Genomic DNA, 69,938 nt, shown 5'->3' with positions numbered 1-69,938 from the left:
GGATACATGCAATATTGTGGATTGTTTGGATAAGACATTTGTGGTGGATATGGTCCCATTTGACCCTGAGGTTGGTTTTGATGGTAGAACGATTGTGGAAACATTTGATACGAAGGATTTTGAACATTACCACCGGTGTGAGGAGGTTGGTTTTGAGGGTGACACATCTGTGGATGTTGGCTTTGTGGTTGATACATTTGCGGATGTGGGTTTTGTTGTTGGAACATCAGCATAGGTTGGCTTTGCGGGCGAATCATCTGCGAATGTTGGTTTTGTTGTTGGAACACCATCATAGGTTGGCTTTGCGGGTGAATCATCTGCGGAGGTTGGTTTTGTGGCGGAAACATAGGCGACGGTTGCAAACCTTCACTTGTAGGAGGTGTTTCATTGTCGAGCAGTGGATAATATTGCTCATAAGGATTAGACATTTTGAGAAATTTGAGAATTTTTGGACAAGAGAGAAATTGTGGGAGTAAATGTTGGTGTTTCAAATGGTCTACTGCATTATATATAATGTAAAGAAGCTGAGAATTGAAAAAACGGTCGGTAAAGAAGCTGAGAATTGAAAAACGGTCAGAAAACCGGTCAATTTAAAAAAATTCAAAAAAAAAAGCCCAAACGGGCAGAAAATCGGCTCCAGCCGGTGGGATGACCGGCTCAGCCGGTCACCCACTATATAATCTATTTTTCCTCACTCACTCTCCATTCTAACCCTAGCCGCTCCTCTCTTCTTCCTCTCTTCTCTCACGCAGCTTCTTCTTCAACCTCTCTCTCTCACCTTCTTCCTCAAGCTCTCACTCACCTTCCTCTTTTCCCCTTCCTCTTTCCCCCTTCCTCTTTCCCTGACCTGCATCGTCTCCTTTTCCCCTTCCTCTCACCCTAAACCCTGCAGATCCTTCCTCTCTGCCTCACTTCTCCTTTTCTCCTTCCTCTCGACGCCTCCTCTTCTCCTTCCTCTCTCCCTCACTTCTTCTCCCTCGATCTCTCTGGTCCACGCCTCCAAAGCCCCAACCGATCACCAAACATCAACCGCCGCCACCAAACAACCACATGCAGTCACCATCGGCCACCAAACAACCACCACCGCCACCATACAGCCTCAATCCGACCCCCACAACCCCTGTTTGCAAGCTTCAAAGCCTTGAAGCTTGCAAAAATCCTTCCTTTTAACACATGCAAGGGCCATTACTCTCAGATCAGAGCTTCCAGAACTCACCAGAGAAGATTTTTTTTTTTTAGGGTTTGTAAATATCAATTTATGTGTTTTAAGTTTCAATTTCTTCATGTAAAGTTTCAATTCATTCAATAAAATTGCAATTTTCGTCCTCTGATTATGTCTCTGTTCAATTTACATTGTTCAATTTCATCCTTTTGGTTATGTTTGCCTCTGAAATCTGTTGGTGAAGTGAGAGAAAATAGCTTATTTTAATTAAGAAACTGAAAAAGCATAGTTGCTTGCAGAAGCAACCATGCACTGTAGTTAAGAAACTGAACCTGCCAACTGAGCATGCTCCAATGCTGAAAAAAATAAGATATGGTTTCTTAGCAACTCCAGCTGGGTTAAGAAACCAGCGTTGGAGTTGCTCTAAGGGATATAATGAGTGATGTGATAAAAGAAATGAGTGAGAAATAAAAAGAAAAATGTGAAAAATAATATGAAATAAAAAAGATTTTTTAGGTAAAATAATGCTACAAGAAAAAGAAAACAACTACCAACTAGCTCCTCAGAAAGAGAGTATCTCCGTAATCATCCGCCAAAGCAGAGTATCTAAAAATCTCAACACATTCGATCCCAAGCTCCATTCTTAGCAAGCAAGTCTACCACCGCATTCCGCTCCTGAAGCATATGCCTTAAGGACACACGCCAATCACGACTAAGCAGCTCCCCAATAGAAAAGATAGATGTGAATGTCTAATTACTCTTACACAATGTTTTGATATGTTGAAAATAGCTAAAAAAAAAAGGTGGGAGAGTGATTATAATTGGAAAACAGTGTACATTAGGGTTTGGATATACAATGAAAAATGTGGTGAGAATGGAAAAATATGTATTGGGCCAACTTTTTTGTTTTCTTGCAAAGATAAGAAGAAAACTCAGGCAAAATGTATTATGGTAGAAAAATACCAACTTGTCCCTTCAACCAATGTGAATGTTGTGCATGGGGTCAAAGGAGCTATGTAATTGTACCACCATCCTTCAAAAAAAATTCTACATATGTGCCAACTTTATCGTTTGGGAGACATAATTGGTCCTCAATATCTTCGTGATTGTGGGCACACTAAGAACATATGGCAAAGGCTAGGATTCCAGGTTGGGCAGGGTACTACTAGTTCGCATGTGCTGAAGCCTTTGCTAAATTAGTGGCTCGCAATGTCAGATCGAGTGGTGTTGGCTGCGATTTGGTGGGTGTGGTGTGATAGGAACACTCGGGTTCTTTAATACTCATATGTTTTGCACATTGAGGAGTTGGTGATTTTGCAAGGTCTTACCATCGCTTGGAGGATGGGGTTGAGGAAGGATATGTGTCAATCTAACTCTCTAAATGCAGTGGAGCTCATTGCTGCTATGTTGCAGAATCGACATAGGCATGTTGATGTTATTTGGATGATTAAAGACATGTTGAGGAGAGCTTGGCAGGTAGAGGTAAATCACATTTCGAGTGATATGGTAATATGTGTGAAGATTTCCTAGCAAAGGCCAAGATAGTTGTCAGATGGTTCTTGATGAACTCGTGATGGGGTTGAGCGAGCTTCTTATAATAGACTCTAGGGGTCTCTTTTGAGAGAGAGTAGCTTCTCTTTTGTTGTTTTAGTTTTCTTTTTTGGGGCGTAGCCCCGCTCTTGCGTCAAAATCACATCTATTTTTATTACTCTCACTTTTTTCTTTCATTTTTCATTCTTTTTCTCTCAATTCAAATAACTTAAAAATCATCTCATTTTTCTCTTATATTCTTTCATCTCATTTTCCCTCCTACATCCAACGGAGCATTGATAAGTGCCAATTTTACCTAATTTCGATAAACAACTTAGGCACTTATCCTTATGAATTCATGAGAAATCTTGATCAAATCCTACTTCTTCTGATTATAACTTATTGATAGGTGAAAATTAGGCTAGAATGTGCCAAAATTTGATTTTCATCTCAACTTTTATTGTAGGATTGAAGATTCAAGGAAAAGAGCAAGTTTTTGGCAAGAAAAATGAGTTTGAAGGTGTACTGGGCGCCCAGCGGCCTGCAGAGGCCGCCCAGCGCTCAAGGCGGTGCCAGAAACCTTCCCCTGAAGTAATCTGGCCGCCCAGCGCCCTGTACTGCGTTTTTTCAATATAAAAAGCTTATTTTAAGAATCTGGAGAGGAACTTGATCATACTTCGACCCATCACTTAGAAATTCAGAGAAACACTGGAGAGACAAGGAGAGAGGCTTAGGAGGCTAGAGAAGAAGCTCTGGAGGTTGGAGTCGGCGGCGAGACATCGTGACGGGTTCGGTTCTGCTCATTTTTCTTCTCTATTTGTAAAGTTATCCATGAAAATGGATAGTTAATCTCTCTTTTGTTGGGATTTGATGTAGTTGTATGATACTTATGCTCTCTATGTGATTCTCTTCAATCCGATCCGAAACTAAAAATCTTGAAATAAATAACGAAATAGAAAATAAAATCATAAAACAAGAAGCACTGTAAAAGTTACAGAGACAAGATATCCTGCTTAACACTAACATCAATATTGAAAAAAATGAATTAGGTACGCACTGATATGATGATTGTTAAGTGATGACTGTAATTTGTAACACTACTGCATTTCATGGACAATATCTAATTAACTCTATCTAAGTTGATTATCAACCAATGTTACAAATGTATTGTTTTGAGTAAGAGGCAAAGAAGCAGAACAATCAGGGTTTCACTTTCGCTTAATGAAAAGAAGACATATGTCTTCTAACTTGAAAAAGGTTAAACACATTACTGTAAATGTCTGGGTGTACATGGAATAAAACATTATAAGTATGGTTAAATGGGTAATTATGTATGTCAAAATTTAAATAATTAAATACTTTCAGTTTGGTTTGGATCGGTTCTATTTTGAACATGGGAACTGAAAATCCAACTGCTTCATTAACAAAATATCGGTTTTTTTGGTTATCGGTTTTTTCGAGTTTTGGTTTTTTGGGTCGGTTTGAGCTGTTTTAATTGGTTTGGTTCGGTTATGAACACCCCTATTTCATGATCATATTATTTACTCATTCTTCCATTTTTCGATTCACCATTATATATTGTTTCACCCTTTTTTAAATCATGAAGGGGAAAGATGTAAATCTTTCAATTTATCTGCTTGGATTGATAAAATAGATTTTTCCTCCATCGTCTCTGGTAGGCGGTGGTTGCCAAATGTATGATCGAAGAGGCAAAGACAAAAAAGGGGAACGAATTCAAACTTTTAATAGTCACGTGGGACTTTATTAAAAAATAAGAGAGACCTTTGGATCGAAATAATTTTCGTTAGTCGTTGTTTTCTCGATTTCAATTGGGACCTATTCAGTGGGGGTAGGCGCTAGGGGTTTTGTGTGGGCTTTTTTAGCACGTTTGTAAGCCTCTAGGGTTCTTTCGAGGTTTTCGCTATAGTGAATTTTTTTTTTATCATTTCGGCTTTATGCAGCTAGGTTAATATACTCATGTTGAGAGGGGATATTTCTCAACACTTTTTATATATATCCTTTTGCTTTTAATTTTTTTCGTAAATTATCTATTATTTTAATTTATTTAATCTGGTGATTTTTTCCTATGATTTGATTTGATTTTTATTAGAAGTGAGGTTTCATTTTGTTGTTATATGTTGATATTGATTTCTCTTCAAAATTAACATTTTGAATCAAAATATATATTATTATTGTTGTTATTGTTATTATATATAGAAACACTGATATGAAAAATAGTCAATCAAATATTAATAATTAAACATGTATTAAAAAATTTAAAATACTAATTTAATGTATATACACAAATTTGAGTGAATTTAAGTCTTATAATTTAAAATATTTAATTTTTTTCATATTTAAATAAGTAAAAAATTGTTGTAGACTAATACACAATTATCAATGTCAAAAAAAAACATAATATTATTATTAAGAACATATAATTGAAATAGTTGTTAAAATATATTGACTACAAAGGTGCTCACTAGGGTGGGGAACTTTAAAACTGGTCCACCAGTGCACCATTATTATATGCCGTTGGATCTGAGAATCTTGGAATATTCTTTTATTGAATGGTAAGGATTAAATCATGATAAAAAGGATAAAAATGTAAATTTGTAATCCCTCTTCATCTTCCCCACTTTACTGTTCTTCGTCTTCTCCAACCCCCACTGTTCTTCATCTGACCAGCGTCGGCCATGTCACCGCCGCCACCCCTTGACCTCACAGCTCCAACGATTTCCAGTTTCAGAACCTCTCCCCCACTTCCTTCCCCCCTCACTCCCACACTGCCACAAAAAAAAACCCGAAATCTCCAATGCCAAATACCCAGAAAATACCCATAACCCACTACAAATTAAACCCAAAATCCAACCAACCAAAATCCCCCATGAAATCATGGAGAAACCCCTGTGGTGTTTGAAGATCTGAAGAACAGAGAACATAAGCATGGAAGTGAAGATCTGAACAAACCTTGGGAGAACATAGACCAGAGAACATGAAGGTTTGAGGGTTTATGGTGGTAAATGAAGAGGGTGAGGAGTTTGTTGAAGAGGGTGAAGAATCCGCCATGGTCACGAACCCTTAGTTGCTTCTTGGGGATTGTGGTGGATTGTGACTTTTCTCTGACGAATTTGAGATTGAAACTGGGGTTGTGGATGAAGCTTGCGGATGATGAATCGGTGGGAAATTTTCGAGCTTGTGCCTGAAGAAATTGGTACTGATAGAACTGAAAAATCGCATTTTTAGAGTGTTGGAGAGGGTTATGCTGGTTCGTCTATGGAGAATGATCAGTGAAGTGGATTTGGGGAAATATGCAGAATATAAAACTCCAACTGTAGAAGTATCTCAAACACCTGTGTCTCTTAGAGGGTGAAGAGTTCTAGTCTTGATTCTGGGTATGAAAACAGGTGGTTTGATCGGTGTAAAGAAGGAAGGTTTGGGGTTGCAGGTTTTGTGGAAAGGGGGTGGCGGCTAGGTTTTGGTGATTGTATGTGGAGAAGAAAGGGACTGCTGACATATTTTTTTAATATATTGTGAATTACCAAAACTGATATTGGGTGCACCGGTGGACCACTTTTAAAGTTGTCCACCCCAGTGAGCACCGACTACAAAGATACAAAACATAATATTACACGAAAGTTGAATTGTAAATAACAAAATTAGTCACCCGTGGGGTAATTCCGCTCAGCAATGATATATACACACCTTCTTTTTTGTACACTTCATTTCCACTTATTTTTATCTCTATCTCTCTCTTCTTATCATTTATCACATCTTATACTTTCTCTCTCTTACTTTTTCCATTTCTTTCTATCTTTCTCCTCCTCCACCTCATTCCACCTAAAAAATGAGGTGTCAACAAATAATTATTCAATTCCGCTAGTAGAATAGAAATTAGAGTTTAATGGTTGTGGGTACTTTTCTTTTTAGAGAAAAACAAAATAGCCAAAGAAAGCTTGCTAGAGAAGATGGCTTACTAGAGAAGATTCGAAAACTATATAACTATTCAGTGACACTCACGGCGCTGCTCAACTCAACCATGGCGGCAGCACCAGACTGGTCTCAACTGCCGGCGGAGCTCCTCCATCTAATTTTAGAATGCCTCGACGACACCCCACTCGACCGCCTCCGCTTCCGATCCGTCTGCTCCACATGGCGCTCTTCCATTTCCCCCTTCATCCCCATCCACCAATTCCCCTTCAATTTCCCACCCATCCCTGCCGCTTCCCTCTCCGCACGCAGCATCTTCCTCATCAAACCACCACCACACCTACAAACCCAAACACCATGGTTGGTCAAAATCGGCCAAGACGAATGTGGCCGGAACCGCCTCTGGCACCCTCTCTTTCGTGACCGGTCCATTTCTACCTCCTCCCCTGGCGTGCTCGACCTCACCAACCTCCTCGTCTCCGACCTTGGAAACGAGTTCGTCGTCGCCCACCCCTCTACCAAGGGAAAGGTGGTGGCGGCTGCGGCTGCCACATTGCAGGGTTCCATGCTGCTCACGATTCATGAATCCGAGAAGCTGGCCGTCTTCGGCTATGGTGACGGTGACGACGAGCGCTGGACAATCATGCCGGCGCCGGACATGTCCACGAACTACCATGATGTATCCGCCTTTAACGGCAGGCTCTACGCGGTGGAAAGCGGTGGTCGGACGGTCGTGGTTGGGCCGGACTCAGTCCTGGAGGAGGAGCCGTTTGCTGAACACTATGGGCCCAACACCGGCTGCTGCTATAACGAGAAGTTCTTGGTGGAGAGCGAGGGCGAGCTCTTACTGGTGGAAAAACACGGGGGTTTTTGCGAAGATATCAAGTACAAGTACGAAGGTGATAATGATATTGATGAGTATAAAGAGGGGATGTTTAGAGTGTTTAGGTTTGGAGAGAATGAAGAGGATGAAGAAGAGAATGAGAGTTGGGTGCATGTGAGGAATGTAAGAGACCGGGTTCTGTTCATAGGGGATGATTGTGCCTTTTCTGTTTCTGCTTCGGATTTGGGTGTTGATGAAGGAAACTATGTTGTGTTTAGAGATGATGACCTGAAATCTGGTATTGGTGTTTTTCCCTTGGATGATGTAGGTTGGTATGGAGATGGGATTTTGCATCTGTTGGATTATCCCGGTTTTTCCAGCTTGTTCCGGCCACCCCCGGATTGGGCAATGTTGCATTGACAGACAAGAGAGTATGTATGTATGCAGTATGTTACATCAAATGGTTTCTAATTTGAAGCTGTGTAGTTTTTCTGCAAATGTCTCCATTTACTGCTTTGCTCTTTTTTACATCTTTAGTTCAACTAAAAAAATGATGTTACTTCATTCAGAATTTGGAAATCTACTTAGGTTTCATACTGTCAAGTGTCAACCACTTTGGATGAGTTTTCTGGATGCCGAGTATGTTATGCATTCTTGGAAATGGCAATTGTTGTTTGCTATTGTGCATTACTTTCTAGTCATATGGGTACAACTACAAGTACAGTCTTTTATATTAATATTGCTGTTTTCTTTTTCTTCATTTTGCCTGAAAGATTGTAGACTATGTGCTGTTTGAGACTCATTGGGGATGTGGCCCTAATTTTCTTTCTTTCTTTTGTTTGGGGTGACTTCTCTAAATTACTGTATAATGTATCCTGGATAATCTAGGGTTAGAGAGTATAACACTTAATAAAATAGCTTTTGCAGCTAATGCTGGATCAGTTAGAAGAACTAAGTCGGGTAAGATGCTTCACTGGTTGCTGTTTTGGATTAGGGTACCCTTGACTAGCTGTCTCACATTGGCTAAATGAAGATAATCTTCCCCTGTCCAGTGCTTGATTCTTCTCGTGGACCATGTGGACATTATTTATTAGCTTTGATAGTGTGATTGTCAGGTGTAGTTTAAATTCCACTTTGATTTCTTTGATCAATCCATTCATGAAAATACCCTTAAGATATTATGAATCTATACCTCGAATCCCCTGAGTTCGTTTGTTGTGACGGTCACTTTTTGCTCCAACTTAAGGGTTCTACATCATAAAGGGTTGAAACCTCCTGAATCTTGGTAATCACAATTCTGAATTCTGATTCCCTTGGAAGAGATTGGTTTACTGTACTGGGTTCCCACCATTGGAACCTGCTCAAAGCGGCCACCATCACTTGTAGGCATCATCCCCCCAAACAGAGGGATTTCTAATCTTCTCCATTGATCCTTAAAGTGATCACTTTGATTCCCTCTAAAAGACTCACTTCCTCCTCCCTTTTCACCTGGAGGGTGCTCAACTTTGCGGGCCTGTGCATATGGTACACTTGATGTTCTCCTAAAGGTTTTAAATCTTCAAGGTGAGTTTATTGAAGTTCTCTCTGTGATTCTTGCATCACCTTTTCCCTTGCAGCTTGAACCTGTTCTGCCTGGATCTACCTACTGCATGATTTGAACTTTACTGTGAAGATTCTAGCCTGGCTTCAATTTTTATTGGGGTTTGCCATACATGTTGATAGAACTTGCTCAGAATATAGAAAGAAAAAGGTGTATTATTGGCAGAAATTTTCTTTACTCCATGGTTGTACTAACAGTGAATAAGAAGTTGAAATACAGCAACCAATTTCCTTTCCAATTATCTATATCCTATCATCTTTCACTTTCTAACTGTTCTAGCTACCTACTGATCTGGGGTTACTTAACATTGCAATCCAGAACCAACATTTGGCATTTACTTAACACTCTTGAATTCTATACTTGGCAGCTGAGGCCTATCAACAAATGAAGTATCAAACAACATGGTAACTGTATCTCAAATTTTGTCACAAACACATGAGCGCACTGCGCATGTGTTGAGCACAGATACATTTGGAGATATCATAACTGGAGTGAGACCAAAGGCTTAGGTTATTGCTAAATAAGCAGCACACACATTGTCAAAACTTGTACTTTTAGATTTACTCGTGAATTTATGTAGTTTTACATGATACTATGTATGTATGTCAGTTAATGCTTGGCTTCTTTACACTAGATGATTTTTGACCTGTATACCAGAAAGAAAAACAGATGATTGATGATTGGTTATAAAACTAGGGTCCAATAACTCACAAGCTTAGTCTCTGTTTTGAGCACTGCCAAAAACCCTTTCCTTAATGCCACTCGCAGTCTAAGCTGTGAGTTGTCACGAAACTATTGCACTTAAAATATTATGATAGAATTTAGGTTGAGCGCATTGAAAACTTGAGGACATTTCTGTTTAGAATTTGAGCTAGGTGTCTCATGATACTATACTGTGTTAGTATATTGAAACTTTGATGACTTTGTGAGCCCATTATGTTCCAGCACCTAACTGTCCTACTTCTATTGTTAGCCCATTATGTTACTATATTGAAACTTTGATGACTTTGTTAGCCCATTATGTTCCAGCACCTAACTGTCCTACTTCTATTGTTTTCATTACCTTATTCCTATCAATGATATACTGGGCAAAACTGGCATATTTTGTTTGTTGATTTCAAATGGTGTGTCACGAATAATGATGAAAATAGACTGAGTTGGCTGGGTTTGGACTTTTTCATTACCTCAGTTTTGTGTTTGGTCTGATGTGAGCAAATTTTTAAGGTGTGATCTTACCTTTTAAAACCCTAGCCTGAATTGTTTGGTCTCAATTGTAAGCCTGAATTGTTTGGTCTGAATTGTAAGGCTCGTTTGGTACACCGTATTAGGCATGATAGTATAAACTTATACAATGGCTATGTTTGGCATGCCATTTCAGCTAGCTTATAGCTTATTTGACTAGCTTAAAGCTTATTTGACTAGCTTTAAAGCTCTATAAAAATGTTTGGTGAAGGAGCTTATTTCAATAGCTTAAAGTTTTAAGCTATAAGCTATCTCAGGTAGCTTAAAGCTTAAAGCTTATAGCTTATTAAATATATTCTCATTTTTATCCTTACTATTTTATCAAAATTTCACCTTTAGTCTTATATGTTTTCTACTAAACCTATTTACCTACTCATTTTCCGATGTACCAAAAAAAAATTTTATTTATTTATCAGTTATCACACTTGTCTCATATGTACATCGTTCCCGCATAGAAATAATTACTACTTCAGAATAAAATAAATAATTTTATATTACAAATTACAAATTATTTATTTTATTCTATTTAATTTAATAAAAATATAGAAAAGTAAATAAGTAAAAATTAATATTATATTTTTAAGATGATAAATAATTTGAGTGAAATTAAAAAATTTATAATAATTTTAATATTAATATCATATAGGTATTAATGTGAAAATAAATTAATGTTAAATATAAAAAAATTATACAAGTATGTCCTTTTATGTCATTTTACAATTTCAGCTTGTTCAACAACTAGTTTTACCAAACACTTTTGTTCAAATTACGTAGCTTTTCAGCTATCAGCTAGCTTATCAGCTTTCAGCTTTCAGCTAGCTTTTCAGCTATCAGCTAGCTTTTCAGCTTTCAGCTAGCTTATCAGCTAAACGTGCCAAACATAGCCAATATATTATGAGCTCATCCATTATTTGGTGCTCACATTGTATTGTATAAACTTATACATCAAAATAATTCATCATTTTAATGTATTAGAGTGAATTAGTTAATAAGCCTATATAAGACCATGAGCAATGGTTGTTGAAAAAATGTTTTGTTTACCCCTTCTCAACCCCACTTTTTCTCTTCCCAACACTCCACATCATCTTCTCTCTCCAATTCAACACACCCTCAACAATTACCCACTCCAATGGTTTTCTCTCTCAACATCCTACCCCACCACTCACCCTACCCCACCACTTTTTATTTCATATTTTTATTTAATTTTATATTTTTATTTTTATTATTTACATAAAATTACAATTATTGTTTTAAATTAAATTAAACAATAAACACTTCACAATTTTTTTTTTAATATAGACAATAATTTATTTTATTTCCTTAACTTAAAAATGGAAGACGACAAACTAAGCACACAATAATTTATTTTATTTTCTTAACTTAAAATGCAAGACAACAAACTAAGCACACAACACACAAATAACGTAATTAGTACGATACAAATCATTTTCCATCAAGAAGCATTTGCAAACTTTGTCCATATGTGCTTCACTAGATCTGCTTGCAGTTCGTGATGAACGTTCGAATCACGCAACTCGGATCTAGCACGCACATGATTTGCAAAAGCGGGTAACACCTCGGTCGAGTATGGTTGCGGTGTACTAGATCCACCTTCCCCAGATTGCTCAAAATCGGTCCAACGTTGAGCATATGAATCTCGTTCATCCTCAACAATCATATTATGTAATATGATGCATGACCTCATAATGATACCCAAATCAGCTATGTCCCACAAACGAGCTGGTTCACGGATGATTTTAAAACGAGCTTGAAGCACTCCAAATGCACGTTCGATGTCCTTCCGACATCCCTCCTGAACTTGTGCAAACAACTTATCGGGTTCACTTTGAGGAAGTCTAATCGATTTGACGAAAGTTGGATAAGAAGGGTAGATACCATCAGCTAGATAGTATGCCATATTATAGGGACGTTGATTCACAAAGAAATTCACATTTGGAGCCTTTCCCTGTTCCACGTCATCAAACACTGGTGACCGATCTAGAACGTTTATGTCGTTCAACGTTCCCGGACATCCAAAAAAGGCATGCCAGATCCATAGATCATGAGATGCAACTACTTCAAGAATAACCGTTGTGGTTCCCTTATCCCCTATAGTAAATTGACCTTCCCATGCTTTAGGACAATTTTTCCATTCCCAGTGCATGCAGTCAATACTCCCGATCATGCCTGGGAACCCCCGCATTTCACTAACATGTAGTATTTTTTGCAGGTCATCTTCGGTTGGTGCTCTAAGGTACTCGTGCTCATACAATCGTATGATTCCTTTACAGAATCTACTTAAACACTCCAGTGCTGTAGTACCTCCGATTTTGATGTACTCATCGACTGCATCTGCTGCCACACCATATGCTAACATTTGCATTGTTGTGGTACATTTTGCCAAGGGTGATATTCCTTCTTTATAGGCTGCATCAACTCGCTGGGTGAAGTAGTTATCACTACTTGAAAGGTCCGCAACGATTCGAAGGAAAACATGTTTTTGCATCCGATACCGATGACGAAACATTGCATCGTCATATGTAGGCTCATTGGCAAAGTAGTCCTCAATTAGCCTTCGGTTTGCCGCTGCATGATCTCTACTGACATATTTTCTGCTACGAGGTGCCCTATCTTCCAATATTTTGTTTCGACGCTCCCTAACTTGGTTGAGTATAAAAGCTTCTTCAAGTTCAGAATTTTGAAGGTATGTTGCCATATCAAAAGGATTTTGAACTGGAATTTCAAAAGGATCCATTTGTTTTGAAATTGGAAGAGATTTGGGATATTGGTTGTTGTGATTTTCACAAGAATTCGAAGTAGACTGGAAGAGATTTCGGATATGGGTACATCAATGGATCTATGAATCCATATATATAAGTACATTGAATGGTGGTCACTGGCAGATTCGAAATAAGTTATCAACTAGAGTTAATAATCGGAAAAGGACAAGATTCGAATTGAGTGGAACATATTCAAACACAATAACCCATACATTAAAGCCAAGCACTACAGACTTGACACCACTGACAAATTATTAAAGCAAACACTACAGACTTGACACCACTGGCGGATTCGAAATAAGTTATCAACTAGAGTTAATAATCGGAAAATGACAAGATTCGAATTGAGTGGAACATATTCAAACACAATAACCCATACATTAAAGCCAAACACTACATACTTGACACCACTGACAAATTATTAAAGCAAACACTACAGACTTGACACCACTGACAAATTATTAAAGCAAACACTACAGACTTGACACCACTGATAAGTTATTAAAGCAAACACTACAGACTTGACACCACTGACAAATTTGACCGAATACAGACAAATACTCGATTGAAATTAATTCCCAAATAGCTCTTGGGACAACTTCTTCAACAACTCTTTCTTATGGTCATCGAGGTTCTCTTCGGAAGTTAGCCTTAGATACAAATTGGTTTTCATCAATTGGTTAGTCTCTTCTTGCACCGATGCTATCTTCTCCAATCGTACAAGCTCTTTCTCCTTGAAATTTTCGTATTTATCCCAACCCCAACCTTTGTCCTCCTCCAAGGGAGCTTCTCTACTTTTATTTTTATTCTTTCTTTTAGCTGCCTCCCTACCGATTGGACGAGGAATTGATCCTATAGAGGTTGAGCCACATGCATCACTATCGTGAGATCTCTTAGATCCACTACTTGCTGAGCCACTATTTCCTCCTACTTGACTACAAAAACGTGGCAGATCACGGAGTTGTATCCATTCTTCCATCAAAGTAAATTGAACATTCTTCCCACAGGCGAATAATTCCCGCGCTTTTGCCAAAACATCATTATCCGACCAACCGCTTGCTTGCTGACGCTTAGCGGCATCATAAGCGCCAATCCATTTACCCAGTATTTTGTTCATATAATTCCAGCGGTTTCGGCATGCATTTCCATCACGCGGAGGATCGAATGAGCAATGCTCATTACAATACTCAGCAATATCTCTCCAAAATGTTTCTCCTCTCTGGTTTTTCCCTACAACACTACTTATTCCACAGTTAATCCACCCACTAATTAGCACCAAATTTTGTGCAGTGTTCCATGCTGGTGACTGGGTTTTCTTGCTCTTAGGAGTTGTATCCTCTTGATTTGGAGTGAATTGATTAGCAGCTGTCATGCCACCAAGAGTCATTTGTGTTGAAAATTCGGGAAATTCAGGTGCATCAACACTTGGAAAATTTTCATTCACCATTGGCATATGACCACTAGACGAGGGTGTTTGAGATGGATATCTCATAGAGGGATGAAAGGATGACTGGTTGGAATTTGGTGCAAAATTGTTGGGATTTTGAGGACATGGGTAGGAAAATTGATTTGAATCTTGATAATTGTTGGGATTTTGAGGACGTGGGTAGGAAAATTGATTTGGATCTTCATAATTGTTGCGATTTTGAGGACGTGGGTAGGAAAATTGATTTGGATCTTCATAATTGTTGGGATGCTGAGGACGTTGGTTAGACCAATATTGATTTGGATCTTGATAATTGTTGGGATTTTGATGACGTTGGTTGGGAAAATGATTTGGATCTATATAATTGTTAGGATTTTGGTTGTTATATGGGTAGTTAGATGAATTCTGGGTGTTGAAATGGTGATTGTTGTGATCCATTTCAAAACAAAAGCTAATAGAAAGATAGTAAGATGGTGAGAGAGATAATAAGAGAGTGAAAAAACTTGGTTTTTTTTTCTGTGTCCAAATCAAACGAACCAAGTCTCTATTTGTATAAAAAAATTTTCCAGAAATTTTTTTTTTGATGAAATAATTGAGTTCAAAAGATAAGGGAAAACGAAATCCGGAGCCACCAACCAGAGTCAGACACGTGGCAAGGTAGGAGAAAAAAGCAGTTTCTCTCTCCTGAGACAAGGCGCGTCACGCGCTTTGTCTGCGCGTGTAATGCACGCGCCTAACGGTGGCCACTAGCCTCGCGCCACGTGGCACACCGTAGCTCCCTCAACATTGTTGACAATCCTCAACATTTCTCCCCTCCCTCTCTCCTCCACATCACTCTCAACATCCTTCAACAACCATTGCACCATCTAAACAACTCTCAACAAAAAATTTCAACATCCATTGCACTTGGTCTAAGGTGTCCACTAGGGTGGGTAACTTTGTTTTTTGGTCTACCGGTGGACCAAAGGGCAAATTTGGTTTTTCTCTCTCTTTTTATTTTACTTTTCCCCCAAATCATTTTCTCCCTCCTACCCTCTCACTCATTCCTACAACCATCTTCTACATTCTTCCCAAACCCAGAAAAAGACAACCCCACCACCGAGCAACTACAACGCACATCCACAACAACCCCCACCACCCCAACAATTCAACAAATCTAATACATAACCCCAGGAAAATCATGTAAATAACCCACATCCAGCAAGAACTCCTTCTCTCTCGACCCACATCATCACTTCATTTGTCGGAGGTGGTGGTGGCGAGGTCACAATGGCGGCGCGAATGACGGCACGGTGTCGCCCATCTCTCTGACGGTGGTCTCTTATCCTCAACTCGCATCCTTGCACCCTCCGACGACCTACTCCCTGTGCGTCCAGATCGAGCTCTTCACCTTCATTTCTGATTCGAGCTTCCGCCAGCGCTGGTTCCGGCAACGGAGCTTTTGCGTTTTCAGTTGCACGTGCCGTGATGTTCTTCGACGCGTTTGTTCGTCCGGAGACCATGCTGAGCATCGGTCGGCGCGAGATGCGCGGGTTCGATCTGGCTTGCTTCCTCTTCTCTTCGATCTGGGTTTCTTCTTCATCCCTTCGATATGGCTGCGAGAGAGAACGAAGCAGATCGGGATCTGGTTTCGGATCTTCGATCTGGTTTTGGATCTGGAACGATAATGGTTTTTTCCCGTTTTTGATTTGAAGCAGGTTGTTAACTTTTCATTTTTTCTGAAATTCGTATGAAGAAGATGAAGATGATAAGGTTTGAGAAGAAAATTAGAGATTTGGAATTAGGAATTAGAGCATTAGGATTGTTATTGGGCCTTGTTATCGATTTGGGATTGAAATACTAAGAGAAAAAAAGCGTTAAAAAGAAAAAAAAATGAAGAAAGTAAGAGATGATAATTGTGAGTAGCAGAAAGAATGAACAAACGAAGGAGACAATTATTGATTTGGGATTGAGAATTAGAGATTTTGAAACTGTTAATCATAGATTTGATTTTTCGCCATGTCTTGTAAATATACCATAACCATTTCAGCAATGGTGTCTCTGATTCGAAGTCCTGCACGTAGCTCAGTGCTTGGGTGCTATCAGATTGAGGTAGAGATTTTGAACGATGAAGAACTAATGAGAAGGGAGAAGATGGGTCTGTTTACACTTTTACCCTTTTATCATCCATCAAATCCTAGCCATTCAAATAAAGAATATAAATCCAACAGTGTTAAAGCTTGGTCCACCGGTGGACCAAAAAACAAAGTTGCCCACCCTAGTAGGCACCCCTATATAATACAATGTTTTTTCTTGAAATCTCGTACAATACAATGTTAGTACCAAACAATATATCAATTCATAAAATATATCGTATAAGCTTATACTAGTATGCATAATACGACGTAGCAAACGAAACCTTACCATGACGAACAATATGATAAAAGACAGAATTGCATTATCTTATTCTACTGACACAATTAACAACACATTATAATCACCAAACTGGGCCTAAAGTGAGTGAGTCATATTAAAAGGTGAAGTAAATTAATAGTGATTACATATTTTAAAAAGTCAATAAAACAACTCAATAAATAGCGGCGATAACTTATTTAGAAAATCCTAATCAATAACTTAAAAAAAAACCTAACCCTTCCTTCCTCCTCCATCTTCCACCTCACGAGTGTGAATCAATGGAGTATTTATCTATCATATTCCTATATGTTCAGTCATTCTTCTTCTCCTTCCTTGCTCTCCCTCTCCCGGCTTTATTTTTCAACTTCAAAAGAAAAAACAACCACCACCACCACCACCACACACCCAATCCATCCACGGCGGCGACACCAGACTGGTCTCAACTCCCGGCGGAGCTCCTCCGTCTAATCTCAGAACGCATCGACACTCCACTCCACCTCCTCCGCTTCCGATCCGTCTGTTCCATCTGGCGCTCTTCCGCACCCCCTGTCATCCCCCTCCACCATTACCCCTTCGATTTCTCAACGCTCCCTGATCACGACGCCTTCACCTTCTCCCTAACCAAACGCACCGTCGTCCTCATCACCCCACCACCACCGCACCACCAAACCCTAACCCCATGGTTGGTCAAAATCGGCCAAGACCTATATGGCCGGAACCGCCTCTGGCACCCACTCTATCGGAACCCACACTTCGCAATCCATGAAAAGCGTGTGCTCGATTTGTACAACCTCTCTGCTTTACCAATCGGGAACGAGTTCGACCTTCGCCAATCCCCTCCCAACGGCTCCCTCTACATGGAAAAGGTAGTGGCGGTTCAGGGGAAGCATGGGGTTTCCGTGTTGCTCACGATTCACATATCCGGTAAGCTGGCGCTGTTTCGCAGCGGCGACGAGTGCTGGAGGATTATTCCAGACATGCCCACGCCCTATGATGATGTTTGCGTCTTCAATGGCCGGCATTTCGCGGTGGATGGCACCGGTAGGACGGTCAGGGTGCGGTCAGATTTTGAATTGGAGGTAGTTGCTGAGGCGGTGTTTGGCGGGGATAGGAAGTTCTTGGTGGAGAGTGAGGGAGAGCTGTTGCTGGTGGACAAACATATGTCCTCTAATTGTGGTGGAGACGCGGAGGAGGATGAGGAAAATGATGATGATGATGATGGTGGTGGCGGGGTTTATAGGGTTGGGTGGGAGAGAGCCGCGAAATTCGACGTGTTTAAGCTTGATGAGAAGGAGAAGAGGTGGGTGGAGGTGACGAGTTTAGGGGACCGGGTTTTGTTCTTGGGGGATTACTGCTGCTTCTCTGCTTCGGCTTCGGATTTGTGTGTTGGTAGGGGGAACTGTGTGGTCTTCAAGGATGATGCACTTGAATGCGAGATAGGTGTTTTTCCTTTGGATGTCGGTCGGGTTTCCCCTCTGTCTAATCATCCCGATTACTCCAGGTTGTTCTTGCCACGTGAGGAGTGTATCGGGTTGCATTGCCATTGACAGACAAGATAGAATGTATGTTACCTTAACAGCTTTCTATTGTGATTTTTTTTTGCAAATATCTCAATATACTGCTTAGTACTATTTTAGTTCAACATTAGGGTTGATATTACTTCATTGTGGATATACGCATTTGCTTAGTTTCATACTATCTATCCCTTTGGATCATAAAAAGTATTTATAGGAAAAAAAAGTGGAAATAGTCTTATTGTCACTGTGAGTCGTGAAAGTAATAACAACTCTGTCTAACCTCTTGAATAGGGGGTGAACAAATTGCGTTTATGACTACTTATAAGCATAAGATTTAATGTGTATATAGACTACTTTGGGCTTGTTTTATTGATTAAAACACTGCAATCAGCTTCACATTGCTATCTTTCCAAGTTCAATGTGGTTGATTTATCTTGAATAAGAATAAGCTATGTACTTCAATTTGATTTTTGGCCTAACCCTTAAGGGTTGTCTCCCAATACTTGAATTCGTATTCCCGTCACCTTAGACACTTCTGCAGTACCTTCAGGAGAAATAGATCATAAAAGGATTTTCATGGATTATTAATAAAAAATGGAATCAAAGGTTCTTCCTCCACAAACTATTGATCATCTTCTTCTTTGCTGTCATTTTTCTAATTGTATTTGGCTACCCTTTGTAGTAATCTAAGTGATACTATACTGGAAATAATTTGACATTTCTATATATGCTATAATTCAGATTTTCTCTATTTTGCTGGTGTGTTAAATAGAATTTTCATACTCATAGAACAATGCGTTTTCTGGATGCTGGCTATTTTATGCACTCTTGGAACTTGCTGTTGTTTGCCATTTGTTCATTACTGTCTAGTCATATGGGTACAACTACGAGAACAGAGCTTTTTATATTAATATTGCTGTTTTCTTTTCCTCCATTTTGCCCCAAGTGAACGATTGCATACCAAAATGTGCTGTTTTGAGGCTGTGGCACTACACTGGGCTGACTTCCCACCTACATTTTCTTTCTTTCTCTGATTCATTTTTTTATTCTCAAAATTACGGAGAGAAACTGCCAGGGGTTTGGAACTTGCGGTAATTTCTCTTAGTTTCTGTATTATGTATCCTGCATAATCTGGCTTAAGAGTACAACACTATTGCTAATTTTGTGTTTGGAGGTAAAGCAAGATCATTGTGCAATCTTCATATGCCAAAGAAGGTATGCTAGGGAAATACTTAAAAAGTTTTGCATGGAGGATTGCAAAAGCACTACAACTCCAATGATCCCAAAGGAAAAAAATTTAGCAAAGATGACAGGGCTGATAAGGTAGATGAGCACCAATTCAGAAGCCTAATTAGTTGTCTAACTCTAATGTATCTCACTGCAACTAGACACACATCATGTTTTAGTAAGTATGCTGTCAATATTTATGCATTGTGCTAGTGAATTTCATTTCCAAGCTGCCAAACGGATTCTAAGATATGTTAAGGGGACTGTAGACTGGCATTAGTACACTCATTTTCAGAATTTTCTGTTTCATGAATTTTCTGACATAGATTGGGGTGGTTTAGTTGATCACTTGAAAAGTACAACAAGTTACTGTTTACGCCTTGGCTCAGGTTTGTTTTCATGGTGTTCAAAGAAGCAAGATGTAGTGGCTCGAAGTACAGCTGAGGCAGAATATGTAGCCAGCTACAACTGTGAGTCAAGCCATTTGGCCAAGAAAAATATTTTGTTTTACACATGGAGCAAAGTGAACAATTTTTATTGACAGTCAAGCTGCAATATCAATTTCAAACAATCTTGTTTTTCATGGCAACACTAAGCATTTTAAGATCAAGTTCTTCTTAAGGAGATGCAAAGAGAAGGATAAATCAAGTTGCTGCGTTGCCAGACTGAAAGTCTCAAAACTAGATTTTAAGCTTTGAGATTCCAACCTCCAAGGCAAGGGAGGAGTGTTGAGAAATTAAGCATGTGCCTTTGGATGATGCTTAGAGTAGATTAGTTTAGTTTGAATGAGTCAACTAAAAATCTTCCACTAATGATTCTTAATTCTGTCCTACATTTGGAGTTCTTAATAATAATTCTGTATATTCTTCTTAGGAAAGTATAATATCTATTTGTAATCATTCTGTATATTCTTCTTGAAAACACTAAACAATATCTATTTGTTCTTTTATTGAATACTTTCTTAATCTTTATTTTGTCTTCTTTCTTTGTGCTTCGTATTTTCTCATTGAAGAGGGTCAACGTCCTCTTCCGCTTCTGAAATGCTTCAAGAAGAGCTTCTTTGAAGGATTTCTGCTTCGATATCGAAGATCTATGTGTACTAAATGATTTTCCAGTGTGTAGATGAACTACTTCAAGAAGAGCTTCTTTGAAAGATTTTTGCTTCGATATCAAAGAACTATGTGTACTAAATGATTTTCCAGTGTGGAGATTCTAGTATACTAAAGACTTCACCCAAAAAATATTTGAAAACTGTAGTTCTTTTGATTGGCTGCATTTTGCTCAAACCATGATGTGCAACCATATGGACTAACATCTGGAGCAACATGGTGGAATTACATATGTTGCTTGTTCAGTCGTTAAAGTCAAGCTTGTTGTGAGGTTGCTAACTGTATGGTGATTCAGAAGTTTTTATCCTATGTTGTGCGTTTTATCTTCTGAAGGCGTGTTTGTTTTAATCTTGGCTGAAGTAACAAGATTGATAGCGTGTGGACCAAGTCTATCTCAAATTCTGTTTTACTTGGTTCTGTTATTTTATCCTGGTAAGATTTGATTCCATGAAGATTCTTTCCAGAAGTGCTGTTGTGGACTCTATGACGTTCGGCCCATTGAAGATCCAAGCCTCACGTGAACGTCTATATAAAGGAGTTTATAAACCCTAGCAAAATAGGGATTCTGAGCGTGATATACTGATCTTAGGGTTTATTATTTGAGTCCTGTTGTGAGTGTTGTACCAACTTAGTGCTTTAGTTCATCAAAGTACTGAGTTGAATTTGTTTTAGTTGAGTTGTAATCTCATCAAACTGTTTTTGATAAACATGTCTTGATCACTGTGGCAGTGATTGTTAGGAGTTAGAGAAAGTTTTCTCATAGCTTAGAGGAGAAGGGCTAAGCTTGATTCACTTGTGTAATAGTGGTGAACATATAAGAGGCTCTATACTAAGGGGGAGTACTTAGGTATAGGAGGGACTTTTATGTGACCTGAGAACTATTATTTGATAGTGAATTGACTCCTGGATTGGTATCCTCCAGACGTAGGTGATGTTCACCGAACTGGGTTAACAACTCCTTGTGTTTTAACTGTTTGTTTATTTTTGATACTCTGATTGTGTTTTGTTGTGCTACACATTGTTGCAACATTGTGTATCACATCTGTCCTAGGTGAATACGAATTTCAAAAACAACTGATTTATTTCATTGATAAACATGAACCTAACTCTTAAAAACTCAATCTTGTAAAGGGAGAAAACATAAAAGCTTCTACAAGAGGATTACACAATCTCACTCTGTCTCCCCAAGCTCTCTGGCTATCTACTCTCTCTTTTCCTTATATAAGAACCAAACCAACCAACTACTTCAAGTCCCTTAAGAAAGCTACTTAGTTTAGTTAATTGCATTTTTTTATACAAAAGCAAAGAAAGAAAAAAAAATTGAAAATCAGGTTAGACCCTCATGAACAAAGTGCCTATGAGGTCGGCTCTCAACAAATCAGTCACGCCATCCACAAGAGCAAGCAAACAGAAGTAGTCGACGCTCCCAGCTTGGCTAAGAAATCCGCCACCACAGCACATCTCAAATACAATCGAATTTTTTACATATTCATAATCAGACTTTCAATTGCGAAAAAAATTAGACTATATTCATAATCAGACTTTCAATTATGAAAAAATAAATCAGTGGCGTGAATGGAGTATGTTGTACATTTTCAGTCATTCTTCGTCTCCTTCCTTGCTCTCCTTCTTCCGGCTTTATTCTTCTCCTTCAAAAGAAAAAACCACCACCACCACACAACCAATCCATCCATGGCGGCGCCACCAGACTGGTCTCAACTCCCGGCGGAGCTCCTCCATCTAATCTCACAACGCCTCAACAGCCCACTCTACCTCCTCCGCTTTCGATCCGTCTGCTCCACCTGGCGCCACTCTTCCGCATCCTCCTTCATCCCCATCCACCATTTCCCCTTCAATTTCCCACCCCTCTCCGATCACGATCACCACGACGCTTCCTCCTTCTCCCTCACCAAACGCACCGTCGTCCTCATCACCCCACCACCACCACCGCACCACCAAACCCAAACCCCATGGTTGGTCAAAATCGGCGAAGACCTATGTGACGGTGACCGAACCCGAACCCGACTCTGGCACCCTCTCTTTCGTGGTCCACACTTCCCCATCTACGCCATGCGCGTGCTCGATTTCTACAACCTCTCCGTCTTACACATCGGGAACGAGTTCAACCTTCACCACTCTCCTCCTTCTCCCTCCGGCCACGACTCTCTCTACATGGAGAAGGTAGTTGCGGCTACCACCTATCAGGGTAAGCAAGAGGTTTTCGTCTTGCTCACGATTCACATCTCCGGCAAGCTCGCCTTATTCCGCAGCGGCGACGAGAGCTGGAGGATCATCCCTGACATGCCCACGCCGTATGATGATGTCTGCGTCTTCAACGGCCGGCACTTCGCGGTGGATGGCACCGGGCGAACCGTTGTGGTTGGATTGGATTCGGCTCTGGATCTGGTTGTTGTCGCCGAGCCGGTGTTCGGCGGGGATAAGAAATTCTTGGTGGAGAGCGAGGGAGAGTTGTTGCTGGTGGATAAACACATGTCCTCTAATTGGTTTTGTGGTGGTGGAGAGGCTGCTGATGATGAGGAGAACGATGGCGACGACGACAATGGTGAAGGGGTTTACAGGGTTGGGTGGGAGAGAGCTGTGAGTTTTGATGTTTATAGGCTTGACCAGAAGGAGAAGAGGTGGGTGGAGGTGACGAGTTTAGGGGACCGGGTTTTGTTCTTGGGGGGTGAATGTGCATTCTCTGCTTCAGCTTCGGATTTACGCGTTTGCAAGGGGAACTGTGTGGTCTTTAAAGATCTTGCTCTGGAATGTGCAATAGGTGTTTTTCCTTTGGATGTTGGTCGGATTTCGCCGCTGTCTAATCATCCCGATTATTCGAGGTTGTTCTGGCCATGCCCGGACTGGATATGGTCGCATTGCCATTGACAGACAGGATACTATGTATGTTACATTGAAACTTTCTTATGTGATTTGTTATGCAAATATCTCCATTTACTGCTTAGCACTGTTTTAGTTCAACATAATGGTTGATGTTACTTCATTGTTGATTTGTACATTTGCTTAGTTTCATACTATCAATCACTTTGGATCATAAGAAGTATTTATAGGGAAAAGTGGAAATAGTCTTACTGTCACTGTGAGTCCTTTAGGTAATAACAACTCTGTCTAACCTCTCTGATAGGGTTGTCCAAATTGCATCTATGATGAGTGATGACTACTTATAAGCATTAGATTTACTGCGTTGATAGACTACTGGTCTTGGGCTTGTTTCATTGATTAAAACACTGTGCAATCAGATTCACATTGCTTTCTTTCCAAGTGCAATGTGGTTGATTTATCTTGAATAAGAACAAGCTATGTACTTAAATTTGATTTTGGCCTAAACCTTAAGATGGAAATAATAGTACTTCCTGCCATCAAGGCTGTTGGTTGTTGAATTTGTATCCCCTTAGAAGTTTCTGGTGTAGCTTCAGGAGAAATAGATCATAAAAAGATTTGCATGGATTATTGATAGAAAATGGAAGCAAAGATTCTTCCTCCACAAACTGTTAACTTCTTCTTTGCTGTCAGTTTTCTAATTGTATTTGGCTACCCTTTGTAGTGATCTTAGCGATACTGGAAATAATTTGACATTTCTATATGCTATAATGTACATTTTCTGTACTAATTGTATTTGGCTACCCTTTGTAGTGATCTTAGTGATACTGGAAATAATTTGACATTTCTATATGCTATAATGTACATTTTCTGCATTTTGCTGGTGTTCTAAATAGAATTTTCATACTCATAGAATAATGTGTTTTCTGGATGCTGGGTATGTTATGCCCTCTTGGAACTTGCTGCTGTTTTTTACCATTTGTTCATTAGTGTCTGGTCATATGGGTCAACTGCAAGTACAGGGCTTTGCTGTTTTTTCGTTTTCTCCATATTGCCCCAAGTGAAAGATTGTAGACCAAAATGTGCTGTTTAGGGACTTGTTGGGATGTTGCAATGACACTATACTGGCCTGACTTCCCCCACCTACATTTTCTTTCTTACTTTCATTTTTTTTTCCAAATTAACGGAGAGAAACTGCCAGGAGTTGGGAACTTGGGGTGACTTCTCTAAGTTGCTGTCTTATGTCTCCAGGATAATCTAGCATTAGAGTACAACGCTATTTCTATAATGGCTTATGCATCTAATGCTGGATCAGATAGAAGCACCAACCTTGATGAATAATATGGCCTCAGTAACCTAAAACCAATAAAAGCAACATGCATGAGTGCTTTGTGTGATATCAATAAAAGCTAAGATCCTTCATGAGTGCATAGGTGCTTTAGTGTAAAATCAATAAAAGCAACATGCATGAGTGCTTAGTGTGATATCAATAAAAGCTAAGATCCTTCACAATCACACTGAAAATAAAAGCTAAGATCCTTGGTAGTGGTTTAAAGACCAATTTGCCTCACTTGCTTAGCTACTGCCTACTGCACATTTTATGAAGATAGATCAGACTGCTGCTTCATTTTGATTGCTGAGCTCAGAATTCAGATTCTGATGTACAATCAAGGTTCATCAGCCTGAACTTTTAGCAAGATATCTTACTCAACTCTCGATCTATGTAAGTCATTTTCTTGAGATATTGAGATTTGTATGCTGAATTGGCTTAATTTTCATATCTAGAATCGTAGATTGCTCTGAGTTTATAAGTTAACTTTCATGTTTGAGTTAACCGCAATCCACATATCAGTAACCACCCTCCTTGTTTCTTCTCTCACTGCCAACTCAATATTCTTCCCGGTTCTGCCTCTATTTTTCCTAATGTAGATTTTTCTGAACTTGGGCTCATGTGACTATAGCATTGGATTTAAGAAAATAGCATTAAGATATTCTTGATCTATACCTCTAAGGTGATCCACGTACATATAGCTTGAATCCGCTGAATTCCTCCACTGTCACTGTTTGCTTCAACCTAAGGTTTATCACAGTTCTGAAATCTGAATCCCTTCCAAATATTGGTTTGCTGTGCTGGGTTCCCACCATTAAAACTAGCTCAAACATTTCCCTCCATCCCCATTATGGCCTACTTTATCCTTCCATCCTCCAATACCCCTTTATCTTATAAGTATCCCCCAAAACAGATGGATTTCTAATCTTCTTCATTGAGGTTTATGAATTATTTTTTCCCATAGAACTTTTGAGGATTTTTTTCGAACTTAAATTTCTGTGAGAAATCTGTGAGGATTAGCAAAGCTTTTTCATTGTTTAGGGCTCCGATCATATTATATTATATATTTAAATTTAATTAGAATGTACTACGGGATATAAAATATATAAAATCAAACAAGATATCAATCATCTATACTAAATATTATGATTTTTTATAATTGATTCCAGTAGTGCTTTGATTTAAACCAAATAATTATATCTTTCATTGTTTTTTTGACTGTCAAAATTGCACTAAAATTTGAGATTATAATGATTGTAAAATAATGCATTAAAAATTTATCTAATCTAAATATCTATATATTATTTCCCCTAATTTTAAAATATTGGTATTGAAATTATCAAAAAAATATTGGTATTGTTTTATTCAATATTCTGCCTGTAAATAAAGCTACTGTCTGTAAGCCTATAAATAAATAGAGTTTTGTGATGTTGATAACAAATCAAACAATAAAAATTTCCAGTTCCTCTTTGATCGCAGCCACTTGACTATGGCTCTCAGCATAAAAAAAATGGCCGAGATTGTTTATATTCTTAGTGCATTGTCTTTCATATTCGGACTTGTAGCTCTTTACACGATGGTAAACAATCAACCCCATAAATTGATATAACTCCTCAAATTCTTAATGTATTGTACTTAATTTTTTTAACAATTTACAGGACTCTAAAACGGTATATGATTCAACATCAGCTACACTGATATATCTTTGTGTAGCTTTTCTTCTTGCTTCAAGTGTGGTTGGATTTCTTTCTTGGTTTTACCCTTACAATGGAATGTCAGTTCCGCTAAAGGTTTTGCTTTTTGACACAATGGGATTGGGCGTGGTTTTCTCTACCGTGTAAGTATTAATATCTTATTTTTTTTATGATTATATAATTTTCCAAGTATCTATCTATATCTAGGCTTCCCTTTCGGAAGCCTTGGCACAATACACCAAATTAATACTTCTTATTGAAATATCTATAAAATTAAAGTTTGATTTGTCCTGCTGGTATTTCCAATTAAATGATTAATACTTTATTTTTTATTTTTTATGTTAGGTTATCAACTTTGTTGTCTGCATGGATATTGTTGTTGTTTCCAACAATTGATTCGGGCCTATTAGGTGGTGTTGTGTTATCCTTTCATTCGGGCCTCCTTTGGTTGGCTACCCTCTCGTTTGTTCACATGGTGAGGGAGGAATATTTTCGTAGAAACAACAACAACAATCGCATTAATGGTGCTGAGATAGCCATATAGCTATAGCTAGGAATTAATATTGAATTTCATTAATTTTTCCTCTTCTTCATGTAGTATTCAAACTGCTGCCTAGGTTTGGAGTACTAATAGACACATTATTATGTTGTTTCTGATTTAATTTGCTGTCATGGATTGGTCGTCAATCTTTGTTTTTATTTTCTTTTGGATTATTAGTAAGCAATGCTCTTTATTTTAATTTCTTGCTTGTCTAAGTTAATTAAATTTCATTCATCTATAAAAATATATTTCGTAAATAAAAAGTCACTTTAATTTAAAATTAAATAAATAATTCTCATAATAAATAAAAAAATGGTGATGAGAGTCTAAGTCTGTGGCGGAGGCAGACTTTCTAGTTGAGGGTGGCCACAATAAAAAATAAAAGCGTTTAATTTTTTTAGCTAAATACTTTTTATCCTAGATGAAAGTTTTAATTTTTTGGTAAACATGTTTTTGGTCTTTATAAAATTCTGAATTATTGATTTTGGTTTATCAATTGTTTTACTTTGAAATACATCCTCAATTTTCATAAATGCACATATTTGACTCCCCGAGACTAAGAGTGACTAAAACCTAAATTCAAAGGTAGAAATTACAACATCGAATAAAGAAAATGTGGTCATTCAAAATTTCTTGAGTTTGAAAGAAGAAATTTTCTTGATTTTTTTGTTTTCTTTTCTGTCCAATCCTTTTTCTTTCCTCCCTCCAAACCAAACAGCCCGTAAGAAGTAAGAGAGTACGTAGACGGAGTTAAAGAGAGTGAAAGTGAAGTGGAGAGTGAGAGTGAGAGCGAATATGAGGTTTTAAATGTTTGGGTGGGAAGAGTGTTAAATTGAATCTCCTTTTCACTGAGCAAGTGCGACTTGCTCATCATTCTCCCACCTATGTTGGGTGGCAAGAGGATAAATCGAGGATCATCACATTAAACTTACATACGTGTCCTTACATTTATAAACCACTCAAACTTATTATTATCATTATTTTCCAACGTGTGAGATTACTCACACTTGATAGTTGATACACAAGAACCTAATCCATCAATGGCAGTCGACTGGTCTCAACTGCCGAAGGAGCTCCTCCATCTGATCGATATCTGAACGCCTCAACAACAGTCCGCTCTACCTCCTCCGCTTCCGATCCGTCTGTTCCACCTAGCGCCGCTCTTCCGCATCCCCATTCATCCCCGCTCAAGCGAGGGCGTGCTGTTGTTAGTGGAAAAGCATATAGTGTCACTGCGGATGAGGATGAGGATAAGGAAGTGCTGGGGTGGTTCTACGTGTATAGGCTTGACGAGAAGGAGAAGATGTGGGTGGAGATGACGAGTTTGGGAAACCGGGTTTTGTTCTTGGGGAATTACTGCTGCTTCTCTGCTTCAGCTTCGGATTTGCGTGTTGGTAGTTATTGAAAGACCAATTTGCCTCACTTTCCTAACTACATTTTATGAAGATAGATCAGATTGCTGCTGCATATTGATTGCTAAGCTCAGAATTCAGATTCTGATGTACATACAAGGTTCATCAGCCTGAACTTTAGTAGACTACACTTGGGCCGGCAATATAGCTTACTCATAACTCGGTCTATGTAAATCATTTTCTTGAGATGTTGAGATTTGTTATTTTGATCACTAGTGAAAGATTCTAGCCATGCTTCAAATTTTGTTGGTAATTTCTGATACCAATTGACAAAACTCTAAGAATATAGAAATAAAATGTGTATTATTGGCAGAAACTTTCCTTACTCCATGCTTGTACTAGTCTATACATGGCGAGTGAATAAGAAGTTGAAGTATAGCTACCAATTTCCAGGTATTCAAGAGACCCTAAATTCCTTTCCAATTCTTAAGACAGACCCCTTAAACTCTCCATGCTATTATGCATACCCTATCATGTCTGACTCCCTAACTAACTTTTGTAACCACTAAGTACTAATTAACTAGTCTGGTTTTATTCAAAACTGCAATCTAGAACTTAACATCTGGTATATAGGAAAGTGTCCTTGGGAGCACTCTTGAAATCTATTCTCAAAAAATGATGCATCAACAACATGGTAAGTGTTTTTTTATCACGAGTAGATGAGCACAAGTGTTCACATATACATTTGGAGATAGAATGATTGGTTTGAGACAAAAAGCTTAGGTTGCTGCTAAAAAAATAACACATGCATATTCACAAACTTGTACTTGTTGATTTACCAATGAATTTGTGTAGTTTTACATGATACTATGTATCTAAGTTAGTTAAAGCTTGGCTTCTTGTTTAGAGCACTGCCTAAAATCCTTTCCAGTTTCCATAATGCCACTCCCACTCGTGTGTCTGCTGTCACCAAACTATTGGACTTAAAACCTGTTTCCTTCTTTGGAGCATTATGATAGAATTTGGGTTGAGTTCATTGAGGACCTTTATGTTTTATGTTTGTTTCTTGACTTCAAATATATTATAAGAAAGTATCAATGTACTGTAAATTCGAATTTGATATTTCAAAAAATTTCATGTCATGGGAGAGTACTCCAGGTCTCACATGGCCTATACTATACGTAGGTGTAGCAAATAGACATCTATATATAATAAAGGCTTAATTGCAACTTTAGTCCCTGACGTTTACTAAAACTACGATTTTAGTCCCTCACCTAATTTAATTACAAGAATAGTCCCTCACGTTCCCTCTTGTTTGCAACGTTAGTCCTTCCGTCCAATTTTTAACAGAGAAGGCTTATGTGGCAACGCACATGCCTCTCATGTGACCAAGAAAAATGATTTAACTGCACTTTTAGGCCCTACTTATACACATTGTGTAGTTTTGGACCTTAAAGTTCAAAAATTGCATACAAATTAATAAAAAAACAATAAAGAAATAGAAAATGATAACTATTCATCTTCTTCAAAAATTCTATTCAAATTAAAATTTATTTTACTATGCCTGATTATGATTTTATAAAATACTTATTTAAATTCTTATTCAGTAATGTTTTGATAACAATCATAATTTTTTCTCTTTCTATCCAATTTAATTAAAATTGAAAGTATTTATATATAATCCTCCATATTTTTTTCCGATATCTTTTATATTAAGTTAAATGTATTGATTAAATATATTTTTATTATTCTATAAAGTATAAACAAATCTATACATATGTTTTTAATTATTTAAAATTAAAATTTATAAATGATGCCTGATTATGATTTACTAAATATGTAATTAAATTTGAAGAATATGAATACTTATCATTTTCTGTTTTTTTTTTGTTTTTATATAAATTTGAATGCAATTTTTCAACTTTAAGGACCAAAACTACATAATGTGTATAAGTCAGGGACCAAAATTGCAATTAAATCATTTTTCTTGGTCACATGAGAGGCACGTGCGTTGCCACATAAGCCTTCTCCGTTAACAATTAGACGGAAGGACTAATGTTGCAAAGAGGAGGGAACGTGAGGGACTATTCTTGTAATTAAATTAGATGAGGGACTAAAATCGTGGTTTTGATAAACGTCAGGGACTAAAGTTGCAATTAAGCCTATAATAAAATGCATAAATCTGATTGTACTCAGAATCTAGATGAATTCAATGTCGGGTTTGCTCCTCAAGTTAACATAGTCGCATGTAAGGTACTCTGCACTCAGAATCTAAACGTGATAGAATCTCTACAACAATACTCATAATAGAAAAGGGTGGAAGACTTCATATTTATTTACTTATACACAAATGGACCTCATATCTGCCGGTTCAAACACCAAAAGCTCCTTTTATTTTATTTTTCTCCAAAATGCTGTATCTCCTTTTGATTCTAACGACAATGCATCAATAAGGAGCATTTAACTTTTTAGTAACAATAAAAAAGACATTCAACTGTTACGGCGTAAAAGACCAAATGATCTGAAACCTATAGAAATAGCTTAAATACCATAAAAAAAATCAATTGAGTAACTGAAAAAGATTATGAAGGAATAAAAACACTTGAATGCGATTTAGTCTTTCAATCCCCAATTAATGGCAAGCAAGTGTTTGGAAAAAAAGAAAGTTAATTTTTTGTGCTTAACTGTTAATGTACACCAAATTGAATTAACACGTAGTGTTAGTTAACCATTTTTATCCAAAAAGTGATTTTTTTTAACTAATTGGACTTTCATATCCACAACACACATTAATTTTAAAATGTAGAGATCGACTCCGCGATAAAGATATAGATTAAAGTCGTTCTTAGAACCTTGGGATAAATGTGATGTTAGAAAGATTTCTTAAATCTTTCATAAATGACGAATTACGATCTCACTCATATATTTATTCACATAAATATAAAATGTGTTTCGTAAGCATTTGGTGCATCTCAAATAACACTTTTACAACAGTGACTAAACTTATTTAATAATTTATTTTAAAGTATATAAGTGCATCTCAAAAGCACCTTCTCGCATTGATATATCAGGTGTTTCTCTGCTTATAAAAAAAAAGGTGTTTCTCAATACATAGTACATCCAAAATCACCATGTATCTCTTTAAATACATCAAGTGCGTCTCAAAAGCACCACCAAAATTAGTTATTTATCTCTTTCAAAAACATCAAGTGCGCCTCAAAAATACTTTATGATAGATACATAAGTGCTTCTCAATAACACCACTAAACTAAATGTCAATGCATCTCAACAAAAATATCAAGTATGTCTCAAAAGCACTTTATTACGGATACATAAGTGCTTCTCAATAAGACCATCAAATTAAATGACAATGTATCTCAACAAAAACATCAAGTGTGCCTCAAAAGCGCTTTATCATAGATACATAAGTGCTTCTCAATAGCACCATCAAATTAAATGGAACTAAAAGCGGTATTATTTATATCAGTAGTGTTTAAAACAAACAGACCACCATTCAAATAACCCTTTCCTACGAATTCCCCAAGGTTAGCAGATCAGCTCCGATACGACGGCGGTTGGTCAGGGATGGTGGCTAGTGCTCAAGATTAGTGGACCCTTTCATACAAGCAACAAGATGAGGTTTTTTTATGGCTTGGAAGAGAGAAAGAGGAAGCAAGACGACGGTGGAGAAGGTCACACTAACAACGCCGACCGCTAAGAAACGATAACCTCGGATGCTAGCCGGCAGTGAGGCGGATTTAGCGAGGAAGGTGTAGAGGGTTTTGAGGTTTCGAAAGATAGAGTGGGAAAGAATGAGGTCCATTTGCGAGGGAAGATGGAATATAATTACAGATAGCGTTGGCCCTGGACGATGCTGACTTTAAATTTTTACTTAGCTTTGGCTTAACCCTCGCTACACTTGGATTCAATAGATTAACTTATCATTTTGTGTCGGCTAAAACCTACCTCAATATGACTTTGAGTCAGCCTCAACACGTCTTAGTGACTAGTGAGCCAAGCCAACTCTCTAAATAGTGTTGACTAAATTGACAAGAACTTTTTGGCCCGAAATGGTACTTTTGCACGATTAGCGTCGAGTTTGCGCCGGTATAATATGTAAATGAATATTTAATTATTTTATCAACGAAATGAATTTCGCAATCATTTTATCCATAAAAATAATTTATCAAACTAGAGATTTTGGAAAGTCAAGGTATTCAACCTGGTCTTCACCAGCATTGCCCGATTTGTATAAAATAAAAGATTGAGTGCTACCCAATTTGACATTTTATTTAATTAATTTTTAGAGTATAAAGGTATATGTAATATTGCATAGGCACACATGTTATGGTGCAAAATCTGGTCTTGTAGTCAATTGGTTGACACATGAAAAATGTTCAGTGCAAAATGTTTGATTGTTGGTAAACAAGCACAAATTCTGGTACCACCCCAATACAGGTTTCTTCCCGGTCTCTACCATCACACTTTGGTTTAATTGCACAATCCGTTCTCAATTGCACAATCCAACTTTTCTATAAATATGATAGCTCTTCCTTTGACATTTACCACAAACCTCTCTTTAACATCATTAATTACAAGTACTCTTTTTAATTTCCCTTCATTCAGTTTCTCTTTTCCCATAAGGTGAAACATCAAAATGTCTCCACAAAGTTTAGTACTTTCACATTCACTTTTCATCATGATCCTCTCATTTGGCTTGTGTCTTGGCTCTTACATTGATGACACACATCATAAAACAAATTATGATCAACCTGATGAGCATTTTGGTGTCAAGAAACTGGCTCCTCAACCTTCCCCATTTTCATGGCCTCAAAGAACGTTTGATGTTGATGACTATGGACCCAGAGATAACGATGAAAGTGGTGATAATGAGGTAACGTAACAACAACATGAGGTAGGTGAAATTTAAGTATATTTCAGTTCTCAATCTCTCACTCTTTTTTTTTTGTTTTTGTTTTATTGCACTATAGGCATTTGAGATGGCATGGGATCAGGCATGTTCCGAAGGGGGTGCTCTTGTGGTACCTGAAAACAGGGTCTATCATCTAAAGCCAATAAAATTTTCAGGCCCTTGTCATCCCAATACTTCCTTCAAGGTGAGATACTGTGATCAAAGATCGGCGATTCTCAAATGATGTCTTATTTCATGTCTCACTAATGAAATTGTGTCATGTTAATTAGAAACCACTCAGATAAGGTTATAAATGTCAGAACCATGTATTTTTTAATTAACATGATATAATTTTACTGGTTGGAATATAAAATCAAACACCATTTGGGACAAAATTCTTGACCAGAGATGCTACATTCACTAGTAACACTTGTTTTCTTCTTGTAACCAAAAAAAAATTTCACTAGTAACGCCTCGTGAGAAATTGAGTTGTTTTTCACCTTCAATGTGCACTAGTAACTCATGTAATTGTTATGTGTTTGTTTCATGTTAGATTCATGGAACAATCAAAGCTTGGCCTAAATTTTCAGCATATGAAAAAGATAGACGACTCTGGATTATGTTTAACAATGTCACGAATCTCAGAGTTGATGGTGGCGGAACCATCAATGGCAATGGGAGAAAATGGTGGCAGAACTCTTGTAAAATCAACGAAAGCCTTGTACGTTATTGGATTTCACTCTATAAACTCAACCTCCTATTGCATTCACTCCAAAATGAAAGTTTTTTTTTGTTACAACTCCAAAACGAAAGTTGTTTCTATTCATTTGTTTTCTTGGTCACTATATAAAAAAAAATTGCATAAAAAAATTATGTAGCTTCTTCTTTTAAAAGATTTTTTTTATGCAATCTAAAATTGTGAGTTTTGTGACTAAACTTATTGTTGCAGGTGTTCACACTAAACGGTAAATAACTGACCATGAAATGTGCTTCATTTCTATGCGCGAGAATCGAGCTCCCAACCTCTTAGCTAAGGGTAGAGGTGAGCAAAAGTCCATGCCACACCACACCTAGTGGTTGCTAACCTTGTCCTTTAACCATCAAGTTAAGGGCTCATCCTTGCTGATAGAAATGAAGCACATTTAGTGGCCAACTATGGGAGCACAAGTGCAGAAATAATCAAAATAATTATTTTTATTTTTATCACTATAAGGTTTCACCCAAAAAATCACAAACATTTTAAGAAATAAAATAAAGTAAAAACATGTATTTTTATGATTAAAATAAAAGCAAAATAAATACAGAATAATTTATCAAATCAAATCAAAATAACATTAATTATGATTTCAATCAATGGTACTTTTTGGATGAACCAATATTTAGTCATAAAAAATCTAAAATTTGCTCCTCCTTAATTTATTTCAATTTTTATTCTTGAGGTTTTCAATACTGACCATGATTTCCTTTACCCTCTTTTGTTTCACAGCCATGTAGGGATGCGCCAACTGTAAGTTAATCTTCTTTATAATATTGAATCTTTTGACTTCTGTTTCCAACTTCCATACTAATTTTTTTTTGTGGAAAATTTGTTGCACAGGCTGTGACTTTCAATGAGTGCACCAATTTGAGAGTGGCAAACCTGAGGTTCAAGAATGCACAGCAAATGCACATTAGATTTCAGAGATGCTACAACGTTAGAGCTTTGAATTTGATCATCAGAGCACCAGGGAACAGCCCCAACACTGATGGAATTCATGTCACTGGGACACAAAACATTATCATAAGCAACAGTGTTATTAGGACAGGTAAAAAAACCAACATCAATGCACAAAATGAAAAATAAATAAAAAAATTCACTGGAATTTTCAAATTCCTAAAGTTTAATTTTCCCACTGTTTTATTGAAGGTGACGATTGTATTTCCATCGTAAGTGGGTCGAAAAATGTTCGAGCCTCTGATATCATTTGCGGTCCAGGACATGGAATCAGGTTTGTGATTATTATAACCACAAATAATAACTCTAAGTTGCAGCCATGATTTGATTTTATATAAATGTTTTGTCAATCGAGATCATGAAAAATATGATTCACAAGTGAAAAAGAGTTTCTTTGCAAATTAATTTCATAAGAAGGTCAATCTATGTGATTTTAAATAAAGATTTACGCAATTGCAATTTTAGAGGTCTCTGTCATGATTTTCCTGATAGCTGACTGTAATTTAAAAACCTCAAGTAAAATTTTGTTTAGTCAATTTACCTTAATTGATGTTGTATTGTTTTGCAGTATTGGGAGCTTAGGAGAAGGTAACTCGGAAGCTCAGGTATCCAATGTGGTAGTGAACAGAGCCATCTTAACAGAAACTACTAATGGAGTGAGAATAAAGACTTGGCAAGTAAGTATTGGACTTTGCTGTTACTTACATTATTACAAGTAATTGAACTGCAGAAAGGGGATTGGTTTTTACACACAAGAAAATTTGTTTGAACTTTATAATTAATTGAAAGATAAAAATGATAAGTTGCCAAATTTAGGTTTAAGTTATATACATTGGGAAGTTGACCAATGATTCAGGGACTGGTATATGGGGCAATAGTGCACCAAAAGTTCCAATTTTTTTTGTTGGCTCTTCACTACCTTTCAGCTTTATCTGGTTGGTTATTATCACTTCTAAGTTCTAACTGACCCAAAGTTGACCTGGAATATTTCAACTAACCACGTTTGTTGGCAAGTTTACACAATCCACTAGTTCCTAACCTTCTTCAAACAAGTCAACAACATTTTATTTAAAACAATGTGCAGTTCAACTTTCTTCTGGATTTTCCTTCTTAACTAATTAGAACCACTAACCAGCAACTCATTTCTTTTTCATGGAATGACACGACAATTACCTGGAAAATTATCCCAAATGAAGAACTTTCTACTACAATTTAAAAAAATATAGAGCCTTCAAATTTGCTCATATAATTAATCAGCCCTTAGGTAACTTTTTTTGGGTAAAGTATAGGCTTATATTAAACTTATTTAGACCAATCATAAGTTCTTCCAAGTTCAGTGGTATATCATAAATAAGTTATTAGATCACCTAGTGTTACGCATATAAATTTCAACATATCTCAATTACAAGGCCAATCCCTATTTATATGCGTAACACCAAGGTTCATCCACGATGTCTCAAACATGTAATGGTGTGTGTTTTAACGTTACTATATTCACTCGAGATATGACTAAAATAATTCATAAGAGAATACTCAATCTAATTTAACGGAGAGAAAATTTTCAAAGAATACAACTTGTTCATAAGAAGAGTACTTTTAAAAGATGAGAGATGTTTTAATTAGGAAAAACTTAAATACAGTACTTTAGTTACCGTTCATACTATTGCGCAATGAAAAACTAAACCACCCACTTTCTTAATTTATTAGTATGGTGTTTTATTTATTTATTAACTCATGTGTTATATTGTGATTGAACAACAATAAAAAGGAACTCTAAGTTTTGTCTTTTTAATTATGATAATTAACATATTTTCATTGTATCTCAACACAGGGAGGTTCAGGCTTTGCAAGAAACATCAAGTTTCAGAACATAGCAATGAGAAATGTGTCTAATCCCATAATCATAGATCAAAACTACTGTGACCAGGACAAGCCATGCCATGAACAGGTAATATCGAAATCTCTGAAATTAACTACAAAAGGAGCAAATGCTTCTATTCTATCAAATAGCTTTGCATGAAATTTATCATAATCACAACCATGTCTGTCTGAAATTGCAGCACTCAGCAGTGCAATTGAGCAACGTGGTGTACAAAAACATAAGTGGAACAAGTGCCTCAGAATTGGCAATCAAATTTAATTGCAGCAAAACTGTTCCTTGCAAGGGAATCTTCGTGCAAGAGGTGATTTTAAAACCAGAACAAGGCCATGGAAGGACCACTGCTTCGTGTGAGAATGTTGGATATGTAGGAAAGTTTTTTCCTCAATGCTCTTATTGAAGAATGACGTTAATTACTCGGATTTGTAAATACCAATTCAGTTATATTTAGGCACAGAGAGGCATATAAATGTTACACAACTTACTAGTCCAAAAAACTTTGAAGCAGATCGATTCAATAAATTTACCATAAGGTAGGTTTTAAAATAGTCAAACCACCTTAATTTTTACTAGTGTTTTTCTTCGTCTTATTGCGTCCTTTTACAAGACCATTAATTCATGAGCAAATGGAAGTCCTTTATATCTATATTTTGCACACTGACGATTTTCCTGCATATTTACAAATAGTTATCACCAAATAACTTCGCACGGGTATTTGTAGCACTCCGATGACTGCGAATTTGGCCGCTGAAGCGGCTGCAACCGTAAAATGTTCCACGACGGGATTCGCTGTAGCACCTAGTGGCCCATCCGCTGCACGATAGTGCAATTGCACCGCTGTAGTGCGTGATTAACAACCCTGAATTACTTGAAACATAGAAAATAAAGATACACTAAAGTTCATTGTGCCAGACTATTGGTTATGATTCTAATTTTGTTGGATGTCCCTTATGGGTAGTTGATTGCAATTAGGCACACCTGCATATTATTGGCACACCTCTTAATTGTGTTAACTGTTAACAATGTTATCGACAAGAAAACAAATTACAAGGAAACCAAAGTTCAAGTTAAAGTGATAACACTACAGAAATAGTTCAGAGAAAGTGTGCAAGCAGAGGTCACTGAGGACCCAACTGAATCTCTTGCTGGTTCATTACAAGAATAATCAAGCTGCTATTGCTGAGACAAACATGTATATATCTTCTGTTAGATCAAGATTATACTGAAACTATCTACCTCTGGTGCCGAGACACTCATGCAGGGAAATATGATTGCATTTAGTTCTTGGAGATACATTGTAGTTTACAAAATCATACATGCATCTGATTGCACATAGAATCTAAAGACAAATGAAGGCAGTGTAAAGGAACTGGCTGTTTGAGGAGAGATCGTGCAGATGAATCCCATCAGAAGCATTTCTTATGCACAATGGAAGGTCCATTTTCATCATAGTCCCCTTTAGTTACATGCTGGTTTTGAGGAAAAACTACTTTGGCAAGTATGGCACCTCCCACCCAAGCAGAATACTTAGTTAAATTTTCTGGCATGTATTCTGGAGGCTGCATTAAGTCGCACATTACCCACAAGCAGAAACAAATTAGAACATGAATGACGATAAAGTTTATGTCCAGAGAAATATATGACAACAATGAACTATAATCAGAGAAGAAAATGGATGACAGAGATTTCGATCCTGTATTTGATTACGATATGCAATAGATTTCAAGAATTATTAACCTCCAAACTGTGCAACTATTTAGATAGGTAGCGTCGGCAAGTTAACATTTATAATGCCTATGAGACGTCTTACATTATTTACTTTACAAGCAAATTACCTTGACTAGGGTAGGTCGAACAGCAGATGAACTTAGGAAAGATTCCTTCTGAAACCTCTCTTCAAAACCTGCAGGTAGAAGCAAGATTAGCATGTCAGAAGGCACAAGTAAAACAAAAAATTCATAAAAAGAGGCCAGATTGCTGAGAGATGACCCTCATTTTGTAATGAGCATGCAGAATAAATTGACATATGACACAACGGGCATTTGCTTGCTAATGAGAATAGACCCAAATTTCATATGCAACTAATGCGGCGAAATCATTGACAGCAGAATAGTAAATTTTGTGAATCTGAGATGTGATTCATATCACTTGGACCAGGCTTCTAAGTTGAACTTGAACCCTGTGCCATATAGCTCCATTAAATTATCTTTGAAGTCCAAACATTACCACACAGATCACCACAATATTCTAACTTCAAAGTCATATAGATTGAATTGGAAAAAGGAAAAACTTCATATGCAAATTGGGCATCGTTTGTAACAAATAAGGAGGACTAAGTTTAAGAAAATTACGTTAATAGCCTTGTAAGTTTACATCCAGATTAGACAATATGAAATATATTGTCTCAATATGTAGTTCTACTGCACTCCCATTTAACAAAGAAACATAGGATCCCTTATACTGCGTAGAAAGTTTTGTGATTCCATTTAGTAAAAATTTGAATGTATAGACAAAAGATCGGTCTAATGTGCTTCAAATACAAATAAGAAGAAACTCAGATCAATCTTGTACTAGATTCACCAAAACTAACAATTTACCAGTCATTGAAGAAGTGCCACCACAAACCACGGTATTCTCCAGAAGTTGCCGATGATTATCAGATGACACACTAGAAATAGTACGGACAAGCTGCTCAACAATGCCATGAGCCTCTATACCCAATAGAGATGGACGGAATAAAGCTTCACCGACAGTATATCTTTCTCTTCCAATTGTGATCACCTACATAAAGTTCAATTGCTAGATCAAGTCATAAAATAATAGAGATCCAACTTTAAAATGTGAGAGCTCTAGGTTAAGATAGAATATTATATCATGGGAACGGCAATCAAAACTTAAAGGTCCATGGCCTTTCTGACCATCTGTATGATCATATCGTTAAACATGCAGGAAACTTATAACTTGCTGTAATTGGTCAAACAAAACTGTTGATGTTTGAAGTCTCATAAATCAAATCTTCCTCTGGAATGGGTACGGTGACAAATCTATCAGAACTCTTCAAGTCTCCATGCCTCTACCGAACTGATACAAATTATGCATCCATATTGAATTACTTTTATCTAAAAAAGAAACGGACTTACACCTGAAGTAGTCTTTATTTCATTTCAATGATAATCTCCTCTTCTCGATGTGAAATGATGATGAGCAACATTGTCTTTCGACTTCAACCAACTAGAATAGAAGCTTTGATAACTTAAGTCAACTAAATCTAATTTTAAGAACGTATAAATAAATGAGTCCCTTCAGGGACATCCGATAAATAAATGCCCATTACTAAGACCCTATATTCTAAAGCCTCCTTCAATGAAAACATATGTAGCTAGCTTCAACACCATTTGAGGAACGAATTGCTAAACCGCCTCCTACTGGAAGATGAAATTTTCTGACAAAGCTTGTAGAGAACAAGTAAAGCATGTCATCGAAAATTCAGTTCATACATCACACTGAAAGAAAGTTCCACATGAACAGGCAAAAAAATAAGACTTGACAATGCTAAGGAATTAGAACATAGTGCAACCTGTTAGAAATATAATACAGAACCATTCATGTGTATTCACCCAACAGCTCAAGATTTTGGGATAGTTGCTTCTTGAAATGGAATCAGAGTCTCTATAACCGAGTGATCTAGAGTTTGATCCTTGTTGACACCAATTATTATAATTAAAAGTTGAATTTCACCATAAGTAGGTGAGCTTGTGCATTGTACACGCTTCAAGCCCAATGGGCTCTTGTGACATGTTAGAGATATGATTTAAAACCATTCATGTGTCATTTAGCAAATAGCTAAGTTTTTGGGATAACTGGTTAATGACTCAACCAAAGGTAACAAATGCCAACCATCTCTCTTCTGTCCATAAGCATTGTTTAAATCAGGAGCAATATAAAGTAAGCCTGCTTAGTCTCACCTTAGTCCTTATTGACTTTCAATTTCAACCCACCATCCCTTTTATTTTTGTCTCCTTCCCACTGCCATAACCAGTGTTAATTCACACATTTACAGTAGAACATCAACAAACTTGAGGGAAGAACGGACCAAACAAAAAAATCAAGAACAAGTATCATATTAAGTCAAAACTAATAGATTGAAAAACAAAAAGGCAGACCTGTCCATCAGGAAGGGTATGTGTCTCCGCAGGGCAAGAATCTTGGGTCTTCTGATAAGCTAAATCATCTTCAGCGCAACATGAGTATTGCTGTTTTATTTTCTCAACATCAGACATGCTGATATTCACTAGCGGATTGGATTTGCCAAGTTCTTGTGCCAGAAAATTAGTGAGATCAGTACCTCCAAACTCAAATCTTCTCGAGGCAATGTGGTTGACAGCACCCTCAATTACCGGAGCAATATCTAATTACAAAAGGCAAAAAAGATCAAGAGGCACATAAGAACTAGTAAGATCAAGAGCAAATTCACATTGAAAGAAAAAGGCTCAGCCATCTGTTCATCTACTTAGATAGCACACACTGAACGTAGTAGAAGCTTAAGTGTTTAACAACAGAACGCTTATCTGAAGCCAAGATCTAAAGCAACCATATAAGAATTATTAGTCTTTCAAGTTCCCACCATGTATAGATTACTTTAAATCACATACAATACCTATAACCATAATAATATTCTTGTATTTGTAAATATTAGTTTGATAAACAGAAATTACCAGGACTAATATTTATGGCATCAAATGATCCATGAGGCATACCTCACCCAATGGGAAAAGGCTTTGGTTATTGTATAAAATTAGAAAGTACCAGAAAATGGAATTAAAGTATATTAACTTTAAATGAACAGGAAACCCTTGGGGAGAGAATAGGATAATAGAGAAAAGCTAATGTTTAGGACTCATAACAAAATTATATAATCCATTTGCCGGAAAACTGATTCCATAGGAAGAACTAAACTCTTTTTAATGTGCATTTAGATAAGGTAACCAGTCAAATTTAAAATGAAAGATTTTACAAGTATTCATTTCCTGCTCCAATACCTCTACCTGCAACAAGCCTACAAGAACCTTACATTACATGTTCTACTAGTAATTATCACCCATATCTAATTTCCTAAGCTATCATGATTTATCTTCGTCTTTATGCTCTCTCCTCTATATTTTCAATCATTTTTTTAGGAAACACTTCTCCATCCAAGACTATGATTGATGAGATGACAACCTTGATTTTAACCTTTCCTTCCATGCAAATCTAAAATTGGTTATAGTCTTTACTATCTGATGAAATTATAGGACTTACTCTTTTATTGACTCTTCTTAGCTGATAGGGCAATTTATTGTATCACTAAGACATGATAAAGCAACTTAATATATTTTTATTTAATTACTCCATTGCAATACAGAGAACACGACCACACAACATATGTCTCGTAACCCGTGGCGCCCTAACTACATCAACATCACATGATTATGTGCCAGAGATAGCATGCATCCACATCCTAATCAGACAACTTGGCATACACTATAGCAAGCAAATCAAACAAACCATCAATTAAATGTAATACATATTCATACAATTCAAACAAATCTTCAATTCTGGTTCTCTAAAAAAGTATACCTATTTTTCCATAACCAATATCAACTGTGCAGCCTGAGATACGTCCCACAGCATATAGTGACAACACTGCTTGTTCTGAGGCATAAAACCCTGATACGTTGAATGTTTCAAACAATAGTTGCACTAACTGTTCTTTATTAGCCTGGAAAACAATACAATATAAATGTTAAAGAAAATCTGTATAGCAATGCACATTAAAGAATACTATCAACTAGCTACCCCAATTTCATTTCCATCAATCAATTGGATAAAGTCATAAAATCATAAACAGGAAACATAAATTTTCCCTAGAAGATACCATATACATACAGAAAAGTAGTTTCAGCCTGTATAAAGAATACATAACAGAATTAGGTAATCAATGAGGCAAATGTTGGAACAGACATGCATTAAGACCCTGTTTGGATAACCTGGGTAAATAACTAGTTATTTCCAGTAAAGATAGTTAAATGACTTAAATCTAGTTAGAAATCATAACAAAGAAAATAAAAAAATGGTACCGAAAAGGATTATTTTCACTAGCTTTAATTTACAGCAATGACATTAAGCCCAAACCATGATCAACCAAACAGAACAAAAATAGTTTACAAGTGCATATTGCAGTAAATAAGCTAAAAAACTGATAAAAACCCCATCAAAACTGGGATTTCAAAATCATTAAAATTTAATTTTAAATGACTATTGAACAGAAACTCCTCAAGTCAAGTCAAAACCTTTGGGGTACAAAGTGGATCAGTAAATAGTATCTGTCCTTCATTGCCCAATTCCCACCCAAGGCCAGTGTACAAAACATATTGCAACAAATCCTCAACAGCATCCCAATCTCGAATGTACCCTCGCACGATCGGATCAACGGCAATCTCATCCGCCAACGAATTATCACTCACTGAACCATCATCAACCATTCGTTTCATCTGGGTAGGAATTATCTGCACCATAAACCCATCAAACAACAAAAATTTGCACAATTAGGGACACACATTGCGGTGCAGCACAAATTTAACACTTCAATTTATGCAAAATTGGAAGAGAGTAGGGAATTGATTGAATACCATTGCGGGAGTTTGATCGGGAATTGCGAAACCGGCTTTGAGGAGGCTGGAACCGGCGTCGATGACTGCGGCCTCCATGGCTGTGTGCGAAGGAATGGAAACCCTAACCCTAACCCTAGTTTTTGGTTTCTGAAAGAAGCTTTTGCCGCTGAAGTGAGTGGTGGCGATTACGAGCTGCTGCTACTGCTGCTGCTGCTGCAACTACTGAACGAAATGAAGGAGGAGGTTGCAGTTATTAGCGGGTTTAATTTTGAATATGCAGTTTCGTTCTTGACTATTTTTTTTTGGTTTTGACTTTTGACCAACTATATCAGTAGTAGTGTGAGTCGTGAGACTAATTTTTCGCCGAAGTACATTAAGGGAATTAGATTTCCCACCCCTGGGTTTAGAATTGCCACCCTTTTAAAAAAATGCCGGGAATACCCTCCGGGACTTAAACCTCCATACCAGTCCAGAGGTTGATGTTCTGGACTAGTCCGAGAGTTAAACCTTCGGATTCTTTAATTACAGTTAAAATAACATGACTTTAGTCCAATTGGAGCAAATATAACATGACTTTAAAATTGAAAAGTTACATAATCCAATTTAAACAAAATTACAATACATAATCCAAGTTAAGCATTGGAAAAGTAAAGCAAAATAACAATACGAAATCTAAGTTCAGCATTTCAAAAGTTACACAAATAGTCCTTAATATAGAATTAGTAAAGAACTAATATTAATCTTCTGTTATGTTTGTGAAGCTTCCAGGTGGAGGTGCACTGTCCTTTGAAAATACCTGTATAATGAAAACAGATTCAAATGCTTTGTTGTAGATGTGGAAAAGATTCAAATGCTTTATTTTAGATGTGGAAGAAGATTATCATACCTTGACTACATTGGACAAGGTTATATTCAGATAACAATTAGAGACTATAACTTTCGTACTAATCCGAGACTATAACTCTCGTACTAATCCGAGACTATAACTTTCGTACTAATCCGAGACTTGAACATTCGGATTTATGTCGGGGCAGAAAAGTTGAAGTGATGGTGGTGGCAAAAAATGAAGAGAAATTTAAATGGTAGAAAATATAAACAAACGTATATTATTGGCAAATTATAATGGATGCAATGATACATACCAAGGTGGTGCTGGTTGATGAAGGTTGTTGTTGGTGGTGCATGAAGGTTGTTGTTGGTGGTGCAATGATGGTGGTGGGGGGTTGAGGGGTAGTAAGAAAAGAGGAAGTGAGGGAGTGAGGGTGATCAGAAGTGAAATGTAATGGGGGGTGGTTTGGTGGTTGAGGAGTTTATGCAGGCCATAATGGTGGTGAGGTAGGTGAAGCTATGGAGTAATAGTGCTGAAAAAGGTGGTAGAATCTGTCAGAGGTGTCCGGAAGTTGAAGTTTCATACTAATCCGAAGGATGAAGTTTCATACTGATCCGAAGGTTGAAGTTTCGGATTATATCTTGAAGATTAAACTTCATTACAAGGGTTTGTGTTGTTGAGTGCCAGGTTTTGGTTTCCATTACAAGGGTTGATTATTAGGGTTGGTTATAAAAGTTATTGATTTTTAAAATTATTAGGGTTGATTATAAAAGTGAAAAAGAAAAAAAAAATGTTAAAGTGAAGATAAAGCTCACAAATTATTAGGGTTTAGGGTAAAAGTGAAAAATAAAAAAAAAAATATACGTTAAAGTGAAGATAAAACTCATACTAATCCGAAATAGTAGTGCAAAATACATAGTCCCCTAATATCATAATAGTAATGTCAACAAAATGCTCATACAACTAATGTCCCCTACTGTCCCCTACCCCGACGACCTCCCCTACCCCTACGACCTCCCCTGGCTCCTGCCCTGCCGCCCTCCCGGCCACCTGCTGCCCTGCCGCCCTCCCGGCCACCTGCTCGGCCACCTGCTCGGCCGCCGGCTCGGCCACCTACTCGGCCACCTGCTCCCAGACCTCCTCTCCCAGCAGCGTAAGCAATGCCCTATGTCCCAGCCAAGTCCTGGAGGATGCGAAGTGCTCTCTCCGTTAAAGCGCGGGCCTGTGTGCCTGGCAGCAAAGCATCATCCACCTCAAGTGACAACTCAAGGACTTCTAAAGCCCTACGCAAAGCAGCCTGAAAGTAAATAATAAAAAAAACGCTGTTAGTAAATCACATACAGAAAACCACAAGTGCATAAAGAAAATAGAAATAAAATTTAAAATTTACCACGGCACTGAGATCAATCCTCCTCTCATCCGGTATGATGAAACAATGAGACACTCTAGCGTACCAATCCATGTAACCGCCCACAGCCTGTCCCTCCTCTATAGCAGGGTCGCCCTCAGGGAACAAGTACTGCACATAACCTGCGAATGCCGCATCAACAGCCTCAGCTGCGGGAGATCTATCCATCTCACTAGGGTGGCGCGGGATCGTCTGTATATACCCAAACTGTCGCATGACCCGCTCCGGAAGATGAGGTCGCACAGCAGGGGGATAGGGACACCGAATGTAGCCTGAGAACAAAGCCCTCTCATCCCGCTGTCGCCATTCCCTGTGGGCCTCATATGGAGTCCAAGTGACGTCGTCGGCCGTCAACTCATCAAGTAGTACTCGCCTCTCGTCAAGCCTAGCATGCCCCGACCGTGACTCTGTCCACCTACGAGCTCTGGGCTGGTCCTCTGTGTAAGCCGGGTTCGCATACCGGCGAACGAGCCTGTCTGGAAAGTGCTCAAAGACCTAGGCCATCAACAGGGAAGTGTAACCGCCCATCTGTTTGACCCCGCTGCGAGAAGACTATCCAAGCTGGTCGTACAACGTGGCAAGGGCCATGGCGCCCCACGCGAACTCCGACACCCGCTCAAGATCCTGTAGCATGCCTATCCAACGGGCGGAGAATGAGTGCCCCCCACTCTTGTCGGCGAACAATGTCGCGCCAACAAGATGCATCAGGTACATCCTGGCTGCATGCTCGTACCGCCCCTCTACATTACAATGTAATACCAATTATGATTAAGTAAATATAAATAATAGTTGGAAAAAGTTCAGATAATGAATGAAACAAACCTGCAACAGCTTTCGGGTAAAGGTCTCGCAAGAAGCTGAACCTCATAGTCGGACCCCTAAGCTTATCAAACTCAGCCATGTACAAATCTGCATCCCCCCCTAACAGCAAAGCGCAGGTCTCTGCCACATCATATCTCGAGGCCACTCCTGGAGTGTAGAATCTCCCACCAACCGGGATGTGAAGAAGAGCGGAGACGTCGTCAAGGGTGACAGTCATCTCCCCAAATGGCATGTGGAAACTACTAGTCTCCTCGTGCCACCTCTCCACAAGGGCCGATATAAGCCCTGGATCCGTCTCTACATAGCTGCACCTGACCAGTGGATACAGTCCGCTCCTCTCCACAATCAACCGGACCTCCCTGTAATTGTCCCCCTCACACGTCATCAGCCCGAGCTTCGTACCAGCAGTGGCAAGCCTCAAATCACCTCGCTCAGAATAACGAGGGTCAGTGGTGCCTAGTAGGGTATGCCACGTCCACGGCGCTATGTGATCCGGGTAATGCTGCAGAAGTGACAACTCAACCGGCCCACCAGGAAACGGTGGATCTCTCTGGAGCGGCGGCATATTCGGATCCTCTACCTCTACATCCTCACCCTCAATCTCAGACTCAGACCCCGACTCCGACCCCGACTCCGACTCCGGCTCCTCAACTGCATCAATATCAAGTGAAGAGGTGGAAGGCTCAACAGTATCGTGGGCGGTAACCTCAGGCGTCGACTGAGGAGAAACCTCAGTAGCAGTAACCTCAGGCGTCGAGAGAGCAGGAACCTCAGTAGCAGGAACCTGAGTAGCAGGAACCTCAGTAGAAGGGGCAGGAACCTCAGTATCAGGAACCTGAGTAGCAGGAACCTCAGTAGCAGGGGCAGGAACCTCAGTGGTCGCCTTCGGAGCCCCCTTCCTAGCACCCTTCCTAGCCCGCTTCCGAGAAGTCGACACATCTGTATCATGATCACCTCGCCTATGAGAAGCGTGGAGATAGGCACGACGATCGGCCAACTCTTCAGACGATACCCTCTTAGTTTGCTTTGTCCTCGCCATAATCTATCAGAAAAAATAAGGAAAACAGATTAATAGCTATGTAATGAGTAACTAACTAGTTGAAGCAATCCACAAGTATACACAGTAAACTAATGTTATGAAATTTCAATACAATTCAAATAATGTTATGAAATTCAAATGTGAAATCTCAAGTTGGTTATGTCCTTAACCACTACCCTAAGATAGCCAAAAGCATGGAAATTATCTTCACCCCATTCATCTTATCATGAAAAACAATAACAGAAGCAATAGGAGAGACAGTACTGAATCTCTCAAGTCCGAATCTTGAAGTCCTGAACCAGTCCGAATCTTGAAGTCCTGAACCAGTCCGAATCTTCAAGATTCGGAGTACGAATATCCCCAAATTCGCACCTCAGAACCCCATATACCCCAGAAATCACAATAGGAATGAAATTTCACCAAATCAACTCATAAAAAGGGATTCGAAACCTAACCTAATCTGAAATACCTAAATTTGAAACCCTAAATTTGAAATCACAACACTAACTCATCAAAATACACATGATTCAAAATACAAATGATTCTTGGTCGTGGATTCCAACAAATTACCTCAGTGTGGTCGGTTTTGAATCACAGATGATTCTTGGTTGCTTTTGGTCGTGATGTGTGGGTCGATTTGGGTGCCTCTGGGTCGCTTCTCCTGAACCAGTCCGAGAGTTGATGTTCTGTCCCGTTACAAATGTGAATCTGAATTGATAGTTTTGTTCTATTATTAACTGAGTCCGACATTTGAAAATTCGGAGGAGTCCGAATGTTATACATTCGGACTAAAACACGGAGGGGCAATATTGGTTTTTCCCCACTTTTAAATGGGGTGGCAATTCTAAACCCAGGGGTGGGAAATCTAATTCCCGGCGCTAGGAGGCTAACCAATGATTTCTTTTAATCATGTGCAAGAGTTGAAATTCGAACCTCAACTACTAGCTTGGACAAAGTTATTCGTTCTTGACTATTATTATTATTATGAATTGTCTTGGAAAATGGCTCTTAAAATTTTTATTTTGAAAATTTTTAAAATATCAACACATCTTAGATAATTTACTGTTTTAATTTATTGTTTTCTAATGACATTTTTTACTTTCTAAATTTGGTTTTGTATTATTTAGTTTAGTTTGATGTAATTAGATAAAGACAATAAGATAAATTAATGAGTGGTTAGTTCAAGTAATATATTTTGATTTTTATTAAACAATATCTCATATTGGGTGTTGTATATGAGAAAAGTTGATGTTCTTGGCTCGGACATAATGTTCTATATTAATCTAGTGTTTGTTGAGTTAATTGACATGATAAATTTATCCTATAAAAACTTATTGGAGCAACTTTTATCCTAATTGAGTTTGAAAAAAAGTATGATGTGATAAACATTTTTCCCTTTTATCGTTGTTACATATCATCACCACAAACATTGTTAAGCACCCTCCCTCCACTATCATTGTTCACATCGTACAACATACTTTGCTATTGATGCCGGTCGTTCTCTACCATTGTCACTACCATTGGACAATCTTTATCGTCACCGGTATTGTCATTCGAAACTATCTGTTGAGATGACTTGCCCCGCAAAGTCTAACATAGGTTAGCATGCTTATTAAACAAAATTAAGTCAAGAATTATACAAAAACCTATTTAGCACATTGGTTAAGCATCAATTCCAATAATAATGTGAAATAAAAACCATGACGGATAATATGATCTCCGAAATGTAACTATATATGTTTTGCTTACCAGCCAAGTGATCTCTGTTCAAGACTCTAAAACTAGTCCTCTTATGCTAGGGAGATAGTCTTTGGCAAGCATCTGAAGACCCTTGTCAGTAATGTGGCCCAAGCCTCTATTCCAAAGTTCCTTATAGTCTAACATAACATTGGATCTACCGGCACAAATCCTCCCCTACAACAGCTGGAGTAGACTTGTCCTCCTCCTTCTGGGAATCTATCAGGTCTAGGTGAACATTCCCAGACTTGCAATCCCTCATACTGAATCTACATTCAATTTTCTTATGGTCTGTCTTACCACAATAATATACGGGCAACGACCTTTGTCTTTACTTTTCCCCACTACTTCCTTATGGATTCCTCATTTAGTCGATCATTTGAAACAATGTTCATAGTGATCCCCTTATTTTATACATGATTGAGAGTGGCACAATACTTCTATTATAAAGCATGGTAACCATTATAATAAACTTTCACATCCTTACGAAATACTTAAGGACGAGCACCTGAAGATAACATTCGAAGCTAACCTGATAGCCTGAATCTAATGAATATCCGAAGCCTTTGAGCCCGAGCCTAGATCTACAAATTTTTGGATGCTTAAAGAACTTCTCTTTTCCTTACTTTCTTCTTCTATCTCTGGTTTTTCCTGATATGTTTTGCTCTAAATTTCGATTAAAAAAAAAAATTACCACCCAATGTGGGATAAAGAACTTCATTTATAAGGAAGATATGGATACCAAAGTATTTTCTTATGCTTCTATGAAACCCCCAAATAAGGAGAAACCCAACATGTATGATGGGATAAGGGCAGACTTTTTGGTGATACATTAAGGTGTGGCATTTGCAGAGACACATTAAGGTGTGCCATTTGAAACAAATGTGAGAACATTCATTCTCAACCTCTATAGTCTCATAAATGTGTTTCCACAACCTCAAACAAACGCCCCTTTAGATATCCTAGAGCTTAGCAAGGGCGCCTACTTAATTTTACCAAGCAGATATGCATTAGATAATGTTTTGTTTAAGATTCTAGAATAAGGGTACCAGCCTTAAGACAAGATTGATGGAGATTGTAGGAAACTCTTAGTATGACTACTAAGGAGCTAGAGAAGTAAATCTTTAAAGGAATTTCAACACTTAGGTATATATGCACACGATGATGCAAGTTTATATTCACACCCTAAATTCTCAAAAACCAAAAGAAAGATAGAAATAAAAGAGAAAAATAAGAGATATAATTGAAGTTATAATAGGGAAAAAAGATAGAAAAATAAAATTGAGGAAAATGAGATGGTAGAAAATGAAGCGTGAATATATCAGATCCCGAGTATAAATAGGCAAGGTTAATTGATCAAGGGATCCTCTGTTTTGTCTAATATGGCACAAGAAAAAGTGTAGCAATTAATTGAGTAAGTAAAATATAGTTTTAAGTAGAGCGCTAGCAAGACTCTCTAAAGGACACACTATAATACACTCATTGGAATGGATTTATTTTTTCAAAAAGTAACACATTTTCCAAGTTAGGAGAGAAATGCCTTAGACTTTTCAAAAATAGATCAATCACAAACAATGAGCATGTTGGAATGTATCATTTAAAGAATGTTTGCTTGAATTTCTCTAGTTTAAGTGTATGGTTATCATGTATCTTGGCTTAATAATTTGAGACAGAGTAGACTTCATCGAGGACCTATTAGATGCTAGGTTATAGCAAGAAATCAAAGAGAGCTTTAAGAACATTAGTCTAGAGATCATGCAAATTTGATGCCTTATGAGCAACTAGTACATACAGTGAGATGATTAAATGAAAATCAGAACATTACAACTGATCCATTGTACATTTCCAATCAGCATAAACAAATTTACCAAAACTTAAGTTGGAGGCCCTTTGCGGCACACCCTAGCAGTAGGCATGGTGACACAAACAGGAGCATACTTTTTCTTAGCTTCTGGGGACCCATTTTTAGGTTCATCTGCCAGTGCAATCCCAGCAACAGAGCAAACAGCAGCAGCTGCAGAAACAAACATCAAGTTCCTCCTTCCATTGTTGCTACCCTCTTCATTCACCTTGTTGTCCCCTTCAACTGCTCTGGTAGCAGCAGCATTGACAACGAATCTCCTCTGTGTTGCAACTGCAGACCGGCTGGTAAGGACTGGGGAGCCAAGGATTGAGGCTGTCATGGTGAATGATGCCATTTCTAAGATGAGAGTTTTTGGAATGCTGTAGTAATCTTCTTGATGGTGCTAGTGGTTAGATTGAAGGATGAATATATGGAATGTAAGTCACCTAAAACGACCTGGCTGGATGACAATGCAATATCTTATCTTATTCATGAATTGACCAATAAGTTATTGCCACGTAGGATAATAAATGATAATGAAGGAACCTAGTAGTCATGAGGCTAGTGTATATGCTTCTTGTGTGATGCGAATTTGGAGGATAAAATTATTTGTAGATTGTAGTGGCTTTAACATTTGGGTTTCTTTTTGGTGTATGTAGGGCTGGGCTTATCTGATATAGAGTAACTTAAGCCACCCAACACTCTTAAAACAATACAAATTTCACCTGATTAATTAACACTAAACTACAGCCTTGTTATAAGGAAAATGATGTGCAGAGATATCCACATCGTGTAGACATCTAACAGACACACACACAAAGTAAAAAAAAAAAAAAGACGGAAGACAAGTAGTGAATGTGACATATAACATATGTGATAACTGATGATAAGAGAGATATATTAAAAAAAAGGGCTATATGTTGGGTGTCTCCATTATTTGAATCTCTAGTTATCATTACTTAATAGTAGAATTCCTTTTTAATATAATTAACTTTAGTAATTTTGATTATGATAAAATGGAATTGAAAATGATGTCATTTATGTTTAAATATGTTTATGAAAAAAAAGTAATTTTTAGAGGATAATGTTATGAAATAAAGTCGTAAAATTGCACAATTATGTCCATGATAGAAGCTAAGTTTTGTATCTTCATCCCATAATTGGTTTAGAGCTAGAATCAATTATACAAGTAAGGCTTAATTGCAACTTTGGTCCCTGACATTTACAAAAGCCACGATTTTGGTCCCTCACCTAATTTAATTACAAAAATCGTCCCTCACCTAACACTTCGTGAACAACGTTGGTCCAACCGTCAATTTTTTAACGGAAGAAGCTTACGTGGCGTCTGAAAGCTTATGTGGAAGTGCCACTGGCGTCATAATCGATTTTTCCTCTCCTCTCGGCTGTTTTTTTTATCTCATAGTGAAGCTTTGCTGTTGGGAGGCCTAGTTGTTGGAACGCTGGAATTGAGGTTGTGTGCTATTCCTCTGAGTTTTTTTGTTGTTTTTTCCTCTGAGATGTAGAGGCATGTGCCTCCCTCTCTCCAGTGGCACTTCCACCTAAGTTTTCAAACACCACATAAGCTTCTTCCGTTAAAAATTTGACGGTCGGACCAACTTTGTTCACAGAGTGTTAGGTGAGGGACGATTTTTGTAATTAAATTAGGTGAAGGACCAAAATCGTGGCTTTTATAAATGTCAGGGACCAAAGTTGCAATTAAGCCTACAAGTAAATATTCAACCATCCAAAAATTGATTTTGACTATGGAGAAACAATTTTGATCACAAACTATCCAAACACCGGTTGAGCCACAAATTAGCAATCCCCTAGTTTTTACAAAAACTTTCTACATAAATGGATTACATCTCAAGTAATTTGCACAAAACAGGAAACTGATGGAGTTATACAGCATCCTCTTCTCTTATTCTGTATGGCGGAGGCAAAAAACTGTCTATGTTAGCAAAAAGATCTCCACGACCAGACGGCGGTTGAGCAAAAGTTGAATCCAAGACTGAGTCAGGAATTGCTACAAGGGTTTCCTCAAGAAATGATTTAACTGACTGCATGGTTCAATAATTTAGTGGTTGAAGTAATTGATGCAATAAGTGAAGTATAAAAGGACAATTATAGTAAACAAAGGAGAGATGGGCCAAAAGACAGGTACAAAAACTGTAATACGATATAAGCATAGCACAAAGTTACCAACCGGTGTTGGTCTAAGCGGTAAGCAAGCTAAGATTCATACAAGGGTGATGAAACAAGTTCAAGGGGGACTACCGCAGTTTCCCAAACGGGTTTACACTCATTAAAGATAAAAAATGAAAAAGGATAGCACAAAGTTGACCTAACTAGTCAGGTAATATTTTAACAAGAACTTTATATAAATGAGAAAGAGGGAACTAGCTATATCAGTACGTGTACATCCCTAATTTCCATAACAATAAGACAAAATACAATTACCATAATGTAGTGATAACCATGCGGCCCTAGACATCTCATCAAATCCAATTTCTCATGAAAGAACTAAACATAGAGGTGGATTGTCACTTCATCTGTGAGAAACTTGAACAGAACCTTATATCCACTTCAATATCTATGTTCCAGCTTGAGAGACAGTGTAAAAGGAGTTGAAGTTTTAGTTAGAATTAAATTATTGATACTATGATATGCAAGAGTTTACTTTGACTATATAAGGTACACACAATAAATCTGCTAACAGAAGAATATTCCTAATTTGTTGCTTAATTTTCCTCTTTGAACTATTAACAGCTGACTAATTACTTCCAAATTATAAGTACTGCTTCTGTTAATTACATACTCCCTCCGGTCCTTTTTATAAGAAACACTTTGGCAATTTTTTTTGGTCCATTTTATAAGAAACACTCTTATAAAATTAAGTCAAATAACCAATTCCAATACAAAGATACTTATTCTCAATGCAAAAATTTGGAGGGAAATTGCAAGCACCCAATAGGTATGGTCAACATTTATGGTAATTAACATGATTGTTCTTGTGAAAAGGAAAAAACATCATTGGAATTAAACATAGTAGTTCATTTTATAAAAAATATTAGTTTCCTTGGTTTGTGTGATTTTGTCCAAATTTTTCTCATAAAAAGGACCGGAGGGAGTAATTAACACTTACATGCCCTTACCATCCATGAATGGGAAACAGGGAAAATAGCAGCAAATTAAGAGGACTAGGTAAGACTTGCTTGATGATTCACATTTTTTTTTTCTGGATGTGGACAAATTCTATTATAATTTGGGTTAAGTCTAACTTACATCAAAAGCTAGTTAAGGGGTGAGAGTTGCTCGACCCTTTATTAGAAGTTAAGGATTATTTTAGTCATATCTCTAGTCAAATTGAGACTTCTCAAGACACCTCACACACAGGAATGAACATCTACGAGGGGCCCATATATGGGTTGTTTCCAATAAATGGATCTAAGATAGTCTCAAATACCATATTAGAATTCAGGATAGGCCTAACTCTACCCCAAAAGTTAGGACAGAGGTGAGGGTTTTTCTACCCTTTATAAGGACTATTTTGCCCACATCTCTAGTCAATGTGAGACTATTCAACAATCTTGATACAAATCTGATAAAAGTGAAGAGTTCAAATAATAAGGTTTTTCATAGCAACTATACCGTGCAGGTTTGTATAGCCGCATCTGCTTTGCGCTTCCAAAGTCCATTCCCAGGCTCAGAACGGAAAAAACCGAGTAAAGGCTGCAGCAAAGTAAAATTTTGGTCACATGATAACAGCAAATTATAATCCGAAGTAAAAAAGTTTGAATATAAACAACATGCTTCATGCGGATGAAAGGGACGGGGAGGGATAAGGGAGAATAAAAATCATGTGGTTCATGTATCTTTCAACTGCTAATATGAAGAGGAACCCTTGATTGAACCTAGGCTTTGAAAGAAAATGTGGGTATAAACTATTCAAAATTACATGACATCTAAGAATCTAGCTTTATGCCTTTATCTCATATCAGCTATACAATAATATAGAGGAACTTCCATTGAATAGTGGAAATTTTACAAGAAATGTGTTTGGTAACTAATGGGTCATATTTGTCTGTTCCCACCTTTACAATGTGTCGCACCGTTGGCCCAAGTCCATATTGTAGCAACACAGAATCCCCGTACACTTGATATTTCTCTAGCACCTTGACGAAATGAGAAAAAAGTAACAATAATCAAAATAAAAATGAGTAAACGCTAAGACAAGCTAAAAGTGAATTTGGGAATATGTGCAAGATTAATCCATTCAAATTCAAAGATTCTGTAACTGAACCTGACGACGTGTAAGGCCACTACTTGGTAGACCATATATTGCAGTATCAACGTGTCCCAAAATAGGCCAAGGGCTGTTGAAATTATCAATAATGGATACCAAGTATCAGTTTATATAAACCACATCAAGAAACTTCAATCAACAGAGAAAACAATATTAGAGATATAAAGTCATGTTTTACTACTGTCTTATAATTATACATTGATTTGAAAAATTGATTTATAATCAAGAAGCATTCTTTTGAAATTGGTCTTACATCAGAAGTTCATTTACACCTTTTTACAGGTTACTAACAACATCAGAAAGCTCAACCCTCTGAGCATTTAACTAACCTTTTGAACAAACTTCCAATCACCAGGTTGATACTTGAGTCATAAATTAGAAAGGTTTTTTAGTTTACAGGTTGGACTTTACAAGGGTAACCACTTGTGACTCTCTGAACCACTTCACATGTCTATTTCTCCCAAAATTTTACAATGTTTGAGATCATGCATTACACATACAATCATTTTATTTGTAATTGTTACACATTAATGTTGACACATAAAATAGTAAGCACCAACTAAGTATAAATATTGATCCCACCCTGCATTACATTCTCTAACAGGTTGGCAACTGATATCTAGCATTAGTATAACCCACTTTTTTGTCTTAAAAGAAAAAAGTCAAGTAAAAATTGTTATCTAGTTTGTTTCTAAGCTCCAATGTAAATCTGTAGCACTATACTCAATATTCAAAAAACTTTGGCAACCACAAGCTGTTCATCACAAAGGATAATTCCAGTCATACTAAAAATATATGGGGAAATTCAAGAAAGAAAATGTTTAAGGTGAAAATTAACTTCCAGTTCTTCTCCAACTTAAGATTTAAAATTCACATTCTACCATTTTTCTGAAATCACATGATCATTTCTTGAGTTCAAGGGAAAACTAGTTCCCCTGTTATTGAAAAGCAGATTCTTGGTGTTAGAAAGCATTTGAGACTTCACAAAAGGCAAAGGGAGAAGATTTTGCATTTGAAACTTACTTATTGTATGCTGCACGTCCAATCATAACACCATGAGCACCAGCTTTCAGAGCTGCATTGATCTACAATCAAAGTCCCCATGAAAGGTGTGGTATGAGACCAACAAGTGCCTTTTAAAGTAATAATTTAATGCTAGAAAAGGGCTAAAGATCATGGCTGATCCATGTAGCTATCTAGGATTGATGACTATAACTGTCATAACTCATATGTAACAGATCCGTTATCATCTAACAGAAGTTTCTACTCAGTTAATATTCTCTATCTTATTGCTTTCGTACAAAATATTCTATATCTTGTATTCACTAATTCATTTTCTCTTATTTTTTCACACTTCCCTGCATTGGATGAAAGTAGTACTAAATCATCAACTTACCATTTTGGTATTGTGTCTGCATACCCCCCCCCCCCTGCTCTCTCTCTCTCTCTCTCTCTCTATATATATATATATATATATATATATTATACATCCACACATATGTGCTTTGCATTACACGTCTTAGACTTTGGTATGTCCTCTGTCCATGTCAGTACATTTGCTTCAAATAAGTGTGTTCTCTATAATGAATACCTAGTCACAAAGACACAGAATGATCACTATGACAACAACTCACCTCATCAATACTAGTAATACCACCATTGATGGTAAATGTTAAGTCAGGAAAGTCACGTAAGAGGCCATAAAAGTATTCATACCTGCATTGAAAAAAAGTGTATTATCTCCAATTCTAAATATAATGACCATAAAAATGAAAATTTTCCAGGCACATACTTCAGTGGAGGTATAGTCCGATTTTCAGCTGGGCTGAGGCCATTAAGCAGTGCCTTTCTGGAGTGAATTATGAAATGCTTAGCAGGTGATAGAGAAGAAACCTTGTAAATGAAATCACCTGAGAAAACAAAAGTGACAGCATTAAATGTATGTTTTAAAGAAATTATAACCAATGTGAAAATTATGACTTCGAAATTATATCTTTAAAACAAGCGTTTAGGACAGCAAACTCAGAATGCCAGATAAATAGTCAAATAACAAGTTATGCAACCTTTAGATCCTAAAAAGGGCCTCCTGTTGCACCACTGGGCATTTGTAGTTAGGCCATTCATGGGCGACTGTAACAAATCTAGGATATGGTCTAAATACCATTTTAGAACTCGGACTGGGGCTGAACTCTACCCATAAGCTAGCTTAAAGATGAGGACTGTCCTGCCCTTTATAAGGACAACATTGGCGATGTCTCTAGTCAATATGAAGCCACAAAAGAATCTATATACTGCATATAAATTCACCGACATAGGGCTCAATTTGAGCAAAATGGAAGCTCTAGCCGGGATAAGTTCCACATCCAAAAGATGTTCAGACACATGGTAATCTTAACATTAAAAAAATCTAAATTTGTAACAAAGTAGGAGGAAGTTGTTAGCAGATCCTCAACACTTTGCTTGAACAGTAAGAAATAGAGAAATAACAGGATATCAATAATAGAGTATACACTCTGTTAGGCAGTTAGTCTGTTATACAGTTAGTCAGTTAGGCAGTTAGGTTTCTGTTATTCAGTAAGCAATAGCTTACTCAGCAAGCTATGACTTGCATGTTATAAATAGTGTAATCCCATACTGTTACAATAATCAATAACAGAATATACAGTTTCAGATCTACTTTCTCTCTCCTCTCTCTCTCTCTCTCTCTCTCTCTCTTCTCTCTTTTCTCTCTCTTTCAGTTACGCTTCAATTCTCTTAATCAATAATAGGAGGGAAGGAATAGAGATCAGTTTTGGTTTAGGGAATAGAGGTTGTGATTTGAGTATCCTAGGGCTGGAAGAGTTAATTCTTTGTATTCATTCTTTCCCATCTTTCCTCTTGATTCTGCAATTGACTTGATTCAGAATTAGGGATGTGGGAGATATTCAATAAAAATTCATCCTATCTGGTGTTCTACAGTTTTCCAATCCGGTTTCTATTTCCTGGCATCAGAGTCACCAAATCCAGAGTCCACTGGTACTGGTAGTCTGTGGATCATTAGCAGGTACCACTATAAACCCTAGCTAAGGTGTGTCACATGCCTAGACCTTGGAATAGAGCAACCTTCCCTCCCTTACAATGAACCCAATTCAAAAAATCTTAATTTTACATCCTTTCAACATGAATAGACAAAAAAATGTTAAGGCAAAAGGACCTTACATAATTCATTGTAAGAGTCATGATCATCCACGCCGATTCGACATTTGACACTAACAGGTACATTTGTATTGGCAGCAATCACAGAAATAGCCTCAGCAACAAACTTTCCTTGTATATGTCAGGGTTCTATATTAGCGCACAGTGATGAACAAAAGATATATTGATTTGAATGATTTACTAACCTTTGGATCAAGCATAAGACGTGCACCAAAGCATCCACGTCCAGCTACTCTAGGACTAGGGCATCCACAACTGGTATATGTTGAAAATATATAAACATATCAGTCAAAGATCAATATAATAATGACATTTTCTTATTTAAGATGAGAAGAAATAAACGGACTTGAAGTTGATCTCGTCATAGCAGTAAGTATTAGCGAGTTTAGTTGCTTTCGCCAAATTTTCTAAATTACTCCCTCCAATTTGAAGCACAATAGGATGTTGTTCTGGAGAATATGCCAAGAATCTGTCCTGAGCATAACAGACAAAAGAATCAATAGTTATCAAAACCAATTTATCTAGAAATAGTGGGATATGTTAGGGTATGTCACTCCTTCAATAATCAGCTTTGGTGCTGTTGCTTAGCTAAAGTTTGCAGTTATTAATGAGTTATATTTTCTGTAGTACAGTTTATCTCCTGTCATTTGTTAGTTAGGTTTGTTATTTTCAGTTAGTACTTAGTAACGACTGACATCATAACTGTCAAGAGTTTGTATAAATAGATCTTTCTTTGTATTCAGTCTTCATTGAATGAATATTCAGAAATGTTCTCACATCAAATTCCTATTCTCTGCTTGTCTTTTCTAATATGGTGTTCAGAGCTATAACTGATCCCTAAAACCATGTCTTCCTCTAGAAATCTTCTTTCCTGAAAAGACCTCCGCCCCCAAAGTTATGACTAACATCTCTACAGATTGCTAACATCTTCAGAAAATCCTTGACAAACCAGTGCCATGATTTTCTAATTAGCAAATTGATGTGAGACTTACTAGCATCAGCTTTTGGGAGTTAGGGGGAGGGATGTCAACAGAATCGGCAAATTCACTGGTTATTCAAAACCGGAAAATTCATAGCTTAGCACAACTAGACATTTAAACCTAGCAAAGTCTATGAACTGTCCAGCTGTATATTACAAATTTGTTATTTTCTCCTTAATTAGCTGTGTATATATATGACATTTTACCTAATTCACAGGACTGAAATAAGCTTGTATTAAACAATACTTATATGAAAATTCTCAAACAAGAGAACACAGTTTTTCCTAAGCTTTTCTCAGTTTAACATCACATAATTTCCAGCCTGTCCCTATTTATCCCCCTCTTTTTTTTATTGCTTCCCGCCCTCACGCATTCACATCCAACCCTAACTGAAATGCATCCTAGTAATGGGGGGCTTAATTGTATGCTCACTAATAATAAGCCTCTACCTAACAGCTTGAGCTTCTATGAGATTTGATCCTTTACAAATTGCAATTGTTAACAAGAAGAATTGTCACTATAAAACTCACCAGATTTCCCTCTTGATAAACGATTGTTTCAGCCGCAAGCATCTCCGTGTACAGCCAAGCATGTTTCGATATGAGGCGCGCAAGAGTCCTGTAGTGATTGTCTGTCCAGTCCATCATTGGAGCCACACTGAAATCCAACCAACAACAAATCAGGTCAAATAAGATCAATATACCAATAGAAAACAGCACAAGCAGAAAGTAAGACAGAGAGATACCCACCTAAACAGAGGAGGAGAATAGCAATTTACAACCATTGCAGCTTAATTTGTCCCTAAACCCTAACCTGCACAAAACCACTTTGATTTTTGAACCAGAAACAAGTTCTATGGTTTTTAAGGGAGAATGTGAATTGGGAGGAATTTGAAGGGAAGCATGTAGAAGAAGAAGAGAAAGTGGTGGTGCGAGTGGTGGAACTCACCGTTCACAGGATCCCGGCGGCGAGTTTGGAGGTTTGGGGTTTGCTGCGGCGGTTGTTTTCTATACCCAGTTTGTTTGCTCCTCCTACTAACTTTTATAAGTGTTTTTTTCAAAATCAAATATTTTGAAAAGTATGATCAGATGCCGCCGCAAAGTGTCATAGTTAATATAAGGTGACGACACTTTCCAACGGCATCATCTGCAAAAAGTGTTACCGCTGATAATTGTAGCGAAGTTTATAGTCCCTAATAATTATTTGTAAGTGAAGATATAATTATATCTTAAATATTCATAGAAACCTAAAAATGTATCTGGAAATATCCCTTATCAATTAGTGATTTCATTTAGTAACAGGGATGGTATGAGATGAGTGAATTTGGTGATAGGATGTAATCCGTCACTCTCTGGTTAATGGATGGAAGGGAATCCGTCATAAATTTTGTGAGGGTACTTTTCGTCACTAATTTCCATCTTTTTTGTATTTATTTAAAATGACACATAAACTCATTTAATCAAACTATAAAATTAGAAAGTAAACGTAAATAATAAATTTTAAATAGTTGTTCAAGTTAAATAATTTATCCAAATTTCAAATAATTAAGTTAAGTTAAACCGTCAACTTCATAAAAAAAATCAACATTCAACATTCACTTTAACCTATCATCCGTCAATGTGTGTATTTTTAGAAATAGATATAGAAATTCATCTCATGCCTAACTTTTTATTGACATTTACATACCAACAAAAAGAAAACAATATTACACATTATATATATAAAGTATGAAAAGACTGAGTAGAGATTTTCAATTTCCCTAAATGTAGTTTTCGCCTATACTAGAAGGAAAAAAAAAAAAGTATAGTTTTCACATCGTGCACACCCGCAACATAATATGAGAGGAGAGGAGAATGATAGTACTTTATTGGGTTTGTCTAAATGACCTGTAAAAAAACTTGTGTTAAATCAACCTAATTCTAAGTGGACTGATGATATTTAATATAAGTGAAATTTCTAACCACTTATTTTAAAAATCATTGGTACACATGCCCAACCGTCGATATATTGAATGATCGTGTAATTACTGTGTGCTTAGGTCGTAGGTAATTTGACGGACATAAACAAATTTTGGACATCAGTTATCGACGATTAAAGTATCGGTAAATTTTTGAATTACCTCCGATTGCTAAGTTGGCGGGCTTTTGAAAAATTTATCATGTGCTTCTTCTTCTTCTTTTTCATTCGGCCTATACCACCAATAATTACTGACAATTTTTAAAAGTCGTTGAAAAAAATTACTAACAAAGAAAATACTCTAAACATTACCCACGACGATCAGTAAACATCATTTTCCTTGTACTGATAGATGCGATAAATCACTGCATTAGAAATCTTGTTCCATGTCGTCGTTAATAACTGACAATTTTTAAAAGTCGTGGAGAAAAATTACCAAAGAAATTAATATCCTAAACATTACGATGACCAAAGCGATAGGTGAACATCATTTTTCTTGTACAGATGTATGCTGAAATCACTACATCAGAAATCTTGTTCCAGTATCCAAGATCATGCTGACATTGCTTAAATAATGTGGATCAGATATATTGTTAGGATATCAATGCAATGCGGAAGCGCAAGATCGAGATAATTGAGAATAGCTACCATGAGCTGAAAACTATCATGTTGCAGCTCCAATATTAGTTGTAGACCGCAATTTTAAAATCATGGTTAATTTTTTTTTTTTCTCTTGTAATAGCTAGTCAGAATATGATATAAGATTTTGACGGACTTCATTTTTTATTTCATTTTCACCTGAATTATATTCTTATCTCTTTTTTCTCTTCATAACTATTACTCATTTATCTCTCTTATATTCCAATATCTCTTTAGGCATAAGAATGAGTGTATTTGAGCTGTTAATCAAGCTTTTTAATTACTCTTATATAAGTTAATTACTTTTGTTCTATGATGTTAGATTATGACCTATGATGTGTAATTTGCTAATAGTTTATGAACATTGAATTTTAGTACATCTTTTGAAGTAGTGTAGTGATTGATTTTCTTGTGTGCTCAATGATTGTGGCTGAATAGACTCTATTTGTTGCTGGAACGGAAACAAATACAGCTACATTAGAATGGGCAATGGCAGAACTACTCCAGAATGAAAAGGCAATGTCAAAAGCAAAACAAGAGATGGATCAAATCATTGGCAAAGGTAAACTTGTTGAGGAATCAGATGTTGCTAGGCTTCCTTATTTGCAAGCAGTGATAAAGGAAACCTTCCGTTTGCACCTTCCAGTCCCATTTTTAATCCCTCGCAGGGCCAATGCAAATGTGGAAATTTGTGGCTACACAATCCCCAAAGATGCACATGTTCTAGTCAATGTGTGGGCTATTGGAAGAAACTCAAGCATTTGGGAAAATGCAAATTTGTTTTCACCAGAAAGGTTCTTAGGCTCTGAAGTTGATGTTAAAGGTCACAATTATGAACTTACACCATTTGGTGTCGGGCGACGAATTTGTCCTGGAGTACCATTAGCTATGAGGACATTGTATTTGATGTTGGGTTCACTAATTAATTGTTTTGATTGGAAACTTGAAGATGAAGTGACAATAGATGATATGAACATGGAAGACAAATTTGGGATAACCTTAGTAAAGGCCCAGCCAGTGAGAGTCATTCCAAAGAAAATAAGCAATTAAGAAAGTCCAAAAAGTTTTAAATTGTGGAATGAAATAGTGATTTGTGGGTATTATATATAAAAATTGGGGTTTCATTCATTCACATTCATTTTTCTATTCCATCTCATTTCTACTCAATTTTTCTTTCTATCACTCTTATTTTTCTATCACACCACTTATCATATCTTTCTTTTCACTCTATTTCCTTCCTTTAATTCATGTTTATATTCAACGAGTTGCTTATAACGGGTTCTTAATATAATTAAGAATTGTGTTCACGTTCAATGGATTATGACGGTGAGGCAAAACCCTTATCGGAAGTTTTGAGCCCCTAGTTGTCGTTGTATGCTAGTATTAAGTAAGTGCTCATTACAAGTCAACCTTTCACTTATATAGTGGGAAAAGCATAAACACTAATTCACTACTGGACTCTTGAGCCTTACATAGATTTGGCCTAAGAGTCCATACGTAGTAAGCTATAAAGTACAAGTTCTATACTCGAATGAGCCTTTAAATAGGTGTGCCCTCCACATGAGCGAACCGATCTTAAAGCACATAGGATCACCATCTGACAATGCGAATCATGGTGAGGACCTTCAGATAAGCGGGCTCTAAAGAAAGGCCTTTGAATGATCCTGTGGGGCGATCCTTCTCCACTATGTGGCTTGAATGTCTCTTGTGTGTGTCTTGCGACTAAAAACCCTCTGACCAACCCCGATCCCACAAGACATCATGCCTTAAGCATGAAGGCAAAGTGTGTCTTAATGCGACTCTTCAAGGAGCCACCCATTGTGTTGCTTGAAAGTCTCTAAGGCGAGCCTTGCGACTGAGAATCTTTGACCAGTGTACAAGTATTTTGCCTCGTCCAACCTTTGATCCAGCGAGTATCACCTTGTTCACCGCCTCTACTTTGCCATTGGTTTGTAGTCCTTCTCTATTCGGAATTGCACTCCACAGCACTCCACAGTTTCCATACAACTTGACAATGCAAAAATATATGGTTGTTTTTTTTTTCATGACAAATCCACACAAAGCACACAACCCATTATCCAGCATCAGGACCCCTCTCTTCAGCACATTCTCTTTTATAGCTATCTTGTTATTTACACACTTGCCAAAATAAGAGACCCACCTTAGGAGAGATGGCTTTTCGGGTTTTGGTAGGGATAACTCAATTTCTCTCTGGAAAAAAGCCATGCTCTCATCAGCCCACTTGTAAATGGATTTGATAGAGAAAACCCCTGAGTTGTTGAGGCCCCAAGTAAGACTACCTGAGGACCCTTGACTCGGGTAAACCTCCCAATCAAAGAAATGACGCCTGAAGGCTAGATCTCCATTCCATTTCCCTTGAATGACACAACCCACATCAGCAATGACCTCAGTTTATTTGAACAAATGGCAAATACTTACGGAAACATTCAATTTAAAATTTTTTACTGTTTTATTTCTTACAAATATGAGTATTTTAGAATAAAAATGGATACTAACATTTTCAATGTTGTAAAAGCAAACATTGAAATCCACCTGTTGACGCAGCACGAGAAAAGTCAAAAAGAAAAATCAAAAAGAAAAGTCAAAAGTCGACACCTAATATGAGAAAATTGGACGGTCTAGCTTGACTCTCGTCTCATGCGGAGAAAATCTTATCTGATCTCTTCTTTAATTATTTAATATTGTCTTTTTTATCCTATCTCTTCTCATTTCCATATCTCACACTTTCACTATTTATTCATCACTTCTCTGCTAGAAAAAAGAACAGGAAAATTCATCTGTTCTTCTTCTTCTTTAGTCTTCTACAACGCATTAAGGTTTGATTTTTATTATTTTCTGCTAATTCATTCCACTTTTGTTCTTCTTCACCCACTTAAAGTCCTCAAAAATATAAATAGTGCTTAGCATAACCACTCTGTAATCTGCCCCAATTCAATAAAAGGACTCCTTTATTCCTTTCTTCACCACTTAAAGTCCTCGGAAATATATAAAGCCATCTCCACTGAAAGCACCTATGTGTAAGGAAGGAAATGGAATGTCACATGAAAATTGAGCATTGCACCATGTTTTCTTTTGTTAGACATATATTGCAGGTTTGCTTTTTGGTAGATTTAGAAATACTATATCAGGTACACTACATCACATTGAATAGTATTCTTAATTAAGTGTTGAGAAGTTCAACATTGACAATTTATTTAACTAAGATGACCCTAATATATGAGAAGAGTCACCTCATGACCTTGCTTTTCAGGTAGAGTTACACCTCCCGAATTCTAATACGACTTCATTTGATTGATTCAGGTGGATCGGAAACATGGAGTTCCTAAGTTGTATGCTCCTCCTTGTGTTGACATTCACCCTTACACAAGCTTTGTATTCAAGAGTATTCAGAAGCAGCACAAAACCAAAGTACAAGCTTCCACCAGGACCTGACCCTCTCCCCATCATTGGAAACCTCCTTGCACTTGGCAAAAAGCCTCACCAATCCTTAGCCGACTTGGCCAAGGTTCACGGCCCCATCATGACCCTAAAGCTTGGTCAAGTAACCACCATAGTTGTCTCTTCACCTGACCTTGCCAAAGAGGTGCTCCTCACCCACGATCACTCCTTGTCTGAGTATCGAGCCACTCCTGAAGCAGTTAAAGCTCATGATCACCACAAATACGGCATGGCCTTCATGCCCGTTTCGTCTCGCTGGCGAGAGCTGAGGAAAATATGCAACAGCGAGTTGTTCTCACCCAAGAGTCTTGACACGAGCCAAGACCTCAGACGTGAGAAGCTGCAAGAACTCCTCCATGATATCCACCGTTGCAGCCTTAAAGGTGAAGCAGTGGGTATCGGGAAAGTGGCTTTCAAGAGTGTTATAAATATGTTGTCAAACACTATTTTCTCTTTGGATTTGGCTCGCTCTGCAGTTTCAGCTGGAGATTTTAAGGAGCTGGTGATGAGTATCTTGGAGGATTCTGGGAAGCCGAACTTGGCTGATTTCTTCCCTGTGCTGAAGAGTGTTGATCCGCAGGGCTTGAAGAGTCGAATATCTCATTCTACTGGGAAGATCATTGATATCTTTCATTGTTTGGTTAATCAACGCATGAAGATTCGGGAAGTCCAAGGCTTTGACACGAACAAGGACATGCTAAGTACCTTGCTGAACATTGCTCAAGGGAACAACCAAATGAAAGGAACCCAAATTGAACATTTATCTCTGGTATATGTTCTTTGCCCTTTATTTTTTTTAATTTCAATTCTCTTTTTCATTAATAGAACAAGATCCTCCACCCGATAGGGATATCTGTATCTTGCTAGTGAAATTGTAACATGTTAAAAAGGTCAAATATATCATATTTATATATTTTTTAATTGACATCAAATAATTTTATGAGTAATAATTCATTCAAACTTTTTTTTAAAGTTAAACATATATTATATAAATAAGAAATGTTGAGAAACAACCCCTCTCAACATGGGTAAAGTAATCTAGCCAGCATAACACCAGACAAAATTCAGCTCATATAGCACAAACCTCCCAAAGAAACCAAGCGCAAAGAACATGCTATAAACCTAGTAAAAACCCCAAGCGGCTACTCCTCTAAAAAGATCTTCAAAGTCGAAAAAAACGGCAACAAATTTGACCATAGGAAACAACCAAGCCGCTTGACACCTGCAACAAAGACCAAACCAAAAGAGCAAACCTAAAACCCCAACAGGTAAAACCAAACCACGCTATAGAGCTGAACTTAAAAACCAAGATAAGGAACAAAGGAAAGACAACATTTCATATCACTTTATCTCACATCTCATTTTTACATATTTTTATTTCTATATCTCTCTGCATTTCACGTCATATCACAAATCATATCAGTCATTTCTCTCATTTATCTTCTTTACCTAAGGTGGAGGTGAAAATGGAATGTCAAGACAACATTATTCTAATTTTATTGATTAAGACCGGAAATGAGACAACATACTGGGGTTGTCTAAACGACTCATAGCAAAGTTTAGATTAAATAACTCATAATTCTAGGTGGACTAATCATATTTAAAATAAGTGGGTTAGAACTTTCATATTTTATTTATTAATTAATTTATAATTAATAATCCTATTGATTCATTAAGGTGAGGTCATTTTCAAAAAAGAATTAAGGTGAGGTCAAGTAATCCTCATTGCTCATTTATCTTACGTACCTCATCCTTCATTAGTCCCCATTCATATAATATAAATTTTAGATTGTTTTGGATTGTGAGCTAAGAACATATGTTACTTTCATTAACACTAGAAATATAATTTATACTAAGTCTAAGGGAGGAACCCCAAAATGAAGATGTTGGTGGACCAATCACAGTTAAAATTGGGTTAATTAAAATTTTCATATTTTATTTACTAATTTATTTATTAATAATCCTGTTAGTTCAATAGGATGAGGTTAAGTAAACTTCAGCTGTAATTTTTTTTTTGAAAGCAAAATATATTGCTAGATAGTATTGAGAAATATCTCATCTCAACATGGGTATAGTAACTAATACAACGTTATGTGTCATTTTACCAACCTCTTCCAGACTTCATCCCTCAATTTGAGATGTTTTTGGACATTGAAAAATTAAATGCTTCATTCGCTTTTCAAAAAAAAAATATTTTAGTTTCATTGACACCAGAAGTACAATTTATACTAAGTGAGGAACTCTGAAATGAAGGTTTTGACACACTCCTTTTATGGTTAAAATTGTTTACTCTTTTAGTAACTAGTCAGAATATGATATAAGGTTTTGACATACTCAATTTTTTATTTCATCTCATTATCTACTGCATTTTATTCCTATTTCTCTTTTCTTTTTATATCTATCACTCATTTATCTCTCTTTTATTCCAATCTCTCCCTCGGCATGAGTGTATTTGAGGTGTTAACCAAGCTTTTTATTGTTATATATAGAAGTTACTTTTGTTCTATGATGTTAGATTATGACCTGTGTTGTGAAATTTTCTAACAGTTTATGGAATTTCAATTACCCATTTTGAAGTAGTGTAATGATTGATTTTCTTTTGTGCTCAATGACTGTGGCTTAATAGACTATATTTATCGGTGGAACGGAAACAATTACATCTATGATAGAATGGGCACTCGCAGAACTACTCCAAAATGAAAAGGCAATGTCAAAAGCAAAACAAGAGATGGAGCAAATAATTGGCAAAGGTAAACCCATTGAGGAATCAGATATTGCTAGGCTTCCTTATTTGCAAGCGGTGATAAAGGAAACCTTCCGTTTGCACCCTCCAGTCCCATTTTTAATCCCTCGGAAGGCCAATGCAAACGTGAAAATTTGTGGCTACACAATCCCCAAAGATGCACGTGTTCTAGTCAATGTGTGGGCTATTGGAAGAAACTCAAGCTTTTGGGAAAATGCAAATTTGTTTTCACCAGAAAGGTTCTTAGACTCTGAAATTGATATCAAAGGTCACCATTATGAGCTTACACCATTTGGTGCTGGGCGACGAATTTGTCCTGGAGTACCATTAGCTATGAGGACATTGTATTTGATGTTGGGTTCACTAGTTAATTGTTTTGACTGGAAACTTGAAGATGGAATGTCAATAGATGATATGGACATGGAAGACAAATTTGGGATAACTTTAGTAAAGGCTCAACCAGTGAGAGTCATTCCACTGAAAATAAGCAATTAAGAAAGTCCAAAAAGTTTCACGTTGTGGATTGAAATAGTGATTGGAGTATATTGATCATTTCCTCCGGTACTCAATGTTTGTGATGAGTCTTTTATTTATTTGAAAGGTTTCTGTGTAAATATATATTATGCACATGATGAATATATTTACATATGTGAAAGACTTAAAGATGTTGATAAAGAACTAAAAATATATGAAGATAGTAATTAATTTAAAAAAAATGAGAGGATGGATCAAAGAACACTTAAGAAAATTCATACAAATATTTGTTGGGAGGAGTCCTTGATAATACTCAATAGCTCGGAGAGGCTGAAGTAAATAACACTTGAGAAAATCCCTAGAATACTTAATGATTATGAAGAGGCTTGGAAAAAAATACTTGGTAGGAGAAGTCCCTAGAATACTTTCTTGTTGAGCCTGAGAAGTTTGGAAAAGAATATGTAGTGGGAGGAGTCCCTCAAATACTTGTTAAGCCTGGAGAGACTTGAAAAATAATATTTGTTGGGAGAAGTCTCTGTTAATACTCAAAAACTTAGAAATGTTGGATTAAAGAACACTTGGTAGGAGTCCTTGAGAATACTCAATAGTTAGGAGAGGCTGGATCAAAGTACACTTGTGAAAAGTTCTGCTAATACTTGTAAAAGGAGAAATCCTGCTAATTCTTGTAATAATGGAAATCTTAATGGAAGGCGAATGACTGAATGTAGTTCATATTGGGTGAAACAGGATAAAGATTTTGTGTGTTCTTTATTGTTTACCTTCTTGCCACATGCCCATTGCCCACCTATCATCCATTGCCATCAAACTTCAAGAGATGTAAGAAGAAACTTTTGAAAA

General features: G+C 37.2%; 10 protein-coding genes across 13 annotated transcripts; 6 read left to right on the top strand and 4 right to left on the bottom strand.

Moving 5' to 3' along the window:
- The first annotated feature begins 6,619 nt into the window (after nt 1–6,619).
- On the top strand, nt 6,620–8,205 carry LOC130748977 (F-box protein SKIP23-like). Its single transcript, XM_057602230.1, has one exon. The coding sequence runs from the start codon at nt 6,732–6,734 to the stop codon at nt 7,863–7,865; it is 1,134 nt and encodes a 377-aa protein (XP_057458213.1). The 5' UTR covers nt 6,620–6,731; the 3' UTR covers nt 7,866–8,205.
- An 8,895-nt stretch (nt 8,206–17,100) lies between these two features.
- LOC130748271 (F-box protein SKIP23-like) lies at nt 17,101–20,602 on the top strand. Its single transcript, XM_057601454.1, has 2 exons — nt 17,101–18,449; nt 20,021–20,602. The coding sequence occupies exon 1, from the start codon at nt 17,166–17,168 to the stop codon at nt 18,432–18,434; it is 1,269 nt and encodes a 422-aa protein (XP_057457437.1). The 5' UTR covers nt 17,101–17,165; the 3' UTR covers nt 18,435–18,449; nt 20,021–20,602.
- A 1,535-nt stretch (nt 20,603–22,137) lies between these two features.
- On the top strand, nt 22,138–27,289 carry LOC130748053 (F-box protein SKIP23-like). Its single transcript, XM_057601140.1, has 3 exons — nt 22,138–23,641; nt 26,567–26,745; nt 26,948–27,289. The coding sequence occupies exon 1, from the start codon at nt 22,316–22,318 to the stop codon at nt 23,624–23,626; it is 1,311 nt and encodes a 436-aa protein (XP_057457123.1). The 5' UTR covers nt 22,138–22,315; the 3' UTR covers nt 23,627–23,641; nt 26,567–26,745; nt 26,948–27,289.
- A 5,791-nt stretch (nt 27,290–33,080) lies between these two features.
- Nucleotides 33,081–37,612, top strand: LOC130748680 (polygalacturonase QRT2). Its single transcript, XM_057601920.1, has 9 exons — nt 33,081–33,389; nt 33,487–33,612; nt 33,961–34,128; nt 34,894–34,914; nt 35,005–35,212; nt 35,314–35,395; nt 35,690–35,798; nt 36,953–37,069; nt 37,182–37,612. The coding sequence occupies exons 1-9, from the start codon at nt 33,153–33,155 to the stop codon at nt 37,398–37,400; spliced, it is 1,287 nt and encodes a 428-aa protein (XP_057457903.1). The 5' UTR covers nt 33,081–33,152; the 3' UTR covers nt 37,401–37,612.
- Nucleotides 37,613–38,061: 449 nt separating this feature from the next.
- LOC130745403 (actin-related protein 7-like) lies at nt 38,062–43,940 on the bottom strand. The gene is made up of 7 exons (XM_057597623.1): nt 43,669–43,940; nt 43,330–43,545; nt 42,617–42,758; nt 41,164–41,408; nt 39,598–39,781; nt 38,836–38,903; nt 38,062–38,559 (listed from the first exon to the last, which is right to left on the bottom strand). Exons 1-7 carry the CDS (start codon nt 43,744–43,746, stop codon nt 38,407–38,409), a joined length of 1,086 nt encoding a protein of 361 aa, XP_057453606.1. The 5' UTR covers nt 43,747–43,940; the 3' UTR covers nt 38,062–38,406.
- Nucleotides 43,941–44,577: 637 nt separating this feature from the next.
- On the bottom strand, nt 44,578–48,632 carry LOC130745402 (protein MAIN-LIKE 2-like). Of its 2 annotated transcripts, XM_057597622.1 has the most exons (5): nt 48,319–48,632; nt 46,710–47,751; nt 45,870–46,627; nt 45,569–45,776; nt 44,578–45,529 (listed from the first exon to the last, which is right to left on the bottom strand). In XM_057597622.1, the coding sequence occupies exons 2-3, from the start codon at nt 47,746–47,748 to the stop codon at nt 46,440–46,442; spliced, it is 1,227 nt and encodes a 408-aa protein (XP_057453605.1). In that variant the 5' UTR covers nt 47,749–47,751; nt 48,319–48,632; the 3' UTR covers nt 44,578–45,529; nt 45,569–45,776; nt 45,870–46,439. The 2 variants fall into 2 exon arrangements, with proteins under 2 accessions (XP_057453605.1, XP_057453604.1); XM_057597621.1 differs by having other exon boundaries at nt 45,491–45,776.
- A 2,606-nt stretch (nt 48,633–51,238) lies between these two features.
- Nucleotides 51,239–51,752, bottom strand: LOC130746016 (photosystem II 5 kDa protein, chloroplastic-like). Its single transcript, XM_057598513.1, has one exon. It carries the CDS (start codon nt 51,681–51,683, stop codon nt 51,360–51,362), a length of 324 nt encoding a protein of 107 aa, XP_057454496.1. The 5' UTR covers nt 51,684–51,752; the 3' UTR covers nt 51,239–51,359.
- Nucleotides 51,753–53,057: 1,305 nt separating this feature from the next.
- LOC130746015 (uncharacterized) lies at nt 53,058–60,908 on the bottom strand. Of its 3 annotated transcripts, XR_009021992.1 has the most exons (14): nt 60,758–60,908; nt 60,559–60,622; nt 60,340–60,466; nt 59,176–59,303; nt 59,015–59,084; nt 58,833–58,935; nt 57,427–57,544; nt 57,269–57,350; nt 56,658–56,719; nt 55,632–55,704; nt 55,423–55,503; nt 54,980–55,060; nt 53,789–53,921; nt 53,249–53,388 (listed from the first exon to the last, which is right to left on the bottom strand). XR_009021992.1 is itself a non-coding variant. In XM_057598510.1 (13 exons), exons 2-13 carry the CDS (start codon nt 60,591–60,593, stop codon nt 53,230–53,232), a joined length of 1,119 nt encoding a protein of 372 aa, XP_057454493.1. In that variant the 5' UTR covers nt 60,594–60,622; nt 60,758–60,907; the 3' UTR covers nt 53,058–53,229. The 3 variants fall into 3 exon arrangements, 2 of the variants coding, with proteins under 2 accessions (XP_057454493.1, XP_057454494.1); XM_057598510.1 differs by lacking the exon at nt 53,789–53,921 and having other exon boundaries at nt 53,058–53,388; nt 60,758–60,907; XM_057598511.1 differs by lacking the exon at nt 53,249–53,388 and having other exon boundaries at nt 53,791–53,932.
- A 1,321-nt stretch (nt 60,909–62,229) lies between these two features.
- Nucleotides 62,230–63,454, top strand: LOC130743657 (geraniol 8-hydroxylase-like). The gene is made up of 2 exons (XM_057595890.1): nt 62,230–62,271; nt 62,843–63,454. Exons 1-2 carry the CDS (start codon nt 62,230–62,232, stop codon nt 63,452–63,454), a joined length of 654 nt encoding a protein of 217 aa, XP_057451873.1.
- Nucleotides 63,455–65,148: 1,694 nt separating this feature from the next.
- LOC130743119 (geraniol 8-hydroxylase-like) lies at nt 65,149–69,269 on the top strand. Its single transcript, XM_057595233.1, has 3 exons — nt 65,149–65,241; nt 65,726–66,632; nt 68,490–69,269. Exons 2-3 carry the CDS (start codon nt 65,739–65,741, stop codon nt 69,099–69,101), a joined length of 1,506 nt encoding a protein of 501 aa, XP_057451216.1. The 5' UTR covers nt 65,149–65,241; nt 65,726–65,738; the 3' UTR covers nt 69,102–69,269.
- Nucleotides 69,270–69,938: the final 669 nt, after the last annotated feature.

Source organism: Lotus japonicus, chromosome 3 (assembly GCF_012489685.1).
Source record: "Lotus japonicus ecotype B-129 chromosome 3, LjGifu_v1.2".
Classification (NCBI taxonomy): Eukaryota; Viridiplantae; Streptophyta; class Magnoliopsida; order Fabales; family Fabaceae; genus Lotus; species Lotus japonicus.
This window is presented reverse-complemented; position numbering and strand designations above follow the sequence as displayed.

Coding starts and splice junctions, on each gene's coding strand:
- LOC130748977 (XM_057602230.1), top strand. CDS start 6,732: ATGGCGGCAGCACCAGACTGGTCTCAACTGCCGGCGGAGCTCCTCCAT.
- LOC130748271 (XM_057601454.1), top strand. CDS start 17,166: ATGGAGTATTTATCTATCATATTCCTATATGTTCAGTCATTCTTCTTC.
- LOC130748053 (XM_057601140.1), top strand. CDS start 22,316: ATGGAGTATGTTGTACATTTTCAGTCATTCTTCGTCTCCTTCCTTGCT.
- LOC130748680 (XM_057601920.1), top strand. CDS start 33,153: ATGTCTCCACAAAGTTTAGTACTTTCACATTCACTTTTCATCATGATC. Junction 34,915..35,004: donor CATGTAGGGATGCGCCAACT/GTAAGTTAATCT, acceptor TTTGTTGCACAG/GCTGTGACTTTCAATGAGTG. Junction 35,396..35,689: donor GGTCCAGGACATGGAATCAG/GTTTGTGATTAT, acceptor ATTGTTTTGCAG/TATTGGGAGCTTAGGAGAAG.
- LOC130745403 (XM_057597623.1), bottom strand. CDS start 43,746: ATGGAGGCCGCAGTCATCGACGCCGGTTCCAGCCTCCTCAAAGCCGGT. Junction 41,409..42,616: donor TATTGGTTATGGAAAAATAG/GTATACTTTTTT, acceptor TTTTGTAATTAG/ATATTGCTCCGGTAATTGAG. Junction 38,560..38,835: donor TTCGACCTACCCTAGTCAAG/GTAATTTGCTTG, acceptor GACTTAATGCAG/CCTCCAGAATACATGCCAGA.
- LOC130745402 (XM_057597622.1), bottom strand. CDS start 47,748: ATGGCGAGGACAAAGCAAACTAAGAGGGTATCGTCTGAAGAGTTGGCC. Junction 46,628..46,709: donor TTACCCGAAAGCTGTTGCAG/GTTTGTTTCATT, acceptor ATTGTAATGTAG/AGGGGCGGTACGAGCATGCA.
- LOC130746016 (XM_057598513.1), bottom strand. CDS start 51,683: ATGGCATCATTCACCATGACAGCCTCAATCCTTGGCTCCCCAGTCCTT.
- LOC130746015 (XM_057598510.1), bottom strand. CDS start 60,593: ATGGTTGTAAATTGCTATTCTCCTCCTCTGTTTAG. Junction 59,304..60,339: donor TTTATCAAGAGGGAAATCTG/GTGAGTTTTATA, acceptor TGTTATGCTCAG/GACAGATTCTTGGCATATTC. Junction 53,389..54,979: donor CGGCTATACAAACCTGCACG/GTATAGTTGCTA, acceptor TGAACCATGCAG/TCAGTTAAATCATTTCTTGA.
- LOC130743657 (XM_057595890.1), top strand. CDS start 62,230: ATGACCAAAGCGATAGGTGAACATCATTTTTCTTGTACAGAT. Junction 62,272..62,842: donor ATCATTTTTCTTGTACAGAT/GTATGCTGAAAT, acceptor GTGGCTGAATAG/ACTCTATTTGTTGCTGGAAC.
- LOC130743119 (XM_057595233.1), top strand. CDS start 65,739: ATGGAGTTCCTAAGTTGTATGCTCCTCCTTGTGTTGACATTCACCCTT. Junction 66,633..68,489: donor AAATTGAACATTTATCTCTG/GTATATGTTCTT, acceptor GTGGCTTAATAG/ACTATATTTATCGGTGGAAC.